The 51,626-nt window shown below is 45.3% G+C and overlaps 6 protein-coding genes and 1 long non-coding RNA gene across 16 annotated transcripts; 2 read left to right on the top strand and 5 right to left on the bottom strand.

Annotated features, from left to right (window-relative positions):
- Positions 1–4,087: 4,087 nt before the first annotated feature.
- On the top strand, positions 4,088–7,745 carry LOC104583199. 3 transcript variants are annotated; one of them, XM_024458510.1, is made up of 2 exons: positions 4,088–4,885; positions 6,314–7,745. In XM_024458510.1, exon 1 carries the CDS (start codon positions 4,226–4,228, stop codon positions 4,865–4,867), a length of 642 nt encoding a protein of 213 aa, XP_024314278.1. In that variant the 5' UTR covers positions 4,088–4,225; the 3' UTR covers positions 4,868–4,885; positions 6,314–7,745. The 3 variants fall into 3 exon arrangements, with proteins under 3 accessions (XP_024314278.1, XP_024314277.1, XP_010233290.1); XM_024458509.1 differs by lacking the exon at positions 6,314–7,745 and adding an exon at positions 5,402–5,527; XM_010234988.3 differs by lacking the exon at positions 6,314–7,745 and adding an exon at positions 4,993–5,122.
- On the bottom strand, positions 5,318–9,248 carry LOC100829293 (reticulon-like protein B1). The gene is made up of 6 exons (XM_003568638.4): positions 9,102–9,248; positions 8,677–8,877; positions 8,392–8,572; positions 6,296–6,437; positions 6,138–6,207; positions 5,318–5,778 (listed from the first exon to the last, which is right to left on the bottom strand). The coding sequence occupies exons 2-6, from the start codon at positions 8,864–8,866 to the stop codon at positions 5,615–5,617; spliced, it is 747 nt and encodes a 248-aa protein (XP_003568686.1). The 5' UTR covers positions 8,867–8,877; positions 9,102–9,248; the 3' UTR covers positions 5,318–5,614.
- A 2,860-nt stretch (positions 9,249–12,108) lies between these two features.
- LOC100828993 (multiple organellar RNA editing factor 3, mitochondrial) lies at positions 12,109–18,042 on the top strand. The gene is made up of 4 exons (XM_003568637.4): positions 12,109–12,528; positions 16,910–17,007; positions 17,099–17,164; positions 17,574–18,042. Exons 1-4 carry the CDS (start codon positions 12,179–12,181, stop codon positions 17,810–17,812), a joined length of 753 nt encoding a protein of 250 aa, XP_003568685.1. The 5' UTR covers positions 12,109–12,178; the 3' UTR covers positions 17,813–18,042.
- A 1,080-nt stretch (positions 18,043–19,122) lies between these two features.
- Positions 19,123–25,459, bottom strand: LOC104582710. The gene is made up of 2 exons (XR_730635.3): positions 23,452–25,459; positions 19,123–19,527 (listed from the first exon to the last, which is right to left on the bottom strand). It is a non-coding gene; the product is annotated as an uncharacterized LOC104582710 (long non-coding RNA).
- A 2,057-nt stretch (positions 25,460–27,516) lies between these two features.
- Positions 27,517–30,849, bottom strand: LOC100828690 (phosphatidylinositol:ceramide inositolphosphotransferase). 4 transcript variants are annotated; one of them, XM_010233257.3, is made up of 12 exons: positions 30,396–30,843; positions 30,146–30,235; positions 29,490–29,576; positions 29,292–29,360; positions 29,106–29,202; positions 28,932–29,003; positions 28,772–28,832; positions 28,569–28,671; positions 28,376–28,471; positions 28,250–28,296; positions 28,055–28,173; positions 27,517–27,957 (listed from the first exon to the last, which is right to left on the bottom strand). In XM_010233257.3, exons 3-12 carry the CDS (start codon positions 29,567–29,569, stop codon positions 27,883–27,885), a joined length of 819 nt encoding a protein of 272 aa, XP_010231559.1. In that variant the 5' UTR covers positions 29,570–29,576; positions 30,146–30,235; positions 30,396–30,843; the 3' UTR covers positions 27,517–27,882. The 4 variants fall into 4 exon arrangements, 2 of the variants coding, with proteins under 2 accessions (XP_010231559.1, XP_003568684.1); XM_003568636.4 differs by having other exon boundaries at positions 29,106–29,186; positions 30,396–30,841; XR_001405742.2 differs by lacking the exon at positions 28,250–28,296 and having other exon boundaries at positions 28,055–28,195; positions 28,297–28,471; positions 29,106–29,186; positions 30,396–30,849.
- Positions 30,850–33,253: 2,404 nt separating this feature from the next.
- Positions 33,254–33,910, bottom strand: LOC104583198 (60S ribosomal protein L22-like). Its single transcript, XM_010234987.1, has one exon. It carries the CDS (start codon positions 33,908–33,910, stop codon positions 33,254–33,256), a length of 657 nt encoding a protein of 218 aa, XP_010233289.1.
- Positions 33,911–38,478: 4,568 nt separating this feature from the next.
- LOC100828389 (protein phosphatase inhibitor 2) lies at positions 38,479–42,228 on the bottom strand. Of its 5 annotated transcripts, none has more exons than XM_014898095.2 (6): positions 41,952–42,228; positions 40,766–40,877; positions 40,046–40,161; positions 39,754–39,924; positions 39,490–39,630; positions 38,479–39,007 (listed from the first exon to the last, which is right to left on the bottom strand). In XM_014898095.2, the coding sequence occupies exons 2-6, from the start codon at positions 40,768–40,770 to the stop codon at positions 38,787–38,789; spliced, it is 654 nt and encodes a 217-aa protein (XP_014753581.1). In that variant the 5' UTR covers positions 40,771–40,877; positions 41,952–42,228; the 3' UTR covers positions 38,479–38,786. The 5 variants fall into 5 exon arrangements, with proteins under 5 accessions (XP_014753581.1, XP_014753580.1, XP_014753582.1 ...); XM_014898094.2 differs by having other exon boundaries at positions 42,067–42,227; XM_014898096.2 differs by having other exon boundaries at positions 39,757–39,924; positions 42,067–42,227.
- Positions 42,229–51,626: the final 9,398 nt, after the last annotated feature.

The following is a 51,626-nucleotide window of genomic DNA, read 5'->3' as shown; positions in this document are numbered from 1 at the left end:
TGCGGGACCCGAGTGGGGGTGTCGTCCATCAACCCCCACTCGTTGCAGGGCGGGAAGGCGCCGACGATGTCGCTGAGCGCCGTAACGCCGGCGTGAAGAGAGGAAACCCCCGGCGGGAACTGCGTTGATTGGAAGGTCTCGCCGGAGATTCCCCTCACCCACGTCCTAAGGGTCTCCAAGTCCATGCCGTCCTGCTGGAGGCGTGTCCTGTCCCCGGGGCCTGTGTACATCCACGCGGGCCGGGAGCGCAGTTGAAGCGGCGCTATACACCGGTGGACGAAGGTGCACGCCACGTCCACGTCGGTGAGCCTCGCTAGCCGCAGCGCCTTGATCTTCTCCACAATGGGGAGGAGATCGGCGTCACGGTGGTACCTGTCTTGCCAGCTGTTTTGGGGTTGCGGCAGCTCCGTCGGCGACTAGATGAACTCTTGTGGGTCCTCCACTCGGACCCAACACCAATCGCTCCGCCACTCCTTTTCGATCTTCTTCCCAGACCGGACGATGAACTCGGACTTCATCTGGTCGCGGGCGCGGAACACTACCCCCGACGACATCGCCTTCGCATTGTCAATGCAGGGGTAGAAGTAGTGGCGGAAGAGCCCCACCGACGGCATCACCCCCACGAACGCCTCGCAGAGGAACTGGAAGGTGGCGAGGAGGAACAGTGACGTGGGGTGAAGCTGCGCCACCCGCAGCTGGTAGGACTCCATAAGTGCGTGGAGGAATAGTGAGAAGGGCGGCACCAGGCCGGTGAGGAGGAAGCACGCGAACACCCAGAAGTCGTTGTCCTGGTCAGCGTCTCCCCGTGCTCGTTGAAGTTGGAGGCGACGGAGTGCCGGACCTTCCCCAGCGCCTCGCCGTTATAGCCGGGGTGGTAAAAGGCGACCGTGGCCCGCATCTCCCGCCTCTTTTGGTCCTTGGCGGTGGCCGCCTTGGTTGCCGCCTCACTCTTGCTTGCCGCGGCTTTCTTTGAGACCAGGACCTCCTTCCCCTTTCTGGGGGTGGGGGGCGCCATGGAGAGCGAGGGCGAAAGCTAGCAGGAGCGCTGGGATGCGAGATGCGGAAGGGGATGAAGACGAAGGCTATGGGGGTAGAGTGTTTTTCCCCCTTTTGTCAACAGTAAGCGCCTTATAACACCCGGCCGTTTGGTAACGGCCGGTTTCGTACCCTACCGGTGCGCGGGGATAACTCCTAATCATTAGGAGTAATGCGCGGAGTGGCCTTAACTTCCCTATTTAGGGGGGAGTTAGGGCGGAAATCACGCGCCCACTACTCCGTTTGTAACGGCACCGTACACGGGGCAGCGAAGGGACGCGGGCCCGCGGCAAAACGGGGCCCACAAGTCGGTTGAGGGCGTAGCCCGGCAACCGACCTGGGGAAGACTCATCCGGGAACAGGTGATGCCAGCCCACGCCCGGGGACTACTGTCGCACCAGTGGCACCCGGGGTACCACCGCTGCGCGACGCGTGGGCCCCGTCCCCGAGTTCCCGGGAAGGTTCCATCCAGGGCAGCGACTACGAGCAGACCGGCAAGCTACCAGCCCGGAAGGGCTAGCAGGGCTTTAGGGAATATTCCCGCTTGGGCACCTCCCGGGAAGCCGCTTCCCGGGGGGAGGTTCCCGGGTGCGTTGGGCGCGGGCGCTTCCCGGGGAGCGACTTGCCGGGACAGGGGGTTCCCGGGCGCATGCCCCCTCCTCAAGGGTGGGGCCCAGTGAGCAGATCAACAGCGCCACGCGGGCGTGTGGCGGGCGTGGGGTGTGTGGCCCCACCGGGGCAAGAAGTAAGGCGCACGGCTCATTAAATGAGCCGACAGGAGGGGCGTTACCCGTCCAAGTCAAGTGAACAGTGGCTGTCCAATCCTACTCTAGGGTTTTAGACCCCTAGTGGCGGAGGTGGCGTCCATGCGCGCCACCAGCTCACTGAGGGAGAGCTGTATACCTCTCCGCCCGACATTTGTAGCCCATGCACCGTGGCACCTGTGGCATCCCCTTGAGTATAAAAGGAGGACACCCGCCAGCGGTAAAAGGGTTCAAGTTCTGCTCGGTTGGGGTTCCGGTGGGTTCCAGTTCCGATCAAAGGCTCCACGTTCGCAAGTTTGGTTAGCTCTGGGTAGCAGGTAGCGTACGCAAGGGAAGAGAGAGAGAGAGAGCCCGGGGACCTTCCCCAGCAAGATGTAAACACTTGATCTGCAATCAATACCAGCTCAGACAAGCAGGACGTAGGGTTTTACACCTCCGGGTGGCCCGAACCTGGGTAAAAACGTGCTTGCATGTGTTCTTTGATTAGCGCGCACTTCTAGTACATCATTTCGCTGGCCCTGCAGGGCCCATCGGATGAGCCGGCGATCGTCGGGGCGAACCCCGACGCCCCTGCCGAACCTAAAAGGGGGCCGTGACCGCACGCCCCTGGTGTCGGAGCATCGTGCGACGACATTGCACCACAGGAATGCAGGATTTGCTTAAAAGATGATGTGCTACTCAGTTTTGTCATAGATACAAAGGACATTTTGATGAAAAAATTCTATGGAATTGAATGCAAACTAGTCCATAGGAAATAGTCCTATCGTTTCAAATCCTACAAATCAAACGAGCTATAAAGAAAAAAAAATAGAACCCTCCAAATTTCCTATGAACTTGCTTTGAATCAAAGGGGCCCTTAAGCTCTTAATTTTTTTTAAATATCGAGTTAGTTTTTAAATTTGTAAAATTCATGTTTGTGTTCTAGTTTTCACCACAGGTCCTAAGCGTGTGTCTCCTCGTCTGACAGGGTGATGTGGCCGTTTGACCAGCACTATACCTAGGCATGGGTGGCCCGGCCCGGGCCGAAGCCCGACGTCCCGGGCCGGGCTCGAGCCTCCCTTTCCAGTCCCAAGCCCGTCCCGAAAGCCCAAAAAAGCCCAAAATGACTAAAAACGGGTATATTTTTAGGAAAAATAGGTATAAAAATCATTTATTTATTCAAAAATAATTATTTTAATGTTTAAATGGCTTATTTTCAGGGTTTCGGCCCAAGCCGGGCCGGACTCGGGCGTCAGGTTTGACCGTCGTGCTTTTACGAAGCCCGGCCCGGCCCGGGGTTTGCCCTGGTATAACCAGCACCACGTAGATTAGGTAACAAGTCAGACTACATTTGCCCAGAAAAAACCTTGCCTTTTCCTTTCTCACCCGCGCAAACTTGACACCATTTTGTTTATACACGCATGAGAAAGGATGAGGTATGTCTTTTTTTGATAGGTGGGTTTAGGCCTACGTGGGGCTAGTCAAACTGTCATGTCACCCGGTCAGACGAGTAGACACACACTTGAGACCCGTGGTGATCAACTTAAAAAAAAGTATTAGGACCTAAACGTGCATTTTAAAAGTTTAGGAACTAATTTTCCGATGGATTCGTGCTACTGGATTTGCCGTTGGGCCCCGGGGGGGGGGGGGGGGGGAGGGGGACCACGCTCCGCAGGAGACCGCTGGAGCTGCTTTGAGGGGCGCTATGAATATTATGCGGTCAGCGGCAGCCTAATGAAGAGGAAGAGCCGTTTACGAAGCAAGACGAGGCCTAACATCGACACACTTGGTCAACCTCGCACATGAAACACATGCGCCGCATAGGTCAGAAATGCTATTAATCGTGTCTTAGGCAACAGTCAGTGTCATTTGAAAAAACTTATTGAATGCTCGTGGTTTGGTGAAAAATTACTTCCTCCATTTCATAATTTTTGTCTCGAATTTGTTCAAAATTGGATGTATCTATTCCTAAAATGCGTCTATATACTTGTAATATTTCGACAAGAATTATGAAACGGAGGGAGTACCTATGAATTCAAAATAGTAGTACTGCTTCCGACCGGTATTACTTGTCTCAAATTTGCTCAAATACGGATGTATCTATGTGTAAAATGCGTCTAAATACATGTAATATTTCGACAAGTAATTCCGGTTAGAATGATTAACTATTTCCTCCGTCCGCCGCTGCTAAGTGTCACAACTTAATACGGAAAAGGTTCGTAAAATGATCAGCGATAAGGTGTGAGTGTGACAGCCTGACAGGGGGTTAAGCAAACCATGAGCATGAGCAGCAGTCTGTCCATCAGTCCATACCCCCTCTGCTTTCCTTCACTACTCCCGTCTCCTCGCTGCAAGCCTGCTCAAGCTCCCAGCTCTCAAAGACTCAAACCCTCCCCGGGGAAACAAACCAAACCAAACTAATCCAAACCAACCCAAGATTACACAGAATGCCCACTGCCGCCTCCTCATCCTCCTCCAGCTCCCTCTGCAAGCACCACGCCGCCGCCTCACGCCGCCGAATCCGCGTCTGCGTCGTCGTCTCCCTCGCCGTCCTCCTCCTCACCCTGGCCGTCGGCGCGCTAGCCATCACGGCGCTCCGCCCGCACCCCGCCGACACCACCATCTCCTCCATCCGCCTCACCTCCGTCTCCCTTTCCCCCGGCCCAGGCCGCCTTTCCCTCAACGTCACCCTGGATGCGGTGCTCGCCATCCACAACCCGAGCCGCGTCGCCTCCTTCGCGCACTCCCCGGGCCACGCCCTAGTTTACTACCGCGGCGGGGTCGCCGCAGAAGCCGCCGTGCCGCCGGGACGCGTGGCCGCGGGGGGCTCCGAGTCCGTGACCGTCAGCGTCGCCGTGCTCGCCGACCGCCTCCTCCTCGCGCCGCGGCTGTATGACGACGTGGTCGGCGGCGGCGGCAGGGAATTGCCGCTGGCCGTGCAGACGACCTTGCCGGGGACAGTCACGGTTCTCGGCTTGCTCAGGCGCCGGGCGGTTGTGTTCACGGCGTGCAAAGTTACGGTCAGCGTGCGCCGGCCGGCCGAGCAGAGCTCCTCCACCTCCTCCTGCCGGTACCGGACCAAGTTCTAGCTCTAGCCTAGCCACACGGTCAGTGCCCACCAACAGAGGGATATCTAACTAGGAATAACCAAATGTTAATTAGTGAATGTTCATTCAAGATGCTCACAAGGCTTTCATCCTTCTTTGGATTTCAGATATTTGTCTCCCTCTTACCTGAATTTTGTCCACTTGGGTGCTGTTCTGCTGTTGTCTCTCAAAAAGTATTTAAGTTTTCACAAGGAAAAGATATAAATAAACAATTTCATCTTGCATGAATTGGGATCTTAAGATTTCTCTTACTTTATTGCTAAACTAGTTACAAACAAAGTTCACACCATGTGTTGGAGTAACTAAGTTGATGTCCCCAATTTGATCAACACCTAAAGTATGCAACATATAACTGAAGTACAAACTGATCACAGAACAGGCATGCAGCAAATCAGTTAGAGGCAGAGCTTCCAATCAGAATGGCCTAGATGGTTCAGTACCAGAAAGTATCAAATAGTGCATACATATAGGAAAATAGTTATAGAAATTAGTCTCACATATGTATCTCGTGACCAGACAATGATATTCAAACTGACAAGCAGAGGATACTACTCCGTGTGACCATCGACAGCGTTCTGTTCTAGGGCTCGGACAAAACAATTTCCCGACGCTTAAGAATCGACATGATACCTATAATGCAATCTCAGATATTGGTAGATGATGGCAGCAGAGAAAACCAAAAGAGACAGTCAAAAATGTAGAGGGTCTGATGCTTCAGAGCATCAGAATTCAGTGCTGTTTATTGTCAGATAACATTGGGATCTTCGACAGAACCTTCTCATCGAGCACTGCGTATTGCTTCTTGATCTCGATCAGGGCCTTCTCGCCCACAATATCGACTTGCTCTTCGTATTTCTCATAGAGCATAGGGAGGGTGTATGCCATCAGGAAAACTGCAGACATGAATCATATTCAGTGTACCTCGAATGGGGATGGACCATAGATGGGATGATCAAATAAATAGAAGTAAGCTCGGGTGTGTATATTTCTTTTAAACTTTTTTCTTAACTTATCAGTTTGCATGTTAAAGAAAAAACAGTCTTGTAGCACACATGTCAAGATCACGTTTAAGATATTCATGGATCAAGATCTTCAAATTTCAATACTGCTGTATGTACAGCAATAATCATGTTATAGCTTTCGAAGTATTATTGGAGCTAAGAAGAGTAACATACAGAACACATGTTGAGAAGACGGTACTAGAAACTAATTTGCATTGAAATACAAATGACAAAGTTGATAAGTGGCTTACTAGTGTAAGACAGAGTCAGGAAGGTGAAGCAGCTCCCAATTAAAGAAATGAACCAGAGGACCCCAATTGACTGACCAAAAATTTAAGCAGTATGAGAACATGCATTAAAATTAGTTTCATCTGAAAAATGTATAAACAAATGGCAGAACCCATCTTACCTTCAGATATGTTTTCAGATCTTTTCCTGAAGCAACATTGCTCAAGGTTAGGAAAGCCTCATTGATTTCTTTCCTGAGAACATGAGCTATCCTCAGGCATTGGACTTCAGATAAAATGGCGTCTGGGAACTTGGGAGGAGACCTGAAAATCCTAAGATGTTATATCTCCTCCCAAAACAAAAACATATTTATTATTTGGTACATAGGTGATCTTTTCAACGGTAAGGTAACTCCCAGTCATTTCAATCTCAGTCAACAAGATTAGCCATTGAATCTTCTCTCTAAGATTATGTTTTGGAGATTGTCTAAACTCTTCTCTGTAAACTAGATTAGTTTTATCTACCTTTGTAATTTTTATGCTTCGTAATTAAAAATTGCAGTAGGAAAGATATCTTTCCTACTGCTATCCGTAAAAACACTTGCCTCTAAGATACGTGCTCGTGCAGATTTCATTTCATATAGTTCTCAATCCCATCGTTGCTCTTATATTTTCTTTTAAGGCCATACAATCAACTTCCAATGGTTATCTCGCTGGACTGAGATCTTACAACATTTCAGTCAGCTAAGATCTAAGCAGACTTTTCATTTGCTATTTTATTGCCTTCACATGTAAACATGGTAACCAAATCTCTTATAAAGTTGAATTTGTTTCTATTTTATTTAGTTTACAAGCTTGCCCCCTCAGATTAAACAGACAATATATTGTACAGTTATTAAGAGTGAAAATTGTACATTGCATAGAAAACCATATACTGTAAAACAAGCAAATCTCCAGGATAAATTGCTTGAATGTGTTAAGATATAATATCCAACCATCTATCGCAAAAGACCGATATGATAGGAAGAGGAGATATGATATACTTAACAGAATGAAGCAACTAGATTCAATTGAACACAAGTAAAATAACTCGAACGGCGAAATAACGGCATAATGGAGACAATTGAAGTGCATATGATTTAATTCGATGACCTGCTTTAATTTTAGCGATTCTCTCTACTACACATAAATTCGGTACATTATAGATAGCTCAGACGTCTCGAAATGATAAATAAATAAATACTTTCTGATGTCTGTTTGCGGTTATTGTGATGTGATGCAGAATCTAGTTAATTATGGGATTTTTACTAGTTCTATTGAAAAATGATTATACGTATTTAAGTTTTCATTGGACTAAATGTTACTGACAAAATAATTAGAAACTAGCTAAGTACCCGTGCGTTGCAACGGAGACACAAATATTTCAATGATTTACGTCTCAAATATAGATTACGCATGTCCATCGACCGATCGAATTTTTTTCTTTCCAAAACGTAATTGACAAACACATAACTTACCTTAATTTGTGGAACTTACCTTCCACATGGGCTTAATTTTCTCAAATATAGATTACGCATGGTTTCCTTAATTTGTGGAACTTACCTTACTATGGGCTTAATTTGTGAAACTTACCCTGCGGCGGGACTGCGTCCCATGGCGGCGTCCACGAGGACCGACAGTGCGACACCCCATGGCGGCGGCGGCGGACTGCGTCCCATGGCGGTGGCGGCGGCGGGGACTGGCACATGGAGGCACGGGCGCGGGAGGGATGGTGAGGGAGAGGAAGGGATCGAAAGGGAGACAAACGGATCGAGTGGGTTCCGGTGGAGAGGAGAGATTTCGGGAGAGAAGAGGCTGGTGGGCGGTGGTGGCGGCGCGCGGGGTGGGGAGCAGCGGTGGCATGCGGGCTGGGCGAGATGCGAGAAAAGGAAAGAGAAAAACGAATCGGGAGTTCGGGCGGTGGCATACAGATGTAATTTCTGTGAATTTGGAGGGACGGACCGACGACAAACCAAACTACAAATTAAGTAGTAGTAAAGATATGTTGCTTTGGAGAAAGCCTTAATTTATAATACTCATGTTTGACACCATAACTGTCATTATCAGCAGACCATGAATATTCATAATATGTCCAATCTGTACTCTTGAATCAAGGTAGGACTGGTACTGTTAAAGTTCATATCAGCATATCTTGGCGTTGAGGATTAAGACCATATTGTCGATAGACAATGAGCGCAAAAGAAGAGAGCAGAGAAGGAAAAGGGAACAAGAAATAGACCTGTTGATGAAGGATGCAGTGTTGGACCAGACGAAGCAGACGGTGAGGAAGAGGATGAGGGAGTGGCACAGGAAGGTGAGGAGGTGGTAACCGATGGCCTCGAACAGCAACCAGAACACCGTCACCCCTGCCAGAATGCTCCCGGACGTCTGCTTGTCCCTCCACAGAACAAGATCAGCAGCTGGAATCACAAGCAATTAGTATCAGATGCCCGTAAACTAAATTTCTTTTCTGTCCATTCTCATAGGCATTCTCTGCATTAGCGCAGTTTGATACTAGTATTACCTTTGCCCCCGCCTAGGACATGGTGCAGCGGGTGCTTCCTGCCGAACAGCTTCTTCTTCTTGGACTTGTGAGGCTTCTTCTTGTCGTCGTCGGAGTCCGAGGAGGATGACGAGCCCTTGTCCTTGTACTCATGGATCTTGTCGTTGATCTTTTCCAGGAGCGAGCCGTGCTCCTCGCTTTCGGACATCATCCCCGCCCGGCCTAGACATGTTGGAAAACAAAACAAGGGGACAGTCACAAGGCAAAAAAGGGGACAATTAATGGATCACCCCCAATTAATTAGAACACTCGGAGGGGGATCAATCGCAAGATTATCCTCCAGATAAAACAATGCAGTGTAATCATGCAAGAACTACCTTCTCGATCGATCGACCCAAGATCAAGGATGCATTGGAAAGAAGATCAGATCAATGCTCCATACTTACAGTTATCAGACGATCAGGAGGGTCGGCCCCTTATTTACTCTCCGTTCACCTCTCACCCTTGTTCTTCCTTGCAATTGATTTATTGTCGTTTTTACCTCTGTGTGTCTCTCTCCCTATGGTTTTTGCCTGTGCGTTTTACTTTGGGAGGAAACCGAAATGGGAGGGAGGGGTGACGCCGCAGATATAAACGGTCGGGAGCCAAAGGCGGGGCGCTATTTAACGCCTCGGCCTGTTAGCAACTGGACGGTCACGATTGCTCCTTAGATATGGTGGACGGCCGGATCGCGACTAGTCGTGGACGGGGCGCCGCGGGTGTCGGGGGAACGGACCCGCGAGTGTATTGCTCGGGATATAAAGCGTGTGGCCGTCCAGGTAAAAAGGAGGTCCCATGATCTCTCTACATACACATTTCTAGATTTTAAGAAAGAAGCGTGGATGGCAAATCTATACACTAATTCTAATGACATGTCAAAATAAAACATGCTGGTCTCGTTGACAATCCATTGCGAGGGCCTGTCAAAAAAAAAAGATTGCGAGGGCTTTTGCCACACTTACCGTTACTAACAAGTCGGTTTTAGGTGATTATTAGATGTCACGAAGAACTTCGGTCCAATTTACAAATGGTTGGATGTTTATGAGGCCTTAATATGGTTTCTAGTCACTCATATTTTGGTACTGATTGTATGGTATTCTGTTATTTACTCTACTACTAGTGGTATGGACTTGTATCAGCCGATAATTATACGGGTCAGTTTTGGATTTGTATGCTGATACATATGTGTTATCGGTTGATGTATGTAGTTTCTTTGTCATTTGGTTGCCTTGAATGCATACAAAATTATTGGTGTGGAAAAGTACAAACGAAATGTTGCCAAAAAATTTCCTAACTGTTACAAATTATATACATAACTATTGTTGAAACTCAATACTCCTGGAGGTAACCACATGATCAGGTGAGTCCAACATTGCCATCTTATTTCATCCTCCTAACCAAACACATGTTTATTTTCACAACCAAACATCAGACTAGAACCGTTTCATTATATTACATCGACCAAACATTAAGAGTAACTGCACTCCTTATTTCACAATTAGACCATAAACTGGGTCCTGCCTTGTATACTATAGCAAACTAAAAAATCTACAATGCTTAATACCCATGTTGAGTTTTAAGATGTGCCCCATGTATCATATGTTTTTTAGATGAGGTCCATATGTCATAGATAGGTACAATGTTAGTTTATTACTCCCTCTAATCCATAAAAGTGTCGAGAATTTAATACAAAGTTGTACTAAACATTTATGAATCTAAGGGGGGAATATTTTATTGGCTTATGGCTTTTAGCCATAGTTGAAAGGGCATTTCGATCGCTAATGAGTTTTGGTGTTAATGACAATATGACATGTGGACTAACCATGCGCTAAGCGTTTTCAGAAATTATATAGAATCAAGTGACGCGGTTCGTTGCCCTCAAAAAGGAAAGAAGTGAGGATTTACGACTTTTTATTTTATTGAGTCATAGGAAAATCCGTACTGTAAAGAGAAAGTCCATTTTGAAAAGACTAGGATGAATCAACTTCACGTACACAACTACCAGATTGCACCCAACAAATAGCCTGCAAAACCCAATGGTGAAGTTTAGCGAAAACCAATTTTTGAGCCAAGGGTTTTTGCATGTGTTCTTTCCAGGGCGGCAGTACCGAGGCCGGTAGTACCGCCCCAGTGCTAGGAGGTAGAAAAACGCTACTGACCTCGTGCAGCACTGATACAGTACTGGTGCACTACTACCGCCAGTGGTATCACCTGGTCTGGCGGTAGTAGCGCCCAGTACAGAAAATGCACATAACGGGCAAAAATCGGGGACTCCTATAAAAGGGGGTCTTCGTCCCCAACGGCTCCATGCCCGAAATTTCCCATTGTTCTTCACCTCCATAAGCTTCAAATCTCAAGATCTCTCTCCCTAGTTCATCCTCTGGGCCAATACTTTGAGGAAAGGTTGAGAAGAACTCGATTTAGGGTTTCACCAAATGAAAAGTTTATTCTCCTCGTTTTTCTTGGTGTATTTTGTTACTATTGGGATTTTGGGATCCCTAGCCGGAAGGTGTCTCCTGAAGGCCTCCAATCTTGTGAGGAGGTGCTTCTGTATTCAGGAAGGAGCCTCCTATTGAGTTGTGAAGTCGTGCCCTTCTTCTCGTTTGTAAGGGTTTGACATTCGCTTTCAAAGAAGCCATTAGTGGAGCTCACATCGCCTTTGTGATGTCGTGAGAGGAGAATAGAGTGAGCTTTTGTGGCGCCTTTACCTTTGTGGTAGAGTACTCCTCCAAATGGATACATACACGTCCCCAAAAGGTGGAACTTTGGGATAAATCTTCGTCCCATGTGCTATCATTCTCGCCCATTTACTTACTTGTTTTACTTTATTGTCTATCCTTTGCTTCAGGTAGTTCTTCGGCTATTGCACTTCATACTAGGGTTGCATTCACTTTAGAGAATTTAGTAAGTTCTAAAATTAAGTGTTTGTATCTTTCAAGAAAAAAAAGTAAAAGTTAAAATTTATTAGTCGTCTGTTCAACACCCTCTAGTTAACCGCACCGATCTTTCAATAGTATTATGGGTGAATCTTAAAGATTTTTTCCTTAAGACCCACTTCTACAATGTGTAAGGTGGATAGTAAGATATATGCATTTGCTTAAGACTCACTTTCTTCATACGTCAGAGACGTTACATTACGAGACAAAAACTAATACGGAGTACAGAATACATTAGAACAGACATTAAAAAAAACGATATTACTATTAATTTAGGATGAAAAGTCTCGATTAATACAGACAATAACACTGTGAAATAATGTTACTCGCTCCGACAGAAACTACTAGCCTCAAATTTAATACATGTTGTTGATTTAATATAACTTTATAGTTAATTATGAGACAAGTAATTTCGGACCGAAGGAGCATGCAATGCGAAGGAGCCCCACTCCCTGAAAAAAAAAAAGAGCCCCACTGCAAAACCCTCTTGTGAACAAAAAGGAAGGAAGGGCAAACCCTCCTCGCCCATCTCCCCAAAATCCCTAACCATGGCGGCTGCGGGTATACGCCGTAGGATCTCCGAGCTCCTCCTCTCCTCCCGCGCACCCCACCGTCGCTTCCTCCCCCTCGCTGCGGCCGCTGTCTCGTCAGCTCACCTTGCTCCGTGGGCGCCGCCATCACGAGGGGCGAAGACGGCGTTGCCGGGAAAGTCCGGGTACTCTCCGCTCAACGACCCGTCCCCGAACTGGAGCAACCGGCCACCCAAGGAGACAATCCTACTGGATGGTTGCGACTATGAGCACTGGCTCATCGTCATGGAATTCCCCACTGATCCCAAGCCCTCCGAGGAAGAGATGGTAGCCGCCTACGTTAAGACCCTCACCGCCGTCATCGGAAGGTATGCACACTTCTGTGACCTTACTTGATCAATCCTGTTCAGTTGAAGCAGTAGTAACAACCTGACTAACTGAAATCGTACTTTGGTATTCTACTTGGTCGATTTTAATCTGGTTTAGTTATTCATTGGTCTGCTTTTATTTAGATTAGCTGAACGCACTCTGCATTTCCGTGAACACCAGCATTATCCTTGCTCACTTAGGGGCGTTTGGTAGCTTCAAAATTAATTTTATCTTGGGATTCCTGGTATTCCGAAGTCTGAACAGCAGGAGTGAGATAGCACAGCGGGAATGTTCTCGGAACCTCAGAATTTGCCTATTTCAAAAGGTAATGTGAAACTCATGCATTGCTGGAATCTTGTTCCTCTAACTTTTCAGGGTTCTTGTGGCCAAGCCATGAACCTTATGAGACTATCCTCTGATTCCTTGGAATTCTTCCAACATTCGTGCTATCAAACGTTCCTTAGGGTGATATAACTGCATGCTTAATTTTTCATTTATGATTAGGTGGATCTTTCATGGTCCCAATTGGCGTTACCTCTGCTACTTGATGATTTGCACTTTCTTCATTTTTCTTCTAACTGTTTTTGCAGAATCTGTTTGCTTTATGGGACCTGAAATGACTACTCTACCTTATGTTGGCTAAAAACACAAGCAGGTTTTATTGGTGCCTAGATGCATTGCCGTGTCTATTCAGGCATTCTTTGTCATTAAATATGTTTTCGTTGTTCTGCACAGAAGCCATAGCCAAGGATATCACGGTGTCGCCGTGACATTGAGTTAAGTTGGAGGGTGACACCATGTACCTTCACCTTGCTTAGAGTTGGGGAAGCCCTAAAGGGTAGATAATTTGTCAGATAGAAGAGACAAATCAGATTGGTGGATAGAAACACACCATACAAATCCAAGTCTACACCTCCCTGCTTCCTCTGAACCAATATCAATATGCCACCACCGCATTCTCAGCAAGCTTCCCGCTGCTTCGCTCCTTCTGTCGCCTCCCTCTCCTGATGTACTCTCAGCTGTCCCTTTCCTCTGATCTACTCTGCTACTCACCGCCCATCATCCTGTACTGCTCTGCTTCTCCCTAGGCAATTGCTGCCTTTGCTACTCATGACAAGTTGTGGAGTCACCAGAGAAATATAAGATGAGGATCAGGTGGCCAGGAAATGGATGCGATATCCCGTTAGATTTAGAGCAATTAGACTACATACATGGATGATGGCCTTTTAGGCCGTTTATGTGTAATATGTGTTTTGTAAGTGCTGATTGACAACACTATCAAACTGTTGCAATGCTGATGCCTTGGTGCGGTAGGGTTTCCGTGACTCACCAGAGTGGCCTGAGCCCATGACAAGCTTACATAAAGCCCAGAGATAAATAAGGAGTAAATACTGCTTGCTGCACTAAACCTATAATTGATATTGTTGCTGGTCAAATTCATAATATTACACCCTTTCATCAAATTTAAATCGTTCTACACAAAAAATTCACTTCACTCCCTAGAAATACAATGTTTTTTGCTTACCCCCTCCCTATCATTAAATCTGAGGGAGATGGAGGAGGACAAAGAAGAGGGTTTGTGCATTTTAATTTGTTTACTAGATCCAGGAGCAACGATTGTGTGACTAAATTATTTGGTGCGGTGATATTGGGACTGGTAAGGTGGATATCTATTGCTTTGCATCCATGATTGTGGTTGGATTTCGCATGTTATGATGTGATCAAGGTTAAAGCATGCTTCCCTAGCCCAAATAAGCGCTAGGTTGCAGCTGAAAGAGGCGCCTTGGCCATTGGCCCCGTGAGGTTGATCACCTGTAAAACATCAACGATGGTGATGGAGAGGTGGGAGGGAGCGAAGGGGGAGAGAAGGAGGGGTCTTGGAAGGCCGTCTTCGCTGGCTGCTGCTGTTGCTCATGCAATCATGGTGGACAGAGGGCGGTGGCTCCATATTGTGAAGCAGAGCTGAACCTTAACCGAACTAAAGCAGCAGCTTACTGGACCAAATTGGCCTTTGGCATGTGTGGCTTCCTTTTCCACTCTATTTCCTTTCTTTTGTATCCTTTTTCCCTATGACGTCTTCCTCCCTGAGCTTCCCAGCTTGCTGCTGCAGCTGCAGTTACTCATGACCACTTGTACTAGATGCTAGGCAACCACAAAACACCCTTCTAGTGCCGTTTTGAACCTTGGATTCTAGGCATGCTGATAATGATGCCAGCATCCATGTGTTGTCCCAACTAGCAAAACCGTGTGACATGGTGACAATGGTGGTAAAACCACCATATTTGAATCCAGCCTCAAGGAGTCAAATGATCCAATGTTAGAAGTTTGGGGTTCAAGTAAGCCGATTCGAAGTTCAGTCGGTTCCTTGGCCAACCATGGCTTTTAATGAAAGTAGATTAGCCTTTCTCATAAACTATATAGCCGTATCCTGTAGAACTGTCTGATGGCATCAAAGTATTCCTTACAAATTTGGGCAGCTTGCTGCTGGTTATCAAACCGATGGACCTAAAATCCCCGGTTGTTATTGGCAGTTTGGTGTGGTATGAAGATCTGGTACTGTTTCAGGGTCCATTTTTTCCGGTTTTTACTGGAAAAGTCAATGTTAACCAAACTAATGAGTGACAAATATAACCTGACCATTTGGCTTGGGCCCATTAGCGCACACTGTCAGAACTTTGCTTTGCACCCCTTCATTTCAGCATGGTTCAGTCTAATTCTTCTATACTGAGCTGGCTGCTCTCCGTTCAACCTCACCGAGATTACCTCTTAAGTTGCCAATAAATTAATTGCCGTGATTATCATACATTTGATTAGTTGATTCGATTGATGTACATTTTAAGATAAATTTTATTTTCCATAAAGTTCCAGACTACAATGACACAAGCGTTCAAACAACTTATTCATTCAAAAACCTTCTATAGCAGTGCACGAGCATTTAGCTAGTTGAAGAGAAAGCTTCCACTTCAATAATATTGAACATGCGCTATCTTACGAAACAAGTAGAGTGCACTTAGTCTCACTGTGCCTTTTATAGTCAGTGAAGATTATTCCTACTATTTTCTTCCTTATCTTGTCAGCGATACTTACTGCACTACGCACTTCTCCATGGCCCAAATGATCATCTAAATCGTGACTCATGGGCCATATACCTTTCTCCTACCTTAGCTTCCATCGATCTTCCCATCTCCCTCACTCCAGCCGCCGATGGTCTTCTTCCTGACCACACGCGCCACATATCCTCCTCGCCCTCACCATAGCCATCATCTTTCCTCATTGCGACACCAAAGGTACACAGACTCCACTGTAGAGCAGAAAGTAGACCAGGTCACAGCTCTAGGATGATCTGTTTTTTATGAGGAGACAAGATGGCATGGACTTATGTATTGTTGCTGTAAATCTTTGTTCTAAACAGGGTTGCTTGGTTGGGTGAGGTTCTAATTACTGGGGATAGCGCAGTCGCCTTTGTCAATCTGGTGGCAAGGCTTGGCCCTGACATAGAAGAGAGGCTATGGGGCTTAGGGAACTTTGTTTTTTCCATTCCTTGATTGTTAACAGGATAGATGCTATTCCTTTTATTAGATAAGACTGATTTGACCGTGAAAAGTATGATTTTACACTTTATTAACAAACTCTGCTTGCAATTGTTGGCCCATGACAACTGTTCACACAACTGTACCCCACGGCACTGTAGCAATCCCTAGGATTGTGGTAGTTCCGTATGTTTGTTCCCAATGGGTTTATTCCCTAGTAAGCAAGATGAAATTTAAACAAGCTTATCACCATCTCAAGTCAAGCACTTGCCTCCTGTCCTTAGTTACCTCCTAAGCCATTATGGTGATTGTTGCAGGGCTTATGTCAGAACTTTTCAGGCTTATAAGCGCAAAAGGCATGCCTTTTATGTGACCTAAGTTTGGCCAAAGAGTCCCTTACCGCTATTCCACATTGGATGACAGTTGGAGCTTTTTTTAAAAAGTGACCAACACAACACTCTTCTGTTTCTGTGTGGTCTCTCTGTGTGTGTTCTAATACAAATGTTATTAGGCCCCAAACAGTAGGATACCAATATTTTCCAGAAAAATCCAGTTGTCTCAAACAGAAAATCATTTCCTTAGTGGAACTTGAGTTGGTTGGAATATAAGATCCAGCCATTTCTTCATTCATGCTGGTAATTTAAAGGTTTTGTTTGGACAATCTTCATGTATGCTTGATGATTTGGTGCCACTATGGCTGCACCCTTGTCGATCTATTCCTTTAGTAAATTAATTTTTACACTTCATGTTCTAATCAGTAACTATTGGCTATAAGAGTATCTTTTAGTCGATCTTCTAGGTTGGCGTATACTCTTCTCATTGAATTTCCATGCTCTAATTCTTTGTGCAGTGAGGAGGAAGCAAAGAAGAAGATCTACTCAGTATGCACTACTACTTACACTGGGTTTGGCGCGCTGATTTCGGAGGAGCTATCATACAAAGTTAAAGGTGAAATTTTTTAGGCTAATTTCTCTGGGATATTGTTGCACAATCATGTTTCAACTGAATTTTATGTTGTTTGATGTTGCTACTGCTTAAGGATTGCCGGGAGTTCTTTGGGTGTTACCTGATTCGTATTTGGATGTGCCTAACAAGGATTATGGAGGTTAGTAATTATAGTTACTTATGTCCTTATTCAGTGCTCTCGTTGGTCAGACTTGAACTTTTTACCACCGACTCTTGCGCTTTGATGCTATCATGTAGAAAAATGCAAAACCACTTGTACATGTGGTATATGTACTGTCTTAGCCCTCAAATACCCAGAGATTGTGCAATAGCATTATTTTTTTAAAAGATTGGATGGTGGTGTGAAAGTTCGAATTAATCTTGAAGGGACATTTGACAGTGATGATAGTACATGTACCTAAATGTGCAAGGGGGGAATTCTTCCTTTTTGCACCAGCTGTTTTTTCGCTTTCAATACTACGTCTTAGGGTTGATGGTTTCATATTCATCCAATATATATGCTGTGATTAACTGATTATTGACTTGCAATATTCGGCTACTACAAGCAGGTGATCTATTTATAGATGGCAAAGTAATTCATAGGCCACAATTTCAATTCACTGAGAGGCAGCAGGTAAGGAGTAGACCTCGTCCTCGCTACGACAAGCGACGAGAGACTATGCAAGCTGACCGGAGAGAAGTAATGAAGAATGGTCCTTCCATACAAGAGCAAAGACCACCATTTTCTGGAGAAGTTGCTCATAATCCTGAGCAACAACATGCAGTGGTGCTACCAGGAGGGAACTAGCTTTATTTCTTGTTGAATGTACGGAACTGTCTTCCGAATTGTAGCAGATAAGAGACCTGGGGTTCTTGCAATCGCCTGCTCTTTCCTTGTAAGATACAGAAAATTGTGCAGATTAACCCCCCCTAAAGAATTTTAGGTAGCCGCATGTTGCTGGGTAGGGGACTCCGGACTCCCTAAACATCCTTTGCGTCTGAGCATGACTCATTTATTGTTCAAGAATCTTTCTGTTTTGGCTAGGCCTACAATACGTGAGACTGGTAGTTAGGGATCGACCCATATACAATACATGAGAGACTGGGAGTTGGGTGTCGACCCAGGACTTTAGGCTAGGACGTTCGCTTTCGCATTACATTCAGCGTTACATCTCCCATGTGCAGGCAAGTGCGCGCGCACACACCCACGTCGATGGAGCCAGTGGCGGAGCCAGCCGGCTGCCTGAGCCTCGGCAAAACCTATACAAACTAGTATTTTACTTAAGAAAAATCATCTTCTAGCTAGTAAAATCATCTTCTAGCTTTCATATTAATGCAGTGATTAGTATAAAAAATTCCGGCAAGCCCGGGCAGCTGCCCGGGGTCGCTGGGCGGTGGATGGAGCAGTACGCATATTATCTTGTGCAGCTCTCTTTTTGAGAGGAAATCCTGTGCAACCCAAGGTATGAAAAATAATTACGAAGTAACAAAACAATGACACTAAAGTAATATCAATCGGCAAAAAATGAAAAACAGGAAAATGAGAAGAGAAGAAAAAGAATCAAGAAACTAAAAAAACAAAAATAAGGAAAATAAAATATAATAAAAGCCAAAACATAAGGAAGAACAAGGACTTAACAAAACCAAGGATGGGCTTTCAAATATTTGTAGTTCCAGTTGTCTCTTGCGTTGATCTCAGCGGTCCGTTTGCACATAAGAAAAAGGAAAGCCAATCTAGATTTGTTATCTCTCTCCCTTCTCTCTGCCAGCCAGGCCTGCTTGATCTTGCGAGTCATACTCTTCTCTTCCTCCTCTTTCGCCATGCTCTCCTACTCTTGGAATTTCGAGGTTTGAAACCCTACGGTAATCTCATGATCTATTAGAGCAGCATACTCTTGGTGGTTGCGTTGTAATTTTTTTATGCTAGCGTAAAATACCACGAGTTCCATTTTTTTTTCTAGAATACACCAAGCCGGTGCATCATCATTTATAGCAAGAAGAAACTGCAGAGCAGTTGGTAGCCAGTGTCTCTCCACGGCAACTCCAACCTCTGAACACACCCAAAACCACTAACTGAACTCAAATTAGCATTCAGCCAAGCCGTCGCCTCGACGCTGATAGCCGAGAAGATCTTGCTTTTTTTTTAACAAAGGGAAACTCCCCCAGCTTCATTAATGAAATCACAGATAGTTGCTACAAATAAAAGGAAAAACAAAAGGAAAAGGAAAAAACGGCAGACTGACGGAAGTCAGCTGCTAATAGTTGAAGCCACCGGCTTCAGAAAGTGTAGGGCAGTACAGGCAAACATGCCCATGACACAGGTAGCGAAAAGTTCACAAGATCAAGAGCTAGACTTCGTGCCCAGACAATACGTCCACCGAGCGACTGAAAGCTGAACTGGGGTACTCATACTTCAATCCTTCTTCCAATCGGCGTCCAGCCCCTTGAGTGATTAAAGATCTCCCCCGCCACGCGCCTCAGCAGCTTAGTCCCGTGTTGCAGCGCCTTTAGTACTCTTGGTTTCTGCAAATCGCTCCAATAGTCAGCCCAATGACAGATATGAAAAATGATCCCAGTAGGATCATTTGGTAGAACAAACTCAAAACATGTTTTGTTTATGGTTTTCCAAAGTGTCCAGAAAATAGCTGCTAATTTTTTTTTTAGCAACTGTCAAGTCTAGACCATGAAAACGATTAATCCAACCATCAACCTCCTCTAGAGAGTTTGGGGCTGGACCAGTGTCAAAGGCCACCTGGGAAATCCCCCAAACGAATCTGGGAAGAGGACAGCCGAACAGGAGATGATCAATTGATTCATCTCCAACGCAAAACATACAGTGATGGCCACCTTCTCATCCCCTCTTCAGCAAATTGTCCTTGGTCAATATTCTTCCCCAGAGAACTAACCACAGGAAAATCTTGATTTTAGAAGGGAGTTTCATCTTCCACAACACTCTATAAATCTTTTGTGGCCTCCTGGTCTCAAGGGAGTTGTACAAGGATTTAACTGTAAACCCTTTCTCCCCCTTCATCCAGGTGACAGTCATTGCACTCTGACAGGTTTGTGTCCTTAATAATTAAGGACAATTCTTGCCAATGATCAGCCAATTCCCCCCACAAGCATCTTCTAAATCTGAGGCATGCCCCCTCAGATGTAACCACCTGGTGCACAGTAACATTTTTATTAAAAGTCAATGTGTATAATCTCTTAAACCTCTCTACCAAAGTCTTATTGCCAGTCCACTTGTCTTCCTAGAAACGTATTTGTTTACCAGAACCAATTTTTCTGGAACAAAGTTTGTAGAAAAAATCTTTAACTTCAAGCAACCCATACCAGAACTGAGACAGTCCTCTCCTAGCCATAGCTTGTGTTAAGGTTTGTTTTCGAAGGTATTTTTTCCTTAGAATACTTTGCCAAAGCCCCTCACTGTTCTCCAATTTCCACAACCACTTACAAAGTAAGCTAATGTTCATTAAGTCCAAATCCAGCACACCCAGACCTCCTAAGTCCTTAGGAGTGCACACAGAGGGCCAGTTGACAAGGTGGTATTTCCTTGTCCCTTGATCCTCCTGCCAAAGCAACCTGGATCTAAAGTAATCCAGCCTCTTCCTAACCCCCACTGGTATCCTGTAGAAGGAAAGCATGTAGAAAGGGATGGAAGAGAGGCAGGCATTCAACAAGGTAGTTCTGCCTCCAATAGACAACACTTTCCCTTGCCAACAGCTCACCTTCTTCTCAACCTTGTCTTCTACAAATTTCCAATGTTTGTTGAGTAATCTAGTTTGGTCAATAGGTATACCTAGGTACTTCATAGGTAACACTCCTGGCTGACATGTAAAGATTTCACGATACATATCTTGGAATTCAGAAGCAGCCCCCAAGCAGAACACTTCACTCTTCAGGAAATTGATTTTTAGTCCTGAGAGTTGTTCAAATAAGCAAAGAATGAATTTTAAATTTCTAGCATTCTCATCTCTCTCTTCAAGTAAAAAAGATTGTATCATCTGCATATTGTAAAATGGCAATGCCATTTTCATGCAGATGAGGAACAATCCCCTTAATCAGCCCTTCATTCCGTGCTTGTTTTATCATAACACTTAGGGCATCAACTGCCAGATTAAAAAGCAGAGGGGACAGTGGATCCCCCTGCCTGACCCCTCTATATGCGCTAACATAAGGCCCTAGACAATCATTCGATATTTACCTTCCCAGTAGTAATGATGCTGAAAATCCAGTCATTCCATTTATTGGAAAAACCTTTTTTCAGCATTACATTGTATAAGAAGGACCAATTTATGTTGTCGTATGCCTTTTCAAAGTCCACTTTGAAAAGCACTCCTGACATCTTTTTCTTATTTACTTCGTGTAAAACTTCATGCATGACTAGAATCCCCTCCATGATGAACCTGTTTTTCATGAAAGTTGTCTGTGTTCTATCAATAATTTCATCAGCAATTTCTGCTAGTCTAAAATGAACACCCTTGGTGAGGATTTTTAGACTGTCATTCATCAAGCAAACAGGCCTAAATCTTTGCATCCTATCAGCATCCTCTCCTTTTGGTAAAAGAGTGATGGTGCCAAAATTAAGCCTTCCTATGTCTAGTTCACCCCTCACAAAATCATCAAATAGTCTTTTCAAAGAGTATTTTATTATGTCCCAAAAAAATTGATAGAATTCCTCTGGAAAGCCATTAGGTCCAGGGGCTTTATTGTGCCCTAGTGAAAACACAATCTTTTTGATCTCCTCCAAAGTGAAAAACCTAGTGAGTGTCTGATTTTGTGTCTCAGTAACAATATTTGGGAAGTCAAAATCAGCCATAAACCCAGCTCTATCAGAAGGTTCAAACAACAGTTTATAATATTTAGTGGCATGAGACAACAAAGGTTGATCTCCAGAGATCACCTCTTCCCCACTAACCAACTGAATAATCTTATTCTTCCTTCTCCCACTGGCCTTGTTCATGAAAAATTTGGTGTTGTTGTCACCAAGTTTTAAATCATTACTTTTTGCTCTCTGAAACCATTTAATTTCATCTTCCTTAGCAAAAATATTATATTGCTGTTTCAGTTGCAGTTGAATGGTCCTAGCCTCCACTGACAGACCACCTGTTTCAGCTTGTTTATCAAGCAAATCCAGATTTTCTATCAGTGCAGCTTTTATTTTCCTAGCTTCACCATCCACATTTCTACACCATCCCCTCAAGCGTTTCCTAAGACAGGCCAGCCGCCAATTCCACTCCTCAATTGCAGATTTGGGCCCTGCATGTAGGGCCCAAACCTCAGCAGCAATGACACTCAGCTCTGCCCTAAGCAACCACCACAATTCAAATTTAAAACTGCAGGATCGGCAATCTCCCCCAGTATCAATGATAAAGGGTGTATGGTCAGACCTTTCCCTTGGAAGTGCAGAGAGCTGCACCAGGGGGAACAGATCTAACCAGGAAGTAGAAACCAGGACTCTATCTAACTTGGCATAAGTAGTATTCATGGTCATTACACCAGGTGAAAGTCCTATTTGCCAAGGGAAGATCTACCAGGTTGTGAATTTCAATGATGGCATTGAAAAGGAAATTCCATTTGGTACATTCTCCAATTGGATTTCTTTCTTTAGCCCTCCTAATCAAGCTGAAATCCCCTCCAATACAAGTGGGATTTTTAATTCTAGCACACACATGGGCCAGCTCTTTCAGGAAAGCTTCTTTTCCTGAAAGTTGAGCTGCCCCATACACATTGATCAAATCCCAAACCAGCCCATTGTCTCTCATCCTAATCTGTGCCTGGACATAGTGGACCCCTTCTATAATCTGCATAATCTCCATGTTTTCAGATTTACAGCCTAGAAGGAGACCTCCAGATCTACCATTAGAAGCTAAAACATGCCAGTGGAAGTCCTGTTTGACTCCAATTTGTTCTAACCAAGCGTCCCTAAATTCAACTAACTGTGTTTCCTGGATCCCAATAAACTAAATTTTTTGCTCAAAAATGAGTTCTCTAAGGAATCTTCTTTTGTCAGAGGAGCCAATTCCTCTGCAATTCCAAATTAGACCTTTCATTTCTTCTTTCTTCTCCTCACTTTCACCCTTGGCTTAACACTAGTTAAGTCAGGAGGTTTGGATTTTTTTTGTTTCCTAGTGGGGGAAACAAAAGAAAGATGTACTTCATCACACCCATCCATCTCTCCTAAATCCTGATCCTCATCAGACAAGAGGTCATTTAGAGAATTGAGATCCAAAGGTATTGGATCATTCTCTTTGCCTTCTTTGTCAGTTTTTTTGGCATTTTTAATGGATTCACAAAAAATGCTATATCTAGCAGATTCCAGAGTTTTGATCAGGCCAATACTGGCCATCCTCTGTTCTTCATCATCACCCAGATGCACATGTAGCTTAGATGCAATATCTAAAAGAGCATCATCAGGTGAAGATAAAACTGAACAGAAAGTGTTACCTTTGGTGTTGCGATTTTTCTTGTTGGTCAATTCCTTTGCTTTGTCCATCATAGTCCCATCACCCTGAGGCCTTAGCTTCCTCCTGAAGTCTTCCTGCCTATTCTTCTTGCTTTCATCCACAACATTCTTTTGAGTTTGGATCTTCTCCCTTGAAAGCTTTATTAACCCTGTCTTGCAAATCTTGTGAAGATTCATAGTCAACCTCTTCATACTCCCTTTCATTTTCCACATTTAAATCTCTGTCCCCAATGTTATCCAGTTCCATCTCCTCATCAGTCACTCCCTCAGCTACGTCTCTGTCTTTTAGCATCTCCAGACCTTGGATTTTGGCCAAGGCTGCCGGCAATGTTTTCTCCTCAATCTCTCTCAGCCGTGCAGCCAGGCGTTTGTCCACTTCAGCCTGAGTCATTTTGGCCACCTCTTCCCTAGAGAAAACTGTGCCCTTGTTGATGGAGGGACTGTCTATCTCAATAGGATTACTATCAGAAAAGCCCTCTTTGTCAACTTCATAAGCTTTATTTTTCTTAGGATCCTTGTCAGCAGTGTCAGATCCTTTCCTAGCAACCCCAATGACTTGACCATCTTCATCTAGCAACCCCCTACCTCAGCAACACTTTCCACCTCATAGAAAGCATCATATATGTAAGGATCAGTTGTCACTTCAGTCCCCAAAGGAATGTTGCCTGAGTCTCTAATCCCAATTCTGACCCTTGCTAGAGAGAACTTAGTCAGAGCAGCCATGTCAACTTCTTGGACCACTCCAAGAGGGGACCCAGCCTCATAGATGCCCTGGTAGTGCATTAGTTCATCAGGAATGCCAGTGATTTTGATCCACATAGAATGTAACTTGGCCTTAGCCAAAGATGCTGATGTCCATTTGGAAACAGTCACTGACAGCCCAGTTTTTTTGAGAGTGAAATCATCAAAACTTTGGAGCCTCTCCAGCAGTTCCACTGAAGGCAGTCTCACCAGGAATTTGTTGGTGTCAAGTTCCTTAACCTTCCATTCCCAATCCAACTGAAATGATTTCCCCAAGCCAATCTCAAGTTCAGAAGCAGATGGGGATCCTTTCTTAATAGTCACCAGAGCGATAGCACTAGCAGATGAGTTTTGCCCAATCTTCCTTGTATGTTGAGCATACAAGCATCCTAGATCCTTAGCAGCAAAACCAACCAACTGAATCACAGGTTTTGGTTGGACTGGCTAGACACATTTCTCAGTAACATGGGTATTCTTCAACAGATATCACATAACATCTTCTCCTTGCAGTTCTGAGCAGTATGATCAGCACTATTGCATTTCTGACAGGGCATTACCTTCCCAGGGCCCATGACTGCCTTCCCCTGTCGTTGCAACGCCCCTTGTGCGGCGACCTGCGTCGGAGAGGACACCGCCGAAGTGGCCGGCACTGCGGAGCCACTTGCGCCAGAGGAGTTAGAGGGATTGCTCCCTCGCCCCGCCTGGCCGGAGCCCTGGAAACTCCCTCGCTCTCCACGGTTGTTGTAGTCTTTGTAGCCCTGCTGATTGTTGTACCCAGCGTTGTTCCCGAAGTTGTTGACGACGGAGTTGCCTGGATTTCCACCGGAGTTGAAATTGCCGCTCTGCCCTCGACCGCGGCCCCCTTGTCACGGTCTGCCGGAGTTGGCACCGCTCTATCCGTCGCCGGACATCTCCGATTGTTGAACACCCTCGTCACCCTCACCAACCAGCCCGCCACCCCCTCTGAAATCGTCCGCCGCCGCCCACCAGCGCGAGAGGATTGAATCTAGGGTTGGGGTTAGGTGGGGAATTGGACTGTAGCAGACGCCTGTTGGAGACCCGGATGTGTCACACGTGGATGGCCCCTGATCTGAATGAACAGTGCCCTGTGACCTGCCATTGTTTGAACTCCGAGCTCCCGCTTCCAGGGTCGTCGTCTCCGTTGAAAACGGGGTCGATTGGTGATCGTCCTTTGCTTCCAAATCGTCCAGCAAGTCAAGGTGATCACCGTTGCCAAATCCACTCTGTCTTTGCCTGAAGTCTGAAGACACGACCACCAATCAATCACTTTGGATTTAGAAGTAGGCATCCACTGGATCCTTTGCCAGCAAGAGAGAATTTTAAACCAGACTTTCCAGGCCACGACACAACGTAACAGAAGATAATCAATATTTTCTTGTTCTTGATTGCAAAGGGGACAAGCAGCCGGATGATCAAGGCTACCACGCGTTCAGAGAGATGGTGGTCTTAGGTACAAGTACTTGCACCCCTTTAATCTGTCGATGCTGGTGAAATGCTCCCCTGCGATGCATTTTGAGACCCATAGCTTCGGCACACTTAGCCCTATTCATCTTCAGCGGAAGGCGCTCGATCAATGAGCTATGCTCAATGCAATACTCAAGGCTCCCTACCGATGCATTTTGAGATCCCATAGATTGGGCACACTTAGCCCTGTTCATCTTCAGTGGAAGGGTGCTCAATCAGTGAGCTATGCTCAATGCAATACTAACCATTGGGTTAAGTAGGCAACTTATGATCACAAAAAAAGAGGCCTTTCCGTCAAATACTCGTTTGGCCGAGGACTTCCAAACACGTCATAAACTAAACCCGTACTGACAAATAACAAGATTAAGTATTGAGCGAAAGGTTGCACCTACAGGTTGCTCTCATAACAAAGGAATCCATATTAACAATGAAAATTTGACCAATTTTTTTTATTTGCAATTTAAATAGACATATATTTTCACAAATAAATTGTCCAAGATGAATTATTGTCTGTCGCTCCATCCCCGTATGGGCGGAGAACCCGTCGTTGTCTCGCTGCGACACAGGGGTTGGATGTTTCTTACAACCCCTACCTCTCTCTGCGAGGGTGTTGAAAGAAAAATATTATTTGAAGATGGATGTTGAAAGAAAAATATTATTCGAAGATGGACGTCCTACATGCAACCTCCAAAGAGGGTATGTGATATGCATGGGGGAGCATTCTTAAGGGAGTGGAGCTAGGGCTGCAACATGGTGAATCTCAGGGTACCCTTTGACCTCCTTAATTCAACCAAATGAACTAAAATTTTAAAACTAGTTCATTTGTTTGAACTAAGGATGATCAAAGGGTACCCTGAGAGTCACAATTTTGCAGCTCTAAGTGGAGCAAGTCATGATCCGCATACGGCCAGTCATGAACCGAAGGGCTTGGAGGAGATCTGCACCGAATGTGCGGCCAGTCATGATCCGAAGGACAAGATCTGTGCCTGGACCTACAGAAGTAAACTAGGTGCCTGGTGCTGCTGTGCCGTTGGTATGTACTCGCTCCGTCACATATTAAGTGACGTAATATTATATGTATCTAAACATATTTTAGTATATAGATACGTCCATATTTACACAAATATGACTCACTTGATATGTGACAGAGGGAATAGAATGCACCTACGCATGCAATGCACTATCGGCTCCCTGCTGCTGTTGGCGGGAAGAACTCTGCGGGCGACCATGCAGAGATCTGGGAGGAAAAGGGGAAGGCGAAAGCCCAGAAAAGCAATCTTTTGAAAGTAAACATCGATGGAAAGTTTGCTGGTAGGGCTGCTGGAGGAGGAAGAGATCTGGGAGAAGAAGGGGAAGGGGTAAGACTTTGCAGGCCGAAGCCGAAGCATGCGTGGAGACGCTGACAGTGGCTCCAGATTGGGGCATTTCAAGAATTCATGTCGAAACAGATGATCAACAGCTGGTGCATGCCTTGGCAAATCATAATCAGGACCTGAGTCGTAATGGGATGGTTTTCAAGGAAATTAGATCCTTGGCCTTGTTGAACTTTAATACTTCTAACAATAAAAAAAAAAACTTTGTTACTTCTATAATCTTGTACTGCCCTCGGATGTGTGATAGGATTGCAGACGCTCTTGCGGCGTTTGGCACAAAGATGGTGCATGAGCCCAAACGGCTTTGCTGGTAGTGCTGTTGGAGGAGGATAGGGATTTGTGATCAGAGACCATTTATGGCCGGGCGGTGTACCTACCTTTGCTTCAGCGATATGGCTGAATAAAAGTCTGGTCTTCTAGTTAGAAGGAAAAATAAATGGCTTAACGTTTATTTTGGAATGCAGGTGCCGAGCAGGACATGTTAGAATTTCGAGGAGACTACAATTTGCAAAGAATCTCAGTAATGTGCAGACTATATACACTTCGTATAAATGAATATGTCGAGAAATTAGAGAGAAAACTAGAGATCAGAAAGCAAGGGTTGTTACGGTGAGACAACAGTAAGATTGTGTTGGAACAAAATTTCTGCAACCTAGAATCAGAAAAGGCTCCAGACTGTTTTCTTCAGAACTACCACTGAAGCCATAACAGGTGCTAGGCACCACAGCGCGTAGATGCCTTTAAAAGTATCCTGTCTAGACCACCAGAAGGATGGCTTTTGAATAGCCAGAACCATTCCATTGAAATTAATCATCACGTTATTGTTGTTTCAGTATCAAGATGATTGCCATTCTCAAGGGGCTTTCCATTAATTTGTGTTCTTGGTCTCTGCACACAACAAAAAAGTACTCGCTCATGTTCAGAGATTGTGTAGTAGTTGAACTTTAATAATGATAGAAAGGGAATTGGCTATGATGCCTCATACCCGATCAGCAGCCTCAACAGAGTTACCATTCAGCAGCCTAGTGCTTTCTTCTTTCAATTTGATATCCTTCACACTTAGAGGTAGTGCTGATGCTGATACAGCTGATCGATCAGGAAGCTCTGAAGAGACAAACAGAGTGATCTGAGTACAGAGAACAAATTGGACTATCATAATTGACACTGGAACAGGACTAACCTGTAAGTTTTTTGTCCACAAAAAAAACAAGAAGATTCACTGTGTACCTGCATAGAGGAGATACATCAACAAAGACGAGAAAAGGTATTGCGGACACATGCAATAGTGGAATGTTTATTTATCCACCATGCAACGACAACATCAACACTGTAGTGCTTGCGAGAAGCAACTATCAGAAGACTCTGAGCAACAGCTATGCACCATGCAAGCACCTTTATAAACCTGAAATGAAATTAAAACACACACTTTGACATCTTAGCATCTATTTCAAACAAAGGCTGAACTTCAGAACCGATCCACACACATGCTAAAACCTCACCTTATACTCCCATATTTCTGGTAGGTTATAACAAAGACCAGAGTAAAGATCATGTGGGATGAAAAAATCAAGTCGCCGCATCCATAAATTACACCTCTTGGGACTGCAGCCATGGAATAACATTAACTCAAGAAGATATTCAGAAATAAAAATGACCAGCTAGTCAAGTTGAAATGTTCAAGAATTTTGAAGTGACATCTTACAATTAATGAGAAGCACCTCAGCTACATTTTGTGGTGGTGGTAGTCTGGCAAGAGGTGAACCCTGTGTGTATAAATGATAGTACTCATAAATGAAGAATAGTGCAGAGTAATGAACTTCAACTGTTGAACAGAAATTTAGAGCCCTAGAAAGCAACCTTACCTCACGGCAATGATAATTAGGTCCTGGAAGTTGTGTGGAATAGAATGTCACTATACGCAAGAACTGAGAAGCCTGAAGAAACAACAGAAATAGAACTAGTACAGTAAGTTACACAGTGAAACAATGCATCAGCAGATCACGTACAAAAGAGCTGACAAATAATGAGACACTAACACATAAGAAAGCAAGCACCCTGCGCCAAATAAGAACAGTGTAGAAGCGCTTGGTTTGAAGGATGAAAGGATGAAATGTCCACTGCAATATAAACAAGCTGCTTTTACAATGAGGAAGCCAAATTTATCCATAGGAGTGATACTGACCATTAGTATTTGTAGCATAAGAGAAGATAATTCAATTTACCAACACAAAGGAGAGGAAGATGAATGTAAATAAGGTCTCACTGATGTAACCCCTTTCTTTCCCAAGCTCCTACAGAAAATTCAGCATAACCAAACGAAAATAAGAAGTCATTTCCAATACTAGAAAGAAATAGAAGCATTCATTTGTTTTTCAAATATTCTGGAACTAAGTTAGAAATTGGAACAGCATTGCACATACCGGAAGAACCATGAAACCAAGATCTTGAAGGGTGGGTCCTGGCCTGTGCAAATAATGGACCCCTCGTGCTGCCAAACCATGAATGTACTGTTTGTATGAAGAAAGGTCAAATTAGTAGTAGTACTGCTTAGTGTCATGATCGAACCAAATAATAAGGGGGTGTTTGACTGGTGGGTGGACAGAGTTTGTGGCAATTTGGCATAATTATGACTTACCACACTTTTTTTAGCCAATGGACCACGTGTCACAGATTCATTCAGTTTTAGGTAAAACTTGACACGCCTGTTTTTGGCCACAGTTTTTATGACAAACCACAATTTATTCCAAGTTAGGGTTCATAGGTTAGCAAGAAAACAAAACACAGTTCAATGTGCAGACCAATAAGGAAAATTTCTAGCGAGTTAATGAAGCCCTTAGTTATAGCATATGGTTGGGCAGCGACTAAAAAGGCCCTAATAGCATAGTATATGACTATGAGCGACCGGATCGACCCGAAATGATGCCCCGGTGGCTCTATATACCCAACTCCACAATTTTCGAGATAAATCTACACCAGTATTGTTTAGAATCCCTTGACGCGATATTTAGAAAGACGGGAAGAATTCCGGATCTTGCTATTTTTTCTAATTTCCCATTCTGAATGGAGCGATTGGTACCTGGAAGAGCACGCCCGCGAGGAGAAGGCGCCATTTCTGGGAGAGGATCTTGAGCTCGACCGACGTCTCGGAGGTGATCCTCCTCAACACCTGCACACCCAAATCCAACTCATTTTCCATGTATATTTATTTCGCTCCGGGAAAAAAAAAGGAAACCCCCGGACTCCGCATCGATGCAACCACGAAATAACGCCAATGGAAAAGAGAAGAAGAAGAAGAAAAAAAACTGAATCGGACGGAGAAGACGCACCTTGGAAGCACTGCGCGCAAGGTAGAATGGTGTCATGGCTGCGGCGGCGCGCCTGAAACGGAAGCGAAGGAGGGAGGAGAGCAACTGGTTCCTCCACGGACTGACTACTCCGGCCGGCTCCTCCTCCTCTTCTCTCCGTGGGCGTCCGCTTCTTCTCTTTCCCCCCCTCCTCGCGGCAGAGGAAGGAAGGAGGAGAGAGGAGAAGGGAAGGGAGACAGAGAGAAAGAAGAGAGATTAAAAACGGAAGAGAATGCTCGGCTGGCCGGCGTGGCGTGGCACGGACTAAAAAAACAGCAACCGGGGTCGGAGAAGGGCGGATTGTTCGGAGGAGGAGACGAGAGGCCGGATGATGTGCACTCCGGAAGAAATTAAATTAGGCCTTTCCAACCTGCCCATGTTTTCATCAGTTATATACGCGTACGCGGGGGGGTAGTAATCTGATGCCAGGGATTCATTCGAACATATGGCCTTTCCAGATTATAATTACTCCGTATTTGTAGATTGATAGCAGTGGATGGGCCCTCTTATCTTGTGTTCTCTTGTTGGTTTCGGTTTCTAAGTTTGTTTCATTAATCAGTGACAGTGTCTAGAAAACGACGTGCCGTTGTCTAGAAGAAGAGAAGAGATAGAGGAAACAGGACTCTTCTGGAATGCTACGCCAGCAGCACTAGTGTTTCTAGTAATTCAAAGGGTTGACGCGGTGTGGCCAGCGGAGTTGAACGCGGTGGGCGTGGTGTGGCCGCCGGCGAAAGTTCGCCTTGGGTGACAGCAAAGAGACATTCGACGCGGTTCTTGCCGCGGAACCACGCCCCAAGTACAGAGGAAAGTTCGCCTCACGGCCGAGAACCAACGAACCTCACTCAGAGCGGTCGCAACGCTCCACCACGTGTCAGGATATCAGCATGTTTTCTTAAGTGCATGGTAGATACCAGTACTCCACGTCTTATATCAAATGTATCTCGTACATCCAGATTTGATAAATTTGAGTCAATTAATATGAGACGAAGGGTATATCTTTTTACAAAAAAATTAGATATATTTTTAATATGTAGGCGAGTTCATGACCGGTATTGTCAAGATGAATGGTCTGTGTTGAGCAATGTTAGATGACAACATTGCATAAGAATGCCGGAATATACGAATTCCATCCTAAAGGACTAAGACCACTGCACTTTTGCCCTTCTCCGCGCTCTTCATGAAAGATGCAATTTAGGATTTGGAATCCAAACACATAGGTGAGAGAAAGGCTATTACCATGGGAGGAACACGTTCATTCGTGACTCTTTTTTGAACTGTAAAGGCACATTTTATTGATTTTTGATAGGGTTTACATCATTAGCAAGGAGATTTACAATAAAAAGAGGATGAGCATCCATCCAGATTTTCCAAGGAACGGCTTTTGATTCTGTTGCAATCGTGTGTGCCACCGCCAGGGCAGTGGATGAACTCGATTCTGGAGAAGTCCATGACAAGGCCCGAGCAATCGTCATATAGTGCAGCAGCAAGTGTCGCCGACGGGACTCCATCCTTCATGGTCTGGATTACCTCCGCATTGTCTGCGTTCATGATGATTCTGTTGCAGCCCTAGGTCAAAGCAAGCTCCAAGCCCAAACGAAGAGCAATGGCTTTCGCAACATGTACATCCGGGTAGGAAGATATGCTTTTTCCTGCCGCGGCAACAAACTGGCCGTTGTCGTTCCTGATCACGGCGCCCATGGAGCCCAACAGAAAGTCCCAATCAAAAGAGGCGTCCACATTAAGCATGACCCGCCCCGAAGGAGGAGGGTTCCATCCATGGCGTTAGACCGAAGCTTTATGGCTGTTGACAGTGGAGAACCTCGCCGTCATGGCTCTAATACATCATTCGTGACTCTTTACTATGAGAAACAGGTGATAAAAGATGTGTTGGGTTATCAATGCTTTCCGAAAGATCCATTAGGATGTCTCCAATGTATGCAAAAACTGGGTCTTAAGGACTCTTTTACACCTTAACTCTGGATCTTATACATTGTGGGAGTGGGTCGTAAGGATTTTTCCTTAAGAGCCACCCATAGCACTATGGTTAGGTCTTACGCAAATAAAATATAATAGATTAGTTTTGTACTACTCTATGACATGTGGATCCTATCTCTAAAAGTTGTAAGAGATGGTTTCCATTTTGAACTCAAAATTGGGTCTTAAATATTGTGGAGTTTCTTGTTTGCTATAGCATATGTGCTGGGACCCAGCTTATGGCCTAGTTGTGAAATATACATTGGAGTCTCCTTGTATGGTTCGGCCAGTAAATGTTTACGGATTTTGCGTGAAAAATTGTGTCAAACAAACCCATTATATTGGCCTGGCCAGTAAAAAGTCCTGCAGTAGTGAACTGAGCCTAACTCATGTGGTCTGGTTCCTTGTGGTGGAACCAGCTCACCCAGGTTCAAATCCCAGACTTGACGTGGGTGTCACATTTCTCTGAATTATTTCAGGATTTAACCGGCGCTATTCTTTCAGTGGTAGGTGACGTACCCGTCAACAGCGAGATGTCTGCGGTGATTTCGTCAATCTCTCAAGATCGGCCGGCTCTATTTTTCAGAGATGCTCAGAGGGCGGTGTGTGCTTTCATTGGGGTGAATGTACGCGCCTGTTGTGAGCGGCGTTTGTACTGTGTTCCTCGGAAAAAAAAAGTCCTGCAATAAACTCTAAAAACCCGTTCCCACATGATATATCTAATCTAACTTACCAGCAGTTCTGACAAAGACGTGGCCAGTAGACTAGAATAAATTATAGAAAACCACCACATTAGCGATTAGGGTTTCACATGGGTACCGGTTTACGTTTTGACGACCGACTAAAAATCACCGAATTTAGTTTCGCTAGCAAATAAACATGTTTCTAACCGTCGTGACCCACTGTTGTCCAGTGAGGCGCTCCAGCGTGGACGCAACCCTCTCTTCTTCCTCTCTCTGTTCCGGATCAAGAAGCAGCAGCAGCCAGCGGCCATTGTTGTGCCACCCGATATAGAAGCTGAAGGCCGATGGCTCTCTCTCACGGGGCGGCGGCGAAGCCATGCCCATGGCCGTAGAGAGCCGCATGGCCTGCAGCGGCGCACGGCGAGCAGCGCGAGCGGCGGCGCGACGGGGAGCAGCGCGAAGGGCGGGGCGTCGCGGCCCGGGCGAGCAGCACCGCGACGGGGAGCAGCGCGTCGCGGCCCGGGCGTGCAGCGGCGCGACGGGGAGCAGCCCGTCGCGGCCCGGGCGAGCAGCAGCGCGAAGGGCGGCGCGCCGCGGCCCGGGCGAGCCGCACCGCGACGGGGAGCAGCGCGTAGCGGCCCGGGCGGGCAGCACCGCGACGGGGAGCAGCACGTCGCGGCCCGGGTGAGCAGCAGCGCGCGCGGCGACGGGGAGCAGCGCGAACGGCAGCGCGGGCGAGCAGCAGGAGCAGCGCGAGCGGCAGTGCGCGGAGAGCGGCGAGCGGCGCGGGCGAGCAGCACGCGCGGCGGCCAGCAGGGGCGCGTCTTGGCGTTGGGCCATCTTCGAGACTTGGCTACGTGCTCGGCAAGGCGCGGGGACGGCGGGGCGATGATACTAAAACTTAATTGCTTGAGTATTCAATGACAATTATAATTAGATAAAATCAATTATTAGATTTGTTCAATATATTACATGCAAAGAGGTAGAGCTACTATTTTGTATGATCTTATTACGTAGACATTTTATTGAACTCTACAACTCTAAAGTGAAAATAAGGTGCGATAGCATGCAGCGGGTGACGTAAGGTGAAGCCTATCAAATCTACCTTCAAATAAATTAAACGGTACATGATTCGGAGCTTGCTAGAGAAAGATATCACGAATTAAAATTAAATCCGATTCGGGTCCGAGCTGTCAGTAGACCCGAATTTGTTTTAGTCACCCAGGCCGCATCCGGAGTCCAAATCAAGCAAACAAGTACTTGTTGGAAAGGTAATTACAAGACCTTTCCAATGATCCGGCCCCACAAGGAGATTCGACGCCTGCTGACCGTGGCGGACAAAACAAGCTGACGGATCTGTTTTTCTCTTTCCTAAAGAGTTGTAGTTTGTTAGGAAAGTTAGAGATAGAGTTGGATTTCGGCCTCCTTACTCAAGGTGGACGAAAATCTCCCTCCCTCTCCTTTATATACCCCATGAGCCTCCCTATGAAGACTTGGGTTTTGTTTAGTTAAAAGTTAGCCATCGCTACTACTTCGTGTAATCGCGTGTGGCCGTTAGACCACCTGTTTTACCGCTTTCGGAATCCCAATTTATCCTCTCGTTGAGACATTGGTTTGATATATAGTATACTTGCAATTTCAGATTGCATCTGCTATTTATCTTGTTCTTGCTTGTTCTTCGATTGCTTGCAGGAACAAAGCCTCTCGTGGTCAGGTTTACTTGTTTTGCCATCTTTTGATCTATCTATTCCTACCTTCTTCAGTATGTAGGCTTAGATTATTTCTGTAATTCGTTCTTATCGACTCCAGCAAGTTAGGACTAGCATTATTGAGCATTTTTTCAACTTTGCATTGCCGATTTGATTATTTGCTTATCCTTGCTACTCACAAAAGCCTCCAAGCTCCACAGATTCTACACTTAAGTTGGTTTGTTACCGAGGCATCGATACATTCAATTTTTGGAGGGCTTGGTTACGCCGCTGGCCATCACGTTCCTGTTTTGCATGGTAAGAACTTGTAAGAATTTGATTTTTAGGTTGAGAGTTGAGCGACTTGTAGCCACATCCTATTAGTTGATAGGAACATATTCGTGTGATTTGTTTCTTGTTTTCTACTATCCATGACAGGACTTACACGAAGCATGGGAACTAGACCGATGCTATCCTGTGACAGCGATGAGTGCTTTTCACCACGGCCATCCTCCACATCTCTTGTTGACAATGCCACGGCAACGGTACGAAACAATCTTTCTAATACAATTAAATTGTGTGTACCTTTCTTTGAGAGGAAAAATGATGCTGAAACATTGGGAGATAGATTTAACTGAACAATTCACTTGCTTCCATGTACTTGATAGTCGCAAGGTTCAAATTGCTAGTAGTAAATTTACTTTTGCTGTTTTATCTTGGTGGAATGAGATAGTTAGAGAAAAGAAAATTCCCCACACTTGGGTTGATATGAAGAAACTCATGAGAGAAAAATATGTTCCTTTTAATTATGTTAATAACTTGCGCTCATAGCTACGACGTTTGACACAAGATGATAAATCTGTTGATGATTACTACTATGAGTTTCAAGTTATAACATTGCGGTCTGGTTTAGAAGAAACCGAACAAAGAAAAATGGATAGATTTTATTGTGGGCTTAACTTTGATATTTCTTACATAATTGAATACGGAAAATACGACTCTCTATTGTGTTTGCTTAATCTTGCTCATGAAGCGGGGAGAAAATTGGAGAGAAGGTGTACTACAAACGTGTTGAGCCTACAAGGTAATGATAAAGATGATTGTGTTGCTGAACTAAATATGACATGTGATGAAATAAATGAGATACTTGTTGAATTTTCTGTACCATGTGAAATTATTGACGTACATGCAGATTCGAGTGCACCTACTGCTGAAATTAATTCTTCTAATGATTTGAGTGCACATACTAATTTTGATATTGATCAGAATGAATCATGTGAGAAAATGACTAATGTTTTTGGAGAAACATGTGAGATAGATAAATTTGGTTTAGGTTGTGTCGAGTTAATTACACATGGGATGATTGATAAGGATCCACCTATTAATTCTTTGTGTTATATTTCACTTGATAGACCTATATATTTGTCACATGCAATGGAGAAAGTTTCCGAGTTAACAACTTCAAAATCTTTTGCTGGTGCTCATGGATACACTATTCAATTAATTGGAGAACATGATGTGAACAATAAATTTTTGGTGCATCAGATTTGCATTGCTTGTGATAACTTGCTTTATTTAAGAGAAAATAAATTTTTGCCTATGCTTAATCATTTTGATATGACCTCCAATATGTGTGTTGATTATTTGCCAAACAGTTATTTACATGATTGTTTGAATACTAGTGCTTTGATTTGCTCTAAATTCCAGCATATTGTAGTACTAATTTGGATACTATTCATTATTATTCTCCAATGTTGGGATGGTGTAATGGTGAGTGGTGGCAAACCAAATACAAAAAATCGTTTCACTTATAAATGCAATAATATTGTCAATCTTCTTGCTGGAATGTTATTTATCACGATTGTTTTACTAATTATCTCATGAGATTTTGTTATCAAACATTAATTGTGCAAGAAAGAAAATGTATAAAGATGGATGACATATACATATACCATGCACACACTTTGTCTACTTTCTCAGACTCTTTTCAGCACAAACGACGCCGAGGACGGCTTTCCTGTCAAGAAAGGGAGGATGATATGGACATGGCCACCATGGATACGACCATTAGAACCTTAATTGTTGGAGTATTCAATAAAAATATAATCAGGTGAAATCAATTATTAAATTTTTTCAATATATTACTTGCAAAGAGGCAGAGCTACTATTTTGTATGATCTTATTAGGCAGGCATCTTATTGAACTCTACAAGTCCAAAGTGAAAATGAGGTGCGATAGCATGCAGCGGGTGAGGCAAGGTGAAGACTATCAAGTCTACCTTCCAACAAATCAAACGGCACATGATTTGGAGCTTGCTAGAGAAAGATATCACGAATTAAAATTAAATCCGATTCGGGTCCGAGCTGTCAGGAGACCCGAATTTGTTTTAGTCACCCAGGCCGCATCCAGAGTCCAAATCAAGCAAACAAGTACTTGTTGGAAAGGTAATTACAAGACCTTTCCAACGGATCTGGCCCCACAAGGAGATTCGACGCCTGCTGACCGTGGCAGACAAAACAAGCTGACGGATCTGTTTTTCTCTTTCCTAAAGAGTTGTAGTTTGTTAGGAAAGCTAGAGATAGAGTTGGATTTCGGCCTCCTTACTCAAGATGGACGAAAATCTCTCTCCCCTCCTTTATATACCCCATGAGCCCCCCTATGGAGACTTGGGTTTTGTTTAGTTAAAAGTTAGACATCGCTACTACTTCGTGTAATCGCGTGTGGCCGTTAGACCACCTGTTTTACCGCTTTCGGAACCCCAATTTATCGTCTCGTTGAGACATTGGTTTGATATAGTATACTCGCAATTTCAGATTGCATCTGCTATTTATCTTGTTCTTGCTTGTTCTTCGATTGCTTGCAGGAACAAAGACCTTCGTGGTCAGGTTGATCGTGCCCCCGCGTGATCAATAACTCTCTGGAGTTGGTGTATCGATTGCTAAGGCGCTGCCTCCTAGGCCGTAGTCGGATCATTAACGTCATCTTCTAGCCAAATCGAGAGTTAACAATCTCATCGAAAGATCGGGCACCCCCTGACCCACATCAGGCGAGCTCGGCGGCGCACGGCCGAAGGCGAGGAAGAAGGCGGGCGGCGCGCTGCTCGTGCTCTTGCAGGCGAGGCCAAGGAGGCGCAGCAGGGTTGTTGGGTGGAAGCAGGGGGATAGGGCCGGAGGCGGGGAGGAGGATGGCCGGCGTGGTCTTGCTGTTGCAGGCAAGGCTGAGGAGGCGCTGTGAGCTCGCCATGGTTGGAGGAGATGGGCATGGGCGACGGCTTCAGGCTGTGCCCTTCAGCCCTTCTTCTTCCTCGTACCTGTTGGGAGTTAGGTTGAGTTGGGAGAAACCTTCCACGTCAGTGTGCCGGCTATACCTGACAGGTGGGCCCACCCTTTCCGTTTCGTGCTTAGATGCTAGCAAGCCAGCAGTTAAGTAAATATGGTGGCTTTTAGTAACAAAAACATATACTGTTACCAATGTGAAATCCTAGCCTGTAATGTGGTGTTTTTATGTAATTTACTCTGTAAACTATTCCGCCGGGGCAAGACCCGCAGGCCGCCCTGCATTTTTTTTTTGAATAACAGAGATTACATCATTAAGAATAAGATTGACAATGCAAGAAGGGGGGAGGCCGCCCTGCAATTTAACTGTTTGCTCGGGACTACCAATACATGCCGACGGCGGCTTGTGTACACATCTATAGTGAGCAGTCTCATGGCAAAATAATTGAAGCATTATCTAACGAAGAAAATTAGCTCAAGTGTTCATCACATAACTCAGTTCCAGTATTACAAGAAATGTTCCAGACAAATTATAGCCTCTCCAATCTTGACTGAAAACGTTTAAGTATCTAGTTCAACTAGAATTCTGAGCCATCGCGTTTTAGTCACCGCGACATCTCAGAATAAAGATGGACAAGTTCTTTTCGTACAGAAAACCATCAGATCTGATCTGAAAGCAAGGATTCAACAATACAAACACAGCAGGCGCAAACTGCATGCTTCTGCTTAGTTGATCTTCAGCTTAGTGACCATTCACTTTGCTGACGATGTTTGAGGTGATGGTGACGACTTGCTGTCTGCTGCCTTTTCTCCAGTAGTCTTGTTTTGGCTGTTGTTTGCACCCCGATCATCTGAACGAGGCTCCTCTTCAGTCAGAGATCCAGTGCGCATTAGTTCCTTAACCTTGCGGAATTCATCATAGTGAACACGGCGATGCTCCTTGAAACTCACCGCTCCTTTGTCAACCTCTGAATCTGCATGAATACCAATATATCACTGTATGTTCAAATAACATCCTGGACTCAGACGATAATCAAAGATTATGTCTACTGAACAAGTATCAGCATATTGCACACTCTAATGACAATGAAGCATACAAATTGTGTGGCGTCAAAAGAATGAATACATCAGTATATACATGCGACTTTGCCAGTTTAGTAATGATCTATCGAAAACAAGGAAATTAAGAAAAGCTATTAGTTCCAGAGAAAACCACTCTCTGTATGACAAAATTATTACTACAACCTTACGATCTATTTTTTCCACGGGATTTGTCTCTATCAAAGCCTAAGCCCACAACGCCCATAGTACATGTCGTACGAAGATCATCATACAAATAGCAGTGCTCTTAGTTCAATCACTTATGGGCTTCATTGCAGGTTGTTGATGCATTAAATGGGGGTTGCATAACTCAACTTGTGAAAATAAAGTAAACTGATTTAATCTACAAACTAACCATCAAACTGGAAAAATCTCCAGTAGTAACAGCTATATATATTCTTGATTTGTCCTGACCATCTTGAACAAGTATGAAACATATAAGACTGATCATTCATGCAGACATGCAGTTCACTGGCAAACCAACTTTGAATTTTCACTGAAAAAACAAGACCACTTGATTGCTCCCGTTTAAATAGATTCCAACAAAACATAGGAAACATGATAGCAATATTGTAAGCAGAATAACCATATCAAAATTGCAATTGAGCAAGAATCTAACCACCATCTTCATGTTCCATGGCATCTGCATCATCATCTGAGGATGCCCAACCATCATCCTTCGCATCACTTTTGCTTGAAGAAGCCACACCATTTAAAGCAGTTAAAATAGCTTCAGCGTTAACAGTCTCATCTAGACACTTGTCGAAAGGACGTGTTGGTGATAGTGACCCTAGAAAGCAAGCAATGAAAAGTATATTCAGCTTTTACACATTATGAGCACTGACAGTGGTCAGATATAGTTAAAAAAACAGTGGTCTGATATTATGAGATACAAGAAACAAGATACACACCATCCTCATCTATCATAGGGTGATATGGTGTCTTGGGCTCAGTTATCTTCTGCCTCACTGGCTTGTTTGATTCGATCTCATACAGATTGTCCTCATTCCACTTAACACGATGAGAGCTGCAGAACAAAAATGTAATGCAAGAAAAATCAAGCTAATTGAATCCAAACATGATATCATGCATTCAACAACACTCTACTTTCAGGCAATGCCACTAATATTTCACCACCAAAGCAGTTCAAGACCATTATATATCATGAAGGGACAACCGGTCAACCGCCAGGTTGGAATCAAAGTTGTCAAGCTATAGATGGATCACAACCTAACAAAGCATTAGCGAGGCGCGACATCAGTGGTATGACTTGTAATTTTGGTTTACCTTACCCTCCTCTGTATTTCGGAAGTGTTACAAAAAATGCAGGAGTGTTTAAATAAATCAGTTCCCTCTAAAAACTTAGTTTACCATCTCATACTAATGAATCTTATATTCCAAGACTCCAAAATTTTGTTTTGATCCCTTGTTTACAAGCTGGTCTAAACATTATGAAATACTCCATTGTTGTGCTAGTCCAGAGATAAGAATTGAAACAACCCCAGTCAAATACTGATGTAGTATCTGAGTCTAAAGTAAATAGGTAAACCATTCATACATCAATAAGTCAGTATGCATCATATCTTGCAAATAGGTTTTATTGATTCAGAGGAGGAACTAAGAATACTAACCTCATGCTTCAAGTCTCCGAACTTCCCAGTGATGTAATATGGATGAAGATCAAGAAAGCATTACACAGCAAATCTGTTAAGCCAGATAGCACTACACCTCTTCTAGGTTGTCCTGCAGAAAAAAGAGAGTAAATTACACAGATACACATCTTTTGAAATAATTATCAGAACCTACACATCTGAGCTTGCATTTCACAAAGGTACTCATGCTCTCCAATAATGTTTTAAGAAAGCAGAGTCAACGATTCCTATCATGTGAAACCAAATCGGGCATGCAGGACCCACTTGTTAGTGTAATGGACATGTGGAACATATCAGATAACATACAGCAACAAAAAATTTGTGGTTTTTGTGTGGCTTTCTGATAATTTCAACAGAATGTTTGTGTACCGACTACTCAAAATTAAATTTAGAACTAGTTCAAAACCAAGACACTTATTTTGGATCAGAAGTAGTACATAATAGCTCAACATGAAATTAGGAACCGGAAATTAGCTACAGGACATTGTAAAATGGTGACATTTGCAATCTCCACCAAGAGAGCTGCACAAACTGTCTAATTTGCCTTGCATCCTACTAGCATTGCTGCTCAACAACAACCATTCCTTGCTCGCCACTGTACCAACACCCATTGCTGCACAATTGCTGCTTGCTTGACTGGCCATCTTGCTTATCCTTGCGCTCCACTCCCTACACATGCTCTACCTCCCCTAGTGGAAGCCAGAAGCCTCCACCTCCAGACTGACCTTGGCATGTATGCCCCCTTCATTCGCTCCTCCACAACTTCATGCTGCTCATACACTCAGCGTTCCTCTCTGATGATTCCTCGACTAACTTCACCAATACAATTGTTCTATAGGTGCCCCCGACACGCAGCTCTATATCTACTTCAAGGTGATCATCTAACATTTGAAGTTATAGGGAAATGACTCTGCAAGGAAGGCTAAACGTGTTGGAGCCAGTGTTGACGATGTTCAACGAAGGAGGTCTTAGTTCGCTACTGTACGATGCCATCCATTTGAGAGGGCGTCACTGGGGCAATTGCGACCACTACAACAGTCTACAGCGTGGTGAGCCGTGATAGGTGAAATTGAGAACTCGGCCTGCGGTACTCGTGGGCAACAAGAAATCCTAGCCAATCCACAGGCGGAGGACCCAGCAGGGCAAGGTAGGGCGGCCACCGTACCTTGATTTTTGCATCAGTTACGAATCGGCGAAAATTAAGGAGATGAAACGGGGAGGTAAAGGGCGGAATCGGTCCGTGGGGTGATGGGAGCGAGAGAGTCGAAGGTGAGACCAACCGGCGGTGGCGGCGCTCGCGCGAGGAGGAAGACGAGCGAGGGGAGGGGGCGGTCGGCAGCGAGATCGGCAGAAGGAGGCACAAAAAGGAAAAGAAGAGAAAGGGAGATATTGATAGGCTCCGCCCAGGGGGGAGGGTCAGGGCCAGCGCAGGGAAGACCGGCCGGTGGTTTCGGAATTCATCTTACTTCAGAAAATAATCTTGTTTTGTCTTTCGATTTTGTCTACTTTTCACTCTTTTAACCACGGCTTTTGACTTTTCATTGCAGGTTTAGTCGACTTGTCAGCAGTCGAATAGCTTTATTAAGTTTTTTCTCACGTGAGATACAACTTTCGCCCAAATCGAGTCATGATATATTTAACTCAGTTCTTATCCATATACAATGAATGGATATCGAATGCAAATGAATTATAATTTTCACCGCTAATCCATATTATGTACTCCATCCATTCCACAATGCAACGTGTATGGATTTGTGCATTTGGACCAAAACAGCTCTCGTTTCTTGTGCCTGACCACTAAAATTGGATTAATAATAAATGGATTTGAGTAGTTATTGCCGGGTGTGGGTACCAAGAGAAAAATGAGGTGTATTGTGGAACAAATGAAAAAAATCTATACACGTTGTATTGTGGAATGGAGGGAGTAATTGATAATATGGATTTCATGTGAATTATGCAAATTGTTAATTTCTCGCTAATTCTTATCCCAAATTTCATACAAAAAAGAGCTGTGTTATTACATATCCAACTTTCGCCTCATCTTTTTAAGAATTTGGCCAACCAAAAAAAATTGGCCCACATCGATGACCCAGTTGACGAAGATGTAACTTCGACAATTCCATATTGATGGACTTGTATCAAGGAAAGATTTCGAGTGTGTGTTGGCGAACTCGTCGGCTAACAAGGACACAGGGGACACGATTTACTCAGGTTCAGGGCCCTCGATGAGGTAATACCCCTAAGTCCTGCTTGTCAGATCTATATTGATGAGTCGATTACAATGAGGTGCCGCAGAGTCTAGATGCATCGAGTCATCGAGTGCGTCTAGGCGACTTGTATCTAAGTTGGGGGTGTACTCTTGGCTCCCCCTCTTGGTCCTTTATATATGCAGGAACTCAGATCTCATGTAAAATCCAAGTCGGTTACAATGAGAAGATATACTCTAGTTAACCTTCCTTATCTTGAGTCACAAGATTTGGCATGTAAACTCCTGAAGTCGAAGTAGGCTTCCTTGTGGGCCCCAGCTGGGCTGTACCGAGTATACTCGAGTCGAGTACATGGTTAGTCATAACCACGTCAGTAGCCCCCAAGTGCCTGGTTGAGTCGAAGACTCGACTAAGGACTTTTTCCGTAAAGAATGAGCTTATTCTGCCGTTGAGCCAGTTGCATGGTGCTGTAGACTTTGGCATTTTACCGACTCGTACTTCGAATGAGAAGTATTTTGATTCAGAGAATGTCTGAGCTGATGGTTTAGTGTTTAACTGTCAAATAACAGTTTCACAATATGATCTGATAGTGGATCAATGCGGTGAGTAGGAGTCATAGGGATATATGCTTAATGCGCCCAGATACTCGAGAAGTCGAGTCTAGTTAATCGCTCTAGAGCGAATACAACACTATCTTTCATCAGCATTTGAGTCCCCGAGCTCGAACCTGGTGACCGGATAAATTTGACTTAGCCTGTTGGGGTCTTGTAGAGTCAAATTTCAGTTTTTAAGTACTCGACTCGTTCGTCAAGATTGCTTGAACTGGAAATACGCAGCTGGTACGTCTCCAGGCCCTATAGGAAGCCTACAGGTCTTATCTTCATGTAATAAACATGGTTGCAGGGAGCGACCTTTAAGTGAGAATTGTTACTTGAGGGATGCAGCCGATGCATATCCAGGCCTAATTTTAGGACTTACCTTCATACAATGAGTATGGATTTGACTGGAAATAACGTAGCTGGTACGATCCCAGGCTCGTAAGAGAACTTTCGGGTCTTATCTTCATGCAATGAGCATGGATTTACTGAAACACGCAGCTGGTACGATTTCAGGCTTGATGGAGTGATCCATGAGGCTTATCTTCATGCAATGAGCATGTGGTTTACTAGAGCAGCGCAGCTGGTGCGGCTCCAGACTCTTTGGACGAGACCCAAGAGGCTTACTGTTATGCGAATGAGCATAAACAACTGAGGTGACGCAGCTGGTGGCTGGGTTATTACCCTGTTTTTACTATTGTAAGTAAAAAATAAACAATAGATGACTATATGAAGTCTTTTAGTATAAAGCAACAACTAGTTAATTTGCGACTCAAATGAGAGTCATAGTATTCATAATCGAGACTCGAAGGAGATAAACTCCATCATCTTGTATAAAAGATAATTTCGAGTCATGATATTCGAGTCATACTTCGTCATTGATGACGTACCTGCTGGAGGTGAAAAGCCGTTTTGGTCAGCCGATGTGACTGGATGTACAGCCTAGCCTGACAGCTAGACAAACTGTAGGCGTGCGTCAGTGGAAAAACGATCACACTTCGCGTAGTAAAACAAGACACAATGATGATCTCATTGGTTCTTGTGCCCATGAAGTAAGCAGTTACTTTCATCCTTGCCGTTTCGTATTCCGATTGATGCGGAACACGTGGTCACGACCGAGATCGTGCGTCCCGGATTTTTTGCCAAGGCAAGGATAAAAATGGAGGTGGGGTAAATTAGTTTTAACCCTTCTTCCTCCTCGCACCCAGAGCTCAGGCGCCCAAGACTTTAGCTTCCATAGCCAAAAACCCTTCGTATTCCCTGTTAATCACGTCCTTCGACCCATCGAGATGGGGAAGAACAAGAAAAGCGCGAAAGCTTGGCCGCTGTCCTCCGTGGATCGTGAGAGGGTGGCCGGCATGCAAGAGGAAGGGTTGCTTTCCCCGCGGCCGGGGCATGTGTGTTTTCTCAGCGAGGAGGTAATCCCTCGCCCCATGCACGGAGAGCGAGTGGTGCATTATGATTTCATCACTCGTGGTTTAGCATTCCCCGTCCACCATTTCCTTCGTAGCTTGCTTTTGGCCTACGAGCTCCAACTTCATAATCTTTCTCCAAACTCCTTCCTCCACATCGCGTGCTTCGTGACGCTGTGTGAATACTTTCTTGGAATAAATCCCCATATGGGTCTCTGGATGAGAATGTTCACCATCAAGCGCCAGGGCAAGGACGCGATTGGATGTGTGGATATTCAAACTCCGGCGGATGCCAAATTCTTCAACCTCCGAGATAGGGAATCATCTTCTCGATGGAAATCGAGGTGGTTCTATGTCATGGATGTGCCGGCCGAAGGGCGCGGCTTCAGTCTTCTCGAATTCTCCGCGACCGCGTCGGTGAAGAAGACGACGGCCTGGAGTCATAAGTTGGGAGGAACAGAGGGCGAAGAAGCCGAGACTCTGTTGGCCCGAGTCCTGTCTCTCATGGAGACTCCTCAGTTGAAGGTGACTAGAATTCACCTCATCGCCGCTTTTATCCAGAGAAGAATTCAGCCTCTGCAGGTTCGTGCTCATCCCATGTGGGCATATCGGGGGGTTCGTGACCCGACCCGCATTAGTACCGTGGAATTTCGTTCGACTGAAGTGTGTCGACGAGTTCAGCTACTTACTGACTTGGGCGAGTCAGAGCCATGCGAGATTGACCCTCCAGTGGCTCCCTATGGACCCGACAGGCCCTGGGAAAAGGTGATCATCGAAGCATCTGACAAACCCTGCCGTTTTTGGCATGAATTATTTCTGACCGTGGCTTTGATTTCAGGAACCCGATAATGATCTAAGCAGTGCTTCTCTACTGGCAAAGAAGCGCGGCAGAGAGGATAATGACCCGCCGGTACAGACCCAACCAACAGGCTCGAGGGACCCGAATGTCGAGCCGTCGGTGTCTGTACCCACATTCAAGAGGACCAAGTCCGACAGGCCAGTCGCGGCTCATCGCTTTGGCCTTTTTGCACGATTTAACCGTGCCAGGTGAATCTTTTGGCAATCTTATTTTAGCATTCTAAAGATTTTAACTAAACTTCTAAAAACTTCTTGCTGAGCCATACTGGTGGCTCAGTCGAGGGCAAAAAGGCTCCCGAGACTCAATCGACTGGTCAAGACTCAAAAGGGTCAGACCAGCCGACTAAAGAAAAGGCAGCTCACACCGAAAGAGCCTCAGCGGACAATCCTTCTGAAATGAGCGGAAGAAGTCGACCAGATGAGTCGAGCATTCCTTAGGCGATGACTCCTGCGTCGAGTGAACACGTGAGCAAATTTGTCTTTTGCTATTATTTTGCCTCCCGGTGGGAGTGATGCTCAAGAAATGACTTGAGACTGCTATTTGTTTTTAGCCGATCATCCACTCCATGACAACTCTTATTGAAGAGTTTGAGGAGACGAAGGCATATCGGGAGCGACTTCGAGCAGAGCTGGGTCAATGTCGCCAAGAGCTGCAGGAAGCAGCCGCTGAAAAGAGTCGTCTTCAGCAACGTATAGACTCACGTACTTCCGCGGAGAAAGAGCAGGAAAAGATTTGGATCGAACGACTCGAAAGTGCTACTCGCTCTGTTGCTGGTGAGCGTTTGAATCTTTTACCCCAATGCCTTTTCCTTCTCGTGTAAAATTTGACCGTTGCTCTGTCCTTTTGCAGGAGTCCTTGATGCCTCTGCTGAGCTTCAATTCAAAGAGAGAAGCCGGAGCTTCAATGAGGCTCTAGAAAACATCGAAGTCATCAACGCTGAAGCCAAGGGCAAGCTCCGGCAAGTGACGAAGATTCTGACTACCGTAATCAGGAAGACGTCTCCTGATGGGTCAGTGCCAGAGTCGCTGAATGGCCTCATTGACTTCTTTGCTGCAAGTCAAGACCCAGTAGAGGAGTACTGTCAGCATCGATCGAAGACCGATGCTGAGTTATTCTTCACGCTTGCTCTTGCACATGGCGTTGAGGAAGACATTCTCCGTCGAGTAGCCTCTCAATCGACTCGGTCGAGAGCTGGTGACACGGTCAGCCTAGGGCCCCTTATGGGAAAGGGAAAAGAGCTGGCTGAGATCTCGTTGCGGCAACCTCGTAGATCAATCGAGGAGATGAACCTAGCTTCATCCGGCCGCCCAGAGGTGGGCGATCTTTCACTAGATATATTTGATTCTCTTTCTCCTTTGTGAATCTTCTTCTTCTGTTCTTTTAGCTTTGTAAAGAACTGCTCTAGCTAAGCCTTTTTTTGGAAAGAAATCAAAGATATTTATTTCCACCCCCGAAGGGGTTCTTTAGGATAAATGCTGAGGTAACTTGAGTCTTTTTCGCGCAGAGGGAAAAAGGACAGTCCAGTCACTCGGTTCCAGCTGTAGAGGCAGCCTCTCGCAACGATGCTCCAGCCAATCCTAGCGGAAAGGGTCAGGCTAGGACTAATCTGTCCCCAGAGCAGTTAGGAGAAGTGGAGGCTCAGCTCGCTAAGCTGAAGCGTGACACGTTGGGTGACGCTTAAAGTAGCAAGTCTTGCCTGAAAGCTGCGACCAACCGGGAAGAGTTTGTCTTTGGAGAGCTTCGTAACCTGAGCGGCCAAATCCAAGGTAAGATCGCAAGACGTTGCCTTTCGTGTCGGTCTGCAAAGTAATCTTGGCGTCTTCTGTGTAGCTGTTCGCTTTGATTCTGATGATGAAAAAGCCAGAGTGAACGCTGCCGTTCAAGCTCGCCGAGTGCATGACCCATCACCCATTTGGCTGGATCAGTCGAGGAGCTACGACTTGATGCTGTTGATCGAGCGGATCAAGCAAGTCAAAAGGTACTTCACCTCCTGTCGTCACATGCTAGCTTCGACTCATCGGGCCTTATGGCCACGGGAGAAGGTGCCTCGTAAACTGGGCAGCCTGATGGTGAAGTTTCAGGGCAAGGAGAAGATGAAGGAATTGGTTCGACTCCAGCTGGTGAAGGGTGCCCATATTGCCCTCGCATTTGTGCGAGTCAACTGCCCAGAGTTGGATTTCTGACGAGTTGCTACACTGCCAGCTACTCTCACCCATGGTATAAAGTCGTTCCTGGAGGCTGGGCAGGCGGCGGCGCTGCAGATGATCTGGCAATGGGAAGCAGCCGAGGAGGAGACCATATCTCGTAGTAGATAGTCATGTAGTTCTTCCTTTTTGTAAAGAATATTCTACCAGGCGCCTGGTCAGCGCTCCCGGTGGGAGTAGCCCCTGAGTTCGGTTGCGACTGTGTGTAGTGGCGACTGGACTCAAGGTTGTAATTTGATATCCTTGAATTTCTTGGCAAAGTTGCTCCCCTTCTTTTTTGGAAATGGAACGCTATGACTTGCCAATCAGCACCGAGTCGAATTATGTCTTGTGGAAGTCGAATTTAAGTCGGATTTCAAGTACTCTCGGTGGGAGTGCCTCGCACTCGAATATAAATAACCGAGTGCGGACTCGAACGTACTAACCAACGCAAGGGATTTGTCCTGCTGATTAGCTCTTGGGTCTCGCGGGAAGAGATGGATTCCTCCGACGCACTCGAGGTTATGCATATCTGTTTGGGACATGTTGAATACCAACTTGCGCAAGCACGGGAGGAGATCTCCTTGCTTAAGTCGGAGAATCGGGCCGCGTCGGGCCGAGAAGATTTCCTTCTTGGGGAAATCGTGATGCTGAGTTCAGATTTGCGAGGTAACGACCGAGTTCTCTGCTTGAAATTGTTGAGTTAACTAAATTTTGACTTACTTGGACGTGCCATAGTTTGCAGATATGATGCCAGAACCATACGTTGAAGTTGAATGCATAAAAAGTCGTCTTGATGCTTTAGCACGATCTGGTTCAGAGACCCCATCCTTCTGGTCGAACCGCGACAAGGGTTATGCCCTTGCACTGCTGCAGGATCGAGTTGCAAGAGCAGTGGTCTGCCTAAAGTCCTGCAGTCACTGTTTGACTGAGGTGCGCCATAACTTGTTTCCGGAGCTTCCTGTTCCTGTTGACCTGAAGGGATTGATCGAGAGATTTTGCGAAGGAGTAGTGGTGAGGGGGACTACTCATGAACAATTGGTGGAGGGGGCTGTTCTAGCCCTCTCGTTTGTTCGTCTTCGCTACCCCTCATTGAATCTGGACTCTCTGCATTTGACTCCCTCCTATGTTCTAGACGATGCTCAGCTTGGACCAGTTTATGACATGATGGAGAACACGGCACGTCAGCTGGTGACTCTTATGGCCTTGGAATAGAGTAGACTTTGATATTTGCTAAGGATGTAGGCGTAGTTGCCTGAGTAGTATTTTTACCGGGTGCGCGACCAGCGCTCCCGGTGGGAGTAGCCCCCGGGTCTGTGCATGACTGGTTTGCAGTCATGGGGAGACCCAAATACTTTGAAATCTTTTGTAACTGAAAGCTGTTAGCATCTTTGAAGAGGTCGCATCTTTTTTTTCCGTAATTTCTTTGATCTTGTATGAGAAAACATCGTGATCCCAATTTTGCGTGCTTGGGAACTGCCGACCGTTGAATGATTTTGCTGATGTTTGTTATACAGTAGCCCGTGAATGTCGGGTGCGTACAACGAGAGGTTTTAGGGTCGATTGGACGCAGCCCCTGAGTGTCGGGTGCGTCCAATGACAAGTTTGCGGTCGATTGGAGGCAGCCCCCGAGTGTTGGGTGCGTCCACAGACAATGTTGTGGTCGATTGAACGTAGCCCCCTAGTGTCGGGTGCGTCCACTGACAATGTTGGGATCGATTGGACGCAACCCCCGAGTGTTGGGTGCGTCCAATGACAAGTTTGCGGTCGATTGGACGCAGCCCCCGAGTGTCGGTGCGTCCAATGACAAGTTTGCGGTCGATTGGACGCAGCCCCCGAGTGTCGTGTGCGTCCAATGACATTGTTGGGGTCGAGCCCCCGAGTGTCGGGTGCGTCCAATGACAAGTTTGTGGTCGATTGAACGCAACCCCCGAGTGTCGGATGCGTCCAATGAGAATGTTGGGGTCGATTGGACGCAGCCCCCGAGCATCGGGTGCGTCCAATGACAACTTTGCGGTCGATTGGACGCAGCCCCTGTAACATCCCAATTTTCAAAACCCTTCATATGCATTGCATATCATGAGCATCATGTCACCTTTGCATTTGATCACTTTCAAAACCCTAAAATTTGCCAGAAAACCCTTTTGCAAAATATCTTTATTTGATTTTGGTCTTTGATCTTGCTCTTGAGTGTTTGCATTTTAACCCATGAGGGTATTGTTATAAAAAGGGATTTAATGCATATATAAAGGTATCTCATAAGTTGGCTTTTGAAAATATTTTGAAAAATAATTTATTTGATAGCCTGAGGGCCCTAAAAGTCATTTTATAGGCAAATGTATTTTTAAATATTTTATTTTGAGAAATATCTTATTCCGAAAGTTAGATCATATGAAAATATGATTTTACAAATTTTGTTGCATTTTTTTTGGAATGATTTGAAGCTCCGAATCAATTTTGAGGTTCAAAAAGAGAAATTAGAAAGAAAGAAAAGAAAAACCGGAGAAAACCAGCCGAACCGGCCGACCGGACCGGGCCGACCGGCTCCGCCGCGCCCGAGCCACCCTTGGCCACTGATAATGGGCCCCACGCCTTCTCCTACCTCCAACTGCCTCCGGATTCCACGCGCACGACTCCGAGTTTACGCCCACGCCTCCACTCCGATTCCTCCACGCACACGACTCCATATCCGAAACCCCGCGCGTCACATCGCAGCCCCCGATCTCCTCTACCACTTGCTCCAAACCTCACGCCCAATTTCGCCCCGGTTTCAACTTAATTTCTCGCCGAAGTTTGACACGGCCGCCGCCGTTTTTTCGCCGTCACCGCCGCTCCGGTGAGCTCCTCGCGCCGCCGACCCCCTCCCGTCTCTTCTCTCTCCCATGCGCACACAGTGACGCGGTTGGATTTGTTTTTGGAGCTCCGCAGCTTTGCCGCGCTGTCCGCCGTCCGCGCCGCCCGTTCTTCCCCAGCGCCAGCCCCCCGCGCGCCGCCCGCCTTCGCCGCCGCCCCGCGGGCCCGGGCCGGCCCCCCGCGCGCTGCCCTCCGCCGCCGCCCGCGCCTTAGCCTGCGCTGCCGTCCGCCGCGCCACCGCCGTCCGGCGAACTCGCACCGCTGGGTAGAACCCTAGGTTCCAATCAATGCCGCGCTGCCACGTGGTGAGTTTTTTTTTCTTTTTCTTTTTATTTTTTCGGCCGAAATAGATAATGCACTTTTGCAGAAAAGCTCCTGCAACTTCAAAACATCATATCTTTTAAATCGTTTGTCCAAAAATTATGATCCGCACCTTTCTGGAATCGTCACAACTTGTAGAATATTTTGGCATTGTCTAATTTCAGTTTTGAACAACTTAGTCAGAAGCAATTTACAGAATGGTTGAATATGGTTTAAATTTCAATTGAATTGTTTCAAAATAGTTTTGAGCGTGTTATCTTGCTGTAAAATTATTTAAGCTTGTTCTCTATCCATTAGGACCAGAAGAGAAATTATTTTTTGAATACTAATGGCATACAAGTTTAAATCTTGCTCTATGTTGCAAAAACCACTCAATCTTTTAATTTAAACCCTATACTTGTTTCATGCA

This window comes from Brachypodium distachyon, chromosome 2 (assembly GCF_000005505.3).
Source record: "Brachypodium distachyon strain Bd21 chromosome 2, Brachypodium_distachyon_v3.0, whole genome shotgun sequence".
Classification (NCBI taxonomy): Eukaryota; Viridiplantae; Streptophyta; class Magnoliopsida; order Poales; family Poaceae; genus Brachypodium; species Brachypodium distachyon.
This window is presented reverse-complemented; position numbering and strand designations above follow the sequence as displayed.

What these genes read in the sequence shown, in the direction of transcription:
- LOC104583199 (XM_024458510.1), top strand. Translation starts at nt 4,226, where the DNA reads ATGCCCACTGCCGCCTCCTCATCCTCCTCCAGCTCCCTCTGCAAGCAC.
- LOC100829293 (XM_003568638.4), bottom strand. Translation starts at nt 8,866, where the DNA reads ATGATGTCCGAAAGCGAGGAGCACGGCTCGCTCCTGGAAAAGATCAAC. An exon ending in TGTCCTAGGCGGGGGCAAAG is followed by an intron (nt 8,573 to 8,676) that starts GTAATACTAGTA and finishes TTGTGATTCCAG; the next exon opens with CTGCTGATCTTGTTCTGTGG. An exon ending in CCTGACTCTGTCTTACACTA is followed by an intron (nt 5,779 to 6,137) that starts GTAAGCCACTTA and finishes TCATGTCTGCAG; the next exon opens with TTTTCCTGATGGCATACACC.
- LOC100828993 (XM_003568637.4), top strand. Translation starts at nt 12,179, where the DNA reads ATGGCGGCTGCGGGTATACGCCGTAGGATCTCCGAGCTCCTCCTCTCC. An exon ending in CTCACCGCCGTCATCGGAAG is followed by an intron (nt 12,529 to 16,909) that starts GTATGCACACTT and finishes TTCTTTGTGCAG; the next exon opens with TGAGGAGGAAGCAAAGAAGA. An exon ending in GCTATCATACAAAGTTAAAG is followed by an intron (nt 17,008 to 17,098) that starts GTGAAATTTTTT and finishes CTACTGCTTAAG; the next exon opens with GATTGCCGGGAGTTCTTTGG.
- LOC100828690 (XM_003568636.4), bottom strand. Translation starts at nt 30,431, where the DNA reads ATGACACCATTCTACCTTGCGCGCAGTGCTTCCAAG. An exon ending in TCTTCCTCTCCTTTGTGTTG is followed by an intron (nt 29,187 to 29,291) that starts GTAAATTGAATT and finishes TTTATATTGCAG; the next exon opens with TGGACATTTCATCCTTTCAT. An exon ending in CAGAAATATGGGAGTATAAG is followed by an intron (nt 28,472 to 28,568) that starts GTGAGGTTTTAG and finishes ATTTCATTTCAG; the next exon opens with GTTTATAAAGGTGCTTGCAT.
- LOC104583198 (XM_010234987.1), bottom strand. Translation starts at nt 33,910, where the DNA reads ATGGCCCAACGCCAAGACGCGCCCCTGCTGGCCGCCGCGCGTGCTGCT.
- LOC100828389 (XM_014898095.2), bottom strand. An exon ending in CCCTATGATAGATGAGGATG is followed by an intron (nt 39,925 to 40,045) that starts GTGTGTATCTTG and finishes CTTGCTTTCTAG; the next exon opens with GGTCACTATCACCAACACGT. An exon ending in GAGATTTTTCCAGTTTGATG is followed by an intron (nt 39,008 to 39,489) that starts GTTAGTTTGTAG and finishes GTATTCATGCAG; the next exon opens with ATTCAGAGGTTGACAAAGGA.